The sequence below is a fragment of the Mastigoproctus giganteus genome, chromosome 7, assembly GCF_048544385.1.
Source record: "Mastigoproctus giganteus isolate SK-2022 chromosome 7, ASM4854438v1, whole genome shotgun sequence".
Classification (NCBI taxonomy): domain Eukaryota; kingdom Metazoa; phylum Arthropoda; class Arachnida; order Uropygi; family Thelyphonidae; genus Mastigoproctus; species Mastigoproctus giganteus.
The window spans coordinates 188,060,011-188,127,580 of record NC_143581.1 but is presented as its reverse complement, the minus strand read 5'-3'; the positions used below and the strand labels follow the sequence as shown (position 1 = coordinate 188,127,580).

General features: G+C 38.3%; 2 protein-coding genes and 1 long non-coding RNA gene across 3 annotated transcripts; all 3 read left to right on the top strand.

The window, feature by feature from the left end:
- Positions 1-22,390: 22,390 nt before the first annotated feature.
- LOC150083471 (uncharacterized) lies at positions 22,391-35,497 on the top strand. The gene is made up of 7 exons (XM_090378504.1): positions 22,391-22,453; positions 28,870-28,956; positions 30,576-30,680; positions 32,521-32,541; positions 32,647-32,670; positions 35,235-35,267; positions 35,423-35,497. Exons 1-7 carry the CDS (start codon positions 22,391-22,393, stop codon positions 35,495-35,497), a joined length of 408 nt encoding a protein of 135 aa, XP_090234630.1.
- Positions 35,498-43,161: 7,664 nt separating this feature from the next.
- LOC150083470 (uncharacterized) lies at positions 43,162-47,527 on the top strand. The gene is made up of 5 exons (XM_090378503.1): positions 43,162-43,528; positions 44,262-44,314; positions 45,008-45,094; positions 45,334-45,435; positions 47,480-47,527. The coding sequence occupies exons 1-5, from the start codon at positions 43,264-43,266 to the stop codon at positions 47,525-47,527; spliced, it is 555 nt and encodes a 184-aa protein (XP_090234629.1). The 5' UTR covers positions 43,162-43,263.
- A 92-nt stretch (positions 47,528-47,619) lies between these two features.
- Positions 47,620-59,369, top strand: LOC150083469 (uncharacterized). The gene is made up of 3 exons (XR_016547174.1): positions 47,620-47,645; positions 50,798-50,830; positions 59,232-59,369. It is a non-coding gene; the product is annotated as an uncharacterized LOC150083469 (long non-coding RNA).
- The last annotated feature ends 8,201 nt before the right edge of the window (positions 59,370-67,570 follow it).

Below are 67,570 nucleotides of genomic sequence, written 5' to 3'. Positions count from 1 at the left end.
GGTTCTGTGAGGTTGAAGTTGGACAGTAAAAGGATGTTCACTGGTTGCGGCACGTGTTTGGTTCTACTCCGACCATAGAGCATCTGCTCTGAGTTTCTGCATCCACATTTAAATACGGTAGAATGAGAAAGCATAAAAGTGCGACACAAAACAGGAGTAAGATCTGAAGAATAGGTTTAGAAAAATACCATCAGGACCTTTGCGCTGTTTTAGCATCAAACTTGTTCAAAATTCTTCTGACATCCTTTTGACGGAAGACCACAGGAGGAATTGAATGGAGTGTACTGGGAATGACAGATGATGGTTTACCAAGATCATTAATACACGAGTTACAAGGGAGGTATGATGCTATTAGGTCAGCTCTATCTTTAGCTGAGGTTGCAATAGAACCATTCAGTTTCGATAGAGGTGGCAGTAGAAATGGCCAAAATCTGTAACCAATTTGCAAGAGATCAGAGTGCTCGACTACCATTTGGACTAGAGGTAAGGTTTATGCTCTCAGCCTATTCAAAATCTAATGTGGACTGTCTACTATACAGAAGTTTTGTTAAAGAATGTTCTTAAATAAAAGTGTTAAATGAAATTTTCGCGTTTCTCTTACTTCAAAATACCTGCATGTTGTATAAACTAATGGCAGCCCTTTCAAGGAGAATGTGACAATGCTAAAGATGCTTTTGCTTCTTACATCGCGCATGCATATCATTTAAATAATCTTTCACACGACGAAAAGATAAATATGTTTCAGTTTAAAAAAGACAAACTCCTTTACAAAACTAAACCGTTATTGCGCGAATAAGTTACACGATATGAATCTTAACACACTTCCAGGTGATAGAGGGTATCATCAAGTTTATTCAGCAATCGGGAAATGTCCGCGGAGCACTAGATGTCAGTATAATCGCAAAATTGTAATTATTGGAATTTAACAGTCCCAAGGAGATAATTGCCTTTGCGCGGTGAGTTTTCGCTAAGTGTGCGTATCTTTCTGCTTTGGAGACTACCGTCACAGACATCATGTATCTTTTCTGGACATGATACTGAATTTCTTAATGTCCTAATTGCAGGGGAGTTGATGGCAACTTGATTTTCCAAAAACGACTGAGCTCCACCATCTTACTACAGCGAAAATCTTACTAGAAGAGGAGGACCAACTGTGCGGTCAACAGGACCCATCGATATGGCTCTTTTGGATTTTACTATCTGATGATTCGTGAAACTGGGACTTGTGAGGCTATTAGCCTCTTTGACAGGGATATGTTTTGCTGAATATGGGACGATTGGATTACAGGTGGGACACTTGCAGAGCAACTATATCCTCTATCACACGGATGTGGTTGCAAATTTGTATCGTGTGTCCCATTCGCAGAATAACGCTTTAGTTTTTGAAAGGAGAGACTGTACCAAATGGCGAAGAGATTACGTTTTAATATTAAAGTATTCTTATTAGTATGTTAGTAATAGTAATTATTAGCTAGTAACTAACAGAAACGAGGAATGTTTTGTCTAATGAAAAAAACAATTACCATCATTGAACTGCAGGTTTCAGCATGAAGATGAGTCAGATCAAATGTACGAATAATGAACTGGGCATCGCAACAGATTCACAATAAACGCAATAATGCTTAACTGTTGCAAACTTATTTCTGGTAACCTAATATTAAGAATTAAACAATTTGGATTGTTCAACTGCTATAATAAAGGCCTAACGAACTAAATAGTTTGTTCCAAATTGAAACTACTTGTTCCAGTTTGGAACCAGCTGTGGAGTATTCTAGCTCGAAGAAGCATTAGAATGGAAGAAAGCCTGGCTGAGGGGATGGTTGATCTGGAAAGAGGTAGTCGAGTTTCCTTTTTTTTTTTTTAACCAGAACTCAGCTGAATCGAAATCCTTTTCAATGGCCGAGTTTAGGAAACTTCACAGAAGTGGCCAACGACTGTTTGCAACTTCTTAAGTAGTCCGCAGCTGGAGGAGCATGGGGAAGAAGGCGGGCAAGGCTTATCGGTTAGGGATCTTTATAGAAGCAATTTGTTCTCCGAAGGGAACTGCTCCTAATTTTGAAGCAGTCCTCAGCTGGAGGGACATGTGGACAATAAGGTTAGGGAACTTGATAGCAGTAAACGGCCCCATGGTTAGGGAACTTGATAGAAGTAAACGGCTGTTCAAAGAAGATCGTTTCTAATTTTGAAGCGGTCTGCAGCTGGAGGAGTATGGGGAAGGTTGGAGGGGGAAGTCTTGAGTTAGGTTTTATGGCTGTTCTAAGAGGATTATCCGGAAGTTGGAAACTGTCAGCAGCTGGAGGAGCATGGGGAAGGTTGGAGAGAACGCTTATGGTTAGGTAATTTGATAGAATTACTGTTTTAAGAGGATTGCGTCTAATTTTATGGCTGGTAACCAAACCAGCTGAAATAATAACTACTGAAGTCTCAAGAAAAAGGAAACTTGTCAATGCGGATTATGATTTTGCCTGTAAAAAGGAACTGAGATGGAGAACGAAATTAATATTTAATTATTGGAATATCGGAGCAGGCCATCTTGTCTAAATCCTTGAAAGGATGGGGTCTAATTTTAAGTAAGAGATTGGAGGAGAACACATATGGTTATGGAGTTACTATGATGTTATTCCTAACCTCTTAGTTTTGCACAAACTCCTTATGATTGGGGATGTTTATGCTGATCAAATTTATATCGAATTGTCCTACAAATAATTGCTCGGATAGACCTTTAGATGGTGGAAGAACCATACGGACGAGGTTGCTTTCATCTCGAGCTTCTAAAACCTATTTCGAAAAGCAGAATACATGGATCAATAACTGACTCGAAATTGTTCACGGATTGAGTATTTTAAAATACTTTCTACATTTTTATCCAGCAAAGCAAACAAATCCACCATTCATTGAATCACTTAATTGAGAGACACAATACAGTGACGTCTCATAACCTTAGCTGTTCAAAGTATTTTTCACAATTTATTTTTCTTTATGATGAAAATAAAATATTTGTAAACTATGAAAAATGAATCGCTGATGAAATAAGATATGGCTCCGAAGAATTCTCTCTTTTACAAGTTGAAGACACCCTCTGTTAATTCTCTTAAGTAACTAACGTGCTTTCGTACATTAACTACGGACTCAACACCTCGTCTGTTGGGATTCCATCTATTTCTTGATGTTATCCAACTTAGACCTACTCATATTTCTTCTGGTCGTAAAAGCTCAGGGTTAATTCTCTACCTCCAAAATCCGATTACTCCGGAAAATCGAGTTATATAAAAATTGGAACGAGAATCATCATTTAGGAAATTGTAGTCTTCTATATAACTAAAGAAATCGAATTACATACGTTACCAATAAAGACCGAAGAAACTCTGGTTCACTTTGAATAACCCTCTTTCTGTATTTGAAAATCCCTAATGACGACTGAGACCCAAATGACTGAAGACTCTAAATTGCAATGGAATTCCAATGGCTTAATCAACTGCTCAGATGCAGCTACTGTTGTCTCTATTAATGTCTGGGATAAGAATCCTTGATAAGCATTTCATGTTTACTTGAGGTCCCCCGGAAGACAAAATCATCGTCAATAGATTCTGATTAAGAGATGGTTATTGAATCATAAGGAAGTCTAACTCAGTTTCAGGAAACTTTAAACCTCATGGAAGTTGCGACTGGCCATTGGCATTTCGCTAATTCCATCCATTGGCAAAATCAGCAAAAGAAGAATTCTCACCGAAGTTTTCATTGAAAGTTTGAGTCCACAATTCTTCCAAGAAAATTGGTAACTTAAGTTAACAAATATTCACCTGACAACACGCGATCTTCGAGCAGTTCTTGTACCACATGACCATGCTGAATCTCGTTAATTCAATAGGAAGAAGAAAATATTTCAATATCAGACTCATTTACACCATCTGAATTAAGTGGAAGATCGATGTCAGAGCTATCCCTCGGTCTCCTGGATCACTGGAAGGGGGGAAAACCTCTCAGTGAATGGGGCGCCCTACGAATCAGGGCACGGATTACCCAAGCCTACAATCCCCCAGTGCCGATCCCTCCTAGTTTACACAAGTTCGGTGTCGAGCGGTTCATTTTGATGAGTCGGTCAAAATAATCATCGTCCATCGAAGAAAGAAAAGAAACTTTTTCTTTCACTATTAGCAACATTCAGGAGCAGTGAGAACCTGCCTCTCGTCTAAATCCTCTTCCATAAATTAGGTCAGTCTCTGCCCCTCCCCTACCTTTCAACGTCCCAGCAGTACTTTGCGCCCCGTGCAAAGTTCGAATGTTTCGACACCTCTCATATCTAGTTGGAAGGGAGTAAACGAAATATTCTTGCCCTTTTCTCAGTTGTAACAGAGCGTCGGAACTGCGCACCATGCGGTTTAATCTACCCAACGTGTACGTCACCTTATGAAAATTAAAGATTAAATAGGGGAATTGTGCATCGAAATAAAAAGAGGGCAACCGAAAACGTCTCAAGAAAGCGTACTTCTTGCAAATCTTCCTCCAGATTTGGTAGGCCGCGTTCCACAACCTAAAAAGAAACAAAAATCGCATTAAGTTTTAAACACATTAAGTATTAAGTAGACCTTTTAAATGTGCACATCATCAAAGATACTTAATTACTTTTCCGGGACCAAACATAGATCTTGACGTAGGAAAATCCGTGATGATATCCAACTCCGCTACAATTAAAAATGCTTCGCACTGATCTCGCCTTCTGATATTTCTTCTTTGACAACTGTGTCAACTTGTCTTGGGTATGAATCCCTCTCTAGTGGTTATTTCTTGTTCGTGGTAATGATTGAATCCAGATGCCATTGAGTTGAGGTTCATTGAGCTATGCTGATCATTGCAATGTTTCGACATTTTCAGTTGCTTTTAACAGTTCTTTTGAGATGAGGCGTTGTCATTTACCGGAAGTTGCCATACAATTGTCACAATGGAGAGCGCACAGAATTGTCCACAACACGAATGCATTGCAACCAACGCACGTAGTCCACATCATTTGCAAACCACACAACCAATCGTCGTCCTAGGGCTCTTCATGCTGTTTAAATGTGACGTGCCCATTGATCGCGACATATTGCATTCACAATCATACTACTGTGTCCTCGAAGGCCTACGAGCATGTTTATTGTTGTTTGATACGGGATCCTTCGGTAGAAAGTGGCCAACTATCTTGTTCGGATATTAATGGTAAGGCAGCATTAAATGAAAGTCACAACTTTGTCGCAAGCTATACGATTGCCATACGAGAATGCGTGCGTGTGGACTAGTTATTTTTATATTGAAATGTTGAGTCGCTGATTACTATCATAACTGATGCGCGATGTCGGTCATTTTATCGAGTTTAAAGGAGGGCTTGTTTCAAAGAATTTACTTTTTTGAACCTCTTTAAGGAAACATCGTCCAATCAGTGCAAGCCAGTATGGGCGAGTGCAGTTTGATTTAAAATCATTTTTATATTTTAATTTATGTTATAATTTCATGAACAGATGTTCGGACGGGACCCAGAGGCTTTTTCACGCGAGTCAAGACTTATTTTGGAGTGACAAAAGTTCACTCGGATGTAAATGTTCAATCGAGAACAAATGTTCAGAAAAAATGAATGTCCCTCGAAAACTGATCAGAATCTTTTTTGTTATTTCGTATCAACTCGAAGAGTACATTAACCCAACAGCCGACTGTCCCTCACGAGTGTTGTAACTGGTTCGTTTGATTCCCGTACTTCTTTCCAGCACATTCAGGATTCTGGAAAGAAGTACATTAATAAGTCACTGCACATGTACGTTATGTAGGGAAGTCGTTCGTGTGGATGATGACGTCGTAGCTTTATTTATACGCCACTTTTACCTCTTCTGCATGCTGAAGCAGCTTTTAATGTAAAGATAAGTCAACATCTTTCACTTGAAGAGAACAACGATCACTTCTTACTTTTTAAGACAGAACACGAACTCTGAAGAAGATTTTAGTGCAATAAAGCTACAGGTTTTAGCTTCAATAACTAAAAAAAAAAGATAAATAAAATAAAATATAAATAAAAACAAAGAACTCCCTCTATGTTTAGTCTACTAATGTACGTAAGTGATCCATTAAATTTCCCCAACCCCAAGATGTCCATCCTCGACTGCCTGCGGAGGCAACATGATCCATAATCAACAACTAGCTGGCTAAAAGAAAACTTCCTACAATCTCATCTATACCAATCCTCAACCCCTGTAATTTTAATTTATGATCCCTAGTTCTGGAGATGTTTAGAACAGTGATAAATCCACCTTCATGTATTTTATTAATCCCTCTCAGAGCCTTATAAACCTCAATCAGGTCACCTCTCAGATGCATGGTTGCGAGGTTCTGTAGTCCACATAACCAGAGCCTTCTCTCATATGGTTGCCCATTTTCTGATCTCACTATGCGAGTTGCTCGTCTTTGGACTCTTTCAAGGAGTTGAACGCCTTTTTTCAGATGAGATATCCGTACTTTAACACAGTGTGGTCTTAGGATTATGACCTCCCTGCCTCTACAGGATAACGTTCGATAAATAATCGATAGGACAGCATGGACTTTCCTAGTCGCCTGTTTATACTGCTCAGAAAATTTCATATTTGCCCGTATTATAACTCTCAGATCCCTTTCTTCCTTCACTCTTTTCAATTCAACTTTACCAATTGCATAATTTATTTTTGGGTCGCTATTCACCAAGTATAAGCTTGCACATTTAGCAGCATTAAAACATGGCTGCCACTTCTCTAACATCTTTGGTCCTTGAGGTTGTCACCGACATTCTCTCAGATATGCCAGACGAGCTGTTCTTGCTACCTGGGAGTCTAAAACGCTGATGGAACTGATATTCGGGTGACACTTAAGTCAAGTGGACCCAATTTCGGCGAAGTCCGGACGGTCTATGACAGCCAAATCCTCTGCTTGCACCTTCACGATGGTGGGACTGTTAGTAATCCTGGGTATAACCTCCATGCACAAGTACATGGTGGGTGACCACCCAGGTGTGAACCACCGTAAGCAGGGGTCGAGGTGTGGCGCCCACACCACATGGAGGAACGCCGCCCCTCTATGTTACCAGGCAGTACTAGGTGGTAGATGACTCTCATCAACCGGTGAAATACCACCACTTTGCTTATTGGAGGCTTGAAGTGGTGGAACCCATGATTAGTCTCTAGAGCTAAGTTCCGGCCAACCCTTCCCTATCTCTTCTATCATGCAGTATGATTGATGACTTTTGAGGTTATGATGAACGTCGTGGCGAGATCCAATATTCCTTACATTTCGAGGGTACAGCTCTAAAACGGTTTTCGCAGGCCGGCCGCTAGTTAGTACACCGGACCGGACTATTGGTAACTCTCTAGGAGGCTTCCGGATCAGCTAGTGTATAATCTTGCTACCTCTACTCTGCCAGATAGTGACTGGAGGGAGTCCGAGTAGTGTGTATGCGGGGAGCATTGTCGAGGCCACGTTATGTCAAGGATCTGGGTATATTCTTACCACATGTATGCCATATCCAAAAATTTCATTACTTCATACAGCATGTCCCACCCACTTTTTCTTACTATTGAATACACCATGAATTGTCAACCTAATAGAGCAAGCTTATCTGCGAAAAGATCGAAACCTCCCAAAGACTTCCTAATTCATTTCACAAATATACGTGGTCTCAATTCTAATCTCAACGATGTCCAATCCCACTTGCAGTCTTCCAAACCCCATGTACTTTTTCTGACTGAATCTCAGTTATCAGTTGATTCAACTACTTCTCATCTCAGATGTCCAAATTATTTGCTGTATGATTCCTTTCGCCTCAAAGGTGGTACTTGTGCATATGTCCGCTCTGATATTCCCTGTCAGAGACTTGGCAATTTGGAATTTCCTCTCTTTGATCTTCTCTGGCTTAAAATCTCTCTACCTCATTGTGTCAAATTCATCTGTTGTCTCTACCGTTCTCCCAACTCCACTAATCACTTGGAGCTATTTGACTTCCTCTCTTTGCAACTTGACTTTCTCCAGTCTTACTTTCCTAACAGTGAGGTAATTTTCCTTGGTGATTTTAATGTTCACAACTCCAGCTGGCTTCCATTTTCTAGTCACACCGACCCAGCAGGTCGAGATGCTGAGGCTTTTGCAATTACTAATGACCTAGCACAGATTGTTCATTTACCTACAAGAATACCGGACAATCCTAATCATACAGCCAATACGCTTGATCTTTTTCTCACGAACAACCCTTCTAAGTACAAGGTCGAAGTGAGAGGTCCTTTAGGCACTTCAGATCACAACTTGGTGATTGTCTCTTCTCCAATGGAACCTTTATCTCATGGCTATTCCCAGCCTCGTATTGTTTGGCATTACAAGAATGCAAAATGGGATGACCTGCGAGACTTCTTTTCTTCTTTTCCTTGGTCTGATTACTGTTTCAAAACTTCTGATGTCAACGTTTGCTCAGATCGTGTCAGTGAAATTATTCTTGCAGGAATGGAATCCTTTATCCCACACTCCACTCTAAAATCTCGTCCTTTATCTAAACCTTGGTTTTCCAATAAATGTGCTAAGGCTGTCCAAGAGAAGAATGTTGCATATCGTAATTGGCTTGTTTCTAAATCTTCAGTTTCATTTTCTGCCTACACCAAAGCTCGCAACAATTGTAAAGCAGTTATTAATCCGTCCAAACTAGAGTTTGAACAGGCTAAGAGTAGAAAACTTGCTTCTTGCCCTAATGGTAGCCGAGCATTCTGGTCTCTTGCCAAAGCTATTGGCCGCAACTTTTGCCCATCTCTGCTCCCACCTCTGTCCAAACCAGATGGTTTTGTTGTCACTTCAGCCAAGGATAAAGCTGACCTGCTAGCATCCCATTTTTCTTCCAGCTCATGTATTAATGATCTTGGTAAAACACCTCCCACCATTCCTAACACGCTCCATTCAGTGCCTCCTGTGGTCTTCCGTCAAAAGGATATCAGAAGGATTTTGATGAATCTTGATGCTAAGAAAGCTCCAGGTCCTGATGGTATTTCTCCACTTGTTCTCAAAACTTGTGCTCCTGAACTTACTCCTATTCTTTGCCGCCTTTTTTCACTTTCTTATTCCAAAGGTGTTTTTCCTTCTGCTTGGAAATTTGCTCATATCCAGCCAGTTCCTAAAAAGGGTGACAAATCCCTCCCATCCAATTATCGCCCCATTGCAATTACTTCTACTCTTTCTAAAGTAATGGAGAAATCAATTAACCGCCAACTCTTAAACTACCTAGAAACCTTCCGTCTGATCAACGATCGCCAGTATGGATTCCGTCAGTGTCGATCCACTGGTGATATTCTGGCATATGTTACCCATTTATGGACTAAATCAATGGAAAGGTTCGGTGAAACACAAGTAGTTGCTCTTGACATCTCAAGGGCTTTTGATCGTGTTTGGCATAAAGGTCTTCTAATCAAGCTTTCATCTTATGGTTTGCCAACTGTTTTTAGTAATTGGTTATCCAGTTTTCTCTCTGATCGCTCACTGAGGGTGATGGTAGATGACTCTCTGTCTTCTAACTTCTCCACTAATGCCGGTGTCCCCCAAGGTTCAGTTCTTTCCCCCACTCTTTTCCTCTTGTATATCAATGACCTTCTTCCATTGACTGGAAATCCTATCCATAGTTTTTCTGATGATAGCACATTGCATTCAACTTTCCATTTTGAGAAACCTTGTCCTGCTCACTCAGCTTCAAGTTCTCGAAAATCTGCTACCAATTCCTTAAATGCCGATCTTCAGGTAATTCTCCAGTGGGGCAAAGACAACTTAGTTGATTTCAACCCTTCTAAAACTCAGTCTTGTCTTATATCTCGCAAAAAGGATTCTTCTGCTCCTATGCTTATCTTTAGTGACACTCCGATTTCTAGGCAAAATGATATATCTCTTTTGGGGATTACCCTGACTTCTAATCTCTCTTGGCACAAGCACATTACAAATATTGCTTCCTCTGCATCTAAAAAACTTGGTTTTCTCTTTCGCTCTCGGCGTTACTTTTCTTCCAAACAGCTGCTCACTCTGTATAAATCGCAAATCCGTCCTGCCATGGAATATTGTTCCCACATCTGGGGTGGTGCCCCTAAAACCTCTCTCAGGCTTCTTGATTCCATTCAGAAGAGGGCAGTTAGGCTAATTAATGATTTATCTCTAACAGAGTCTCTCCACTCGCTTTCACATAGACGTACTGTTTCTGCTGCATGCCTCTTCTACAGATACTTCCATGGGCACTGTTCTTCTGAATTGGCTTCTACAATTCCCGCTCTCTCTTTCAAAACAGTCCGAATACGTGCCGCCACCAGCCAACATCCATTTACTGTCCAACTTCAAACCCACAGAACCAACTTTTCATCTTCCTCATTTATTCATTCAACTGCCGTTTTCTGGAACAACCTTCCTTCGTACGTATTTCCTGAAAATTACAATCTACAGAAGTTCAAGTCCAATGTCAACAAATATCTTCTTTCATCTTCTCAACCTCCAACCCAAGCACGGTACTAAGTACTATAGGTTCTAATACCTCTCGTGTTTGGGGTTCACATAAAAAAAAAAAAAAAAAAAAAAAAAAAAATCATTTCGAGTCAACCGGAAGAAGCGCTGGTTGGCACTAATCTTTAACGACTCCGCCAACGCCTTGTCATCACCTGTGAATTTTAAAACCATGCCCTTCGATATAAGAAAGAAGCGAGGTGCTATTTCGACAAAGTTAGGTTATTGAAGATGTCATAAAATAATTCTTCTCTGCTTTAATGTTTTCGTCGACCGTCTGGGGACGCTGTTGTCCTTCCAGCGATGGTTGCAGCGCTTGGACTTAGGCTCTTTACAAATAACTACATTTATCCACGTAATGAACTTTAAGCAACTAAATTTTTAATCAGATAACAAGTACTTCTTTAAGTTTATAAAATTACAGAAACCAAATTTACGAGATACTTAAACAAATGAATAAAAAACAAACAAATATTCTCTACTAATCTCTAAATCCAACATTTCTTCAGTCGTCTCGAATATAGAACTAACTGCTCACTTCCGCTTTCTCTGTGACTGCCAGAATTTTCTTTACCAGCGTAGATATGAGAAGCTCACTTTATTTATAGAAAACAATACGAATTCGACATTAATCGACAAAAGCCCATTTGACTTACCTTGTGGGGGAGAGCGAACAGAGGCGGAAATATTCGCAAGTGCCGAAGCCACTACAAGCAGCAACGTGATCTTCATCTTGTTTGTTCTGGAAAGAAGCATTGGACGTAACTGAAATGCGAGTGCCTGTTAAGAAATTATTTTGTTTTCTTCCTCAAATTTGTCAAATCCTCTCAGTCAAGCATTCTCATTTTTTTCCTGGTTGATTAATCAGATTAAGACATACCATAAAGCAGGGGCCTCAAACTGGTGCCCGCGGGCCGCATCCAGCCTCCGAAGCAATTTTACACGGCCCGCGAATACATTTCAATTATGTATTTGTTGTAAATACGGTGCTTATATTCACTTTCATTTTGTTAAAAAAAAAATTCCGCCCCGTCAGCTGCTTTCAGATCGTGCATTCGGCCCGCATGCAATTTGAGTTTGAGACCACTGCCATAAAGGATGGACAATTGTAGCGTGCATTCAGATACGTTATTTCCTCTCAATCTTATAATTTACACAAAAATTTCATTTAATAGTTCATCTTTCGACAGAGGATGTCCTTAAATGATGAACACAGAACCATTTAAAGGAATTTATAGAGCTCACTATTCGCCACCATCTGTCTTTCAGTTTGCCTTCTGGCGTTCAATGAAGTCTTCACCACAATTCAATACTTTTCAGAAGGGAAGTGCCTTTTACCAGTACTGAAATACCAGAGAAATTCGTGACAATGATGGTACATAGAGATATTATTATCATTTTGGAAAGAAGTGTTTAGTCTTTTCTCGTGTATACCCTGACCAACGCTATTTCAGCCCAAAGCTTGGATATTTTGTCCTCGATATTCTCCCTTTCTTATGAGAGGGAGAATATCGAGGACAAAATATCCGAGCGTTGGGCTCAAATTTGTGAGGGTTAAAAGGCATTTCTCATCTGAGGATAGTACATTAAAACCCAAACAATGTGGACGACTACTGCTGAACTGAGTCCGAAATTCCACGGAAAGCCATTTTTAGATTTTTAGATTGGAGGAGTGAGGAATCGTATTTAGATGACAGAGTGTTTAAATGGAAATATTTTATAACACCTGTGGAAACTCCAGAACAAATTTTCAACTTGGATTTCTCAAAAGAAGATTCCGGTATAGAAAAACCTTGAAATTCACCGTTTAAAACACTCGGGTTCGAGTGATATCCTCTAACGAAAATTCATTATCCCAAGAGATGTCCCTGAGAGGAAATATTCACACCAACTACGTTCTTCAGCAATCCCATGTCAACCAAACTGTCTGTTTATAAATTGTTTTTTCTCTTTGAAGGAAGTTTCATCTGCTTTTTCAGTGTGTGCAATGGTAGAATTGGTTACAACATCGCGTGCCAACCACACGGGTGCATCCACAGTCTGCAGAAGTAGATGTCAGATCAACGCAAAATAATTTTCACGAAAGACCAGATGCTGAGAAAGTGAAATTTTTCTGCAATGTCCCCATCTCCGTCCTAGCACCCTGCTGATACTCCGGCTACAGGGCAGATCTATACATACCTAGGCTGAAATGCTTCGTAGAATTTCTCCACCCCCTTCCCCCGCGATAAGAAGCGATTTCCAAATTCTAATGGAACCACTCGTTAAAAACGATTTCATTCAGCAGCCGCCCTCAGATAAACCGTCACCCCCCTCCCACCCATCTCGCGTCTTCTTTTTCCGATACGTTCGATCAACGGACACTGGACAAAGGTCAAATGGGGTATTGAGTAATTTTCGGTTGTCATTCGAGTTATTGTGGAGACATAACTCGAAAAAGACTAAACAAGACAGAAAGATCACAGGGTTCTTATAAAAACATAATAATAATAAACCCAAACACGAGAAGTATTAGAACCCGTAGTACTCAGTACTGTGCGTAATTTTAAGGTTGAGAAGATGAGAGAAGATATTTGTTGATGTTAGACTTCAAATTCTGTAGATTTAAATTTTCAGGAAATACGTATGAAGTAGGTTTTTCCGGAAAACGGAAGTTGAATGAATAAATGAGGAAGATGAAAAGTTGGTTCTGAGAGGTTGAAGTTGGACAGTAAAAGGATGTTCACTGGTTGCGGCACGTGTTTGGTTCTACTCCGACCATAGAGCATCTGCTCCGAGTGCATTATGTGCCAGAATGAAGTTTGGAGAAGATTACGGTAGAATGAGAAAGCATAAAAATGCGACACAAAACAGGAGTAAGCTCTGAAGAATATGTTTAGAGAACAAGTGAAGAAATTCCATCAGGACCTTTGCGCTTTGTTAGCATCAAACTTGTTCAAAATTCTTCTGACATCCTTTTGACGGAAGACCACGGGAGGAATTGAATGGAGTGTACTGGGAATGATAGATGGTGGTTTACCAAGATCATTAATACACGAGTTACAAGAGAGGTATGATGCTATTAGGTCAACTCTATCTTTAGCTGAGGTTGCAATAGAACCATTCAGTTTCGATAGAGGTGACATGATGCTGAATATTTTAATGTCCTAATTGCAGGGGAGTTGATGGCAACTTGATTTTCCAAAAAAGACTGAGCTCCACCATGTTACTACAGCGAAGATCTTAATAGAAGAGGAGGACCAACTGTGCGGTCAACAGGACCCATCGATATGGCTCTTTTGGATTTTATTATCTGATGAATCGTGAAACTGGGATTTCTGAAGCTTTTAGCCTCTTTGACAGGGATATGTTTTACTGAATATGGGAGGATTGGATTACAGGTGGGACATTTGCAGAGCAATTATATCCTCTATCACACGGATGTGGTTGCAAATTTGTATCGTGTGGCATATTCGCAGAATAACGCTTTAGTTTTTGAAAGGAGGGACTGTACCAAATGGCGGAGAGATTACCTTTTAATATTAAAGTATTATTATTAATATGTTAGTAATAATAATTATTAGCTAGTAACTAACAGGAACGAGGATTGTTTTCTCTAATGAAAAAAACAATTACCTTCATTGAACTGTAGGTCTCAGCATGAAGAGGAGTCAGATCAAATGTATGAATAATGAACTGGGCATCGCAACAGATTCACAATAAACGCAATAATGCTTAACTGTTGCAAACTTATTTCTGGTAACCTAATATTAAGAATTAAACAATTTGGATTGTTGAACTGCTATATAAAGGCCTAACGAACTAAATAGCTTGTTCCAAATTGAAACGACATGTTCCAGTTTGGAACCAGCTGTGGAGTATTCTAGCTTGAAGGAGCATTCGAATGGAAGAAAGCCTGGCTGAGGGGATGGTTGATCTGGAAAGAGGTAGTCGAGTGTCCTTTTTTTTTTTTTTTAACCAGAACTCAGCTGAGTCGAAATCCTTTTCAATGGCCGAGTTTAGGAAACTTCACAGAAGTGGCCAACGACTGTTTGCAACTTCTTAAGTAGTCCGCAGCTGGAGGAGCATGGGGTAGGAGGCGGGCAAGACTTATCGGTTAGGGATCTTGATAGAAGCAATTAGTTCTCCGAAGGGGGCTGCTCCTAATTTTGAAGCAGTCCTCAGCTGGAGGGACATGGGGACAATAAGGGTAGGGAACTTAATAGTAGAAAACGGCCCCATGGTTAGGGAACTTGATAGAAGTAAACGGCTGTTCAAAGAAGGTCGTTTCTAATTTTGAAGCGGTCTGCAGCTGGAGGAGTATGGGGAAGGTTGGAGGGGGAAGTCTTGAGTTAGGTTTTATGGCTGTTCTAAGAGGATGATCCGGACGTTGGAAACTGTCAGCAGCTGGAGGAGCATGGGGAAGGTTGGAGGGAACGCTTATGGTTAGGTAATTTGATAGAATTACTGTTTTAAGAGGATTGCGTCTAATTTTATGGCTGGTAACCAAACCAGCTGAAATAATAACTACTGAAGTCTCAAGAAAAAGGAAACTTGTCAATGCGGATTATGATTTTGCCTGTAAAAAGGAACTGAGATGGAGAACGAAATTAATATTTAATTATTGGAATATCGGAGCAGGCCATCTTGTCTAAATCCTTGAAAGGATGGGGTCTAATTTTAAGTAAGAGATTGGAGGAGAACACATATGGTTATGGAGTTACTATGAAGTTATTCCTAACCTCTTAGTTTTGCACAAACTCCTTATGATTGGGGATGTTTATGCTGATCAAATTTATATCGAATTGTCCTACAAATAATTGCCCGGATAGATCTTTAGATGGTGGAAGAACCATACGGACGAGTGTGCTTTCATCTCGAGCTTCTAAAACCTATTTTGAAGAGCAGAATACATGGATTAATAACTGACTCGAAATTGACTGTTCACGGATGGAGTATTTTAAAATAATTTCTAGATTTTTATCCAGCAAAGCAGACAAATCCACCATTCATTGAATGGTGGATTTGAGAGGCACTTAATTGAGAGGCACAATACAGTGACGCCTCATTCATTACCTTAGCTGTTCAAAGAATTTTTCACAATTTATTTTTCGTTATGATGAAAATAAAATATTTGTAAACTATGAAAAATGAATCGCTGATGAAATAAGATGTGGCTCCGAAGAATTCTCTCTTTTACAAGTTTAAGACACCCCCTGTTAATTCTCTTAAGTAACTAACGTGCTTTCGTACATTAACTTCGGACTCAACACCTCGTCTGTTGGGATTCCATCTATTTCTTGATGTTATCCAACTTAGACTGTCTCAAATTTCATCTGATCATAAAAGCTCAGGGTTAATTCTCGACCCCCAAAATCCGATTACTCCGGAAAATCGGGTTATATAAAAATTGGAGCGAGAATCGTCATTTAGGAGATTGTAGTCTTCTATATAACTAAAGAAATCGAATTAAATACGTTACCAATAAAGACAGAAGAAACTCTGGTTCACTTTGAACAACCCTCTTTCTGTATTTGAAAATCCCTAAAGACGATTGAGACCCTAATGACTGATGATTCTAAATCACAATGGAATTCCAATGGCTTAATCAACTGCTCAGAAGCAGCTACTGTTGACTCTATTAATGTCTGGGAGAAGAATCCTTGATAAGCATTTCATGTTTACTTGAGGTCACCCGGAAGACAAAATCATCGTCAATAGATTCTGATTAAGAGATCGTTATTGAATCATAAGGAAGTCTAACTCTGTTTCAGGAACCTTTAAACTTCATGGAAGTTGCGACTCGCCATTGGCATTTCGCTAATTCCATCCATTGGCAAAATCAGTAAAAGAAGAATTATCACCGAAGTTTTCATTGAACGTTTGAGTCCACAGTTCTTCCAAGAAAATTGGTAACTTAAGTTAACAGATATTCACCTGACAACACGCGATCTTCGAGCAGTTCTTGTACCACATGACCGTGCTGAATCTCGTTAATTCAATAGGAAGAAGAAAATATTTCAATATCAGACTCATTTACACCATCTGAATTTAGTGGAAGATCGATGTCAGAGCTGTCCCTCGGTCTCCTGGATCACTGGAAGGGGGGAAACCCCTCAGTGAATGGGGCGCCCTACCAATCAGGGCGAGGATTACCCAATCCTCCAGTGCCGATCCCTCCTAGTTTACAGGTTTGGTGTCGTGCGGTTCATTTTGATGAGTCGGTCAAAATAATCATCGTCCATCGAAGAAAGAAAAGAAACTTTTTCTTTCACTATTAGCAACATTCAGGAGCAGTGAGAACCTGCCTCCCGTCTAAATCCTCTTCCATAAATTAGGTTAGTCTCTGCCCCTCCCCCTACCTTTCAATGTCCCAGCAGTATTTTGCGCCCCGTACAAAGTTCGAATATTTCGACACCTCTCACATCTAGTTGGAAGGGAGTAAACGAAATATTCTTGCCCTCTTCTCAGTTGTAACAGGGCGTCGGAACTGCGCACCATGCGGTTTAATATACCCAAAGTGTACGTCACCTTACCAAAATGAAAGATTAAATAGGGGAATTGTGCATCCAAATAAAAAGAGGGCAACGAAAAACGTCTCAAGAAAGCCTATCTCTTGCACATCTTCCCCCAGATTTGGTAGGCCGCGTTCCACAACCTAAAAAGAAAAAAAATCGCATTAAGTTTTAAACACATTAAGCATTAAGTAGACGTTTTAAATGTGCACATCATCAAAGATACTTAATTACTTTTCCGGGACCAAACATAGATCTTGACGTAGCAAAATCCGTGATGATATCCAACTCCCTGGCTACAATTAAAAATGCTTCGCACTGATCTAGCCTTCTGATATTTCTTCTTTGACAACTGTATCAGCTTGTCTTGGGCATAATTCCCTCTCTAGTGGTTATTTCTTGTTCGTGGTAATGATTGAATCCAGATGCAATTGAGCTGAGTTTCACTGAGCTATGCTGACCACTGCAATGTTTCGACATTTTCAGTTGCTTTTAACAGTCCTTTTGAGATGAGCCGTTGTCATTTACCGGAAGTTTCCATACAATTGTCACAATGGAGAGCGCACAGAATTGTCCACAACACGAATGCATTGCAACCAACGCACGTAGTCCACATCATTTGCAAACCACACAACCAATCGTCGTCCTAGGGCTCTTCATGCTGTTTAAATGTGACGTGGCCATTGATCGCGACATATTGCATTCACAATTATACTACTGTGTCCTCGAAGGCCTATGAGCATGTTTATTGTTGTTTGACACGGGATGCTTCGGTAGAAAGTGGCGAACTATCTTGTTCGGATATTAATGGTAAGGCAGCATTAAATGAAAGTCACAACTTTGTCGCAAGCTATACGATTGCCATACGAGAATGCGTGCGTGTGGACTAGTTATTTTTGTATTGAAATGTTGAGTCGCTGATTACTATCATAACTGATGCGCGATGTCTCTCATTTTATCGAGTTTAAAGGAGGGCTTCTTTCAAAGAATTTACTTTTTGAACCTCTTTAAGAAAACATCGTCCAATCAGTGCAAGCCAGTATGGGCGAGTGCAGTTTGATTAAAATTCATTTTTATATTTTAATTTGTTATAATTCCATGAACAGATGTTCGGATGGGACCCTGAGGCTTTTTCACGCGAGTCAAGACTTATTTTGGAGTGACAAAAGTTCACTCGGAAGTAAATGTTCAATCGAGAACAAATGTTCATCAAAAATGAATGTCCCTCGAAAACTGATCAGAACCTTTTTTTGTTATTTCGTATCAACTCGAAGAGTACATTAACCCAACAGCCGACTGTCCCTCACGAGTGTTGTAACTGGTTCGTTTGATTCCCGTACTTCTTTCCAGCACATTCAGGATTCTGGAAAGAAGTACATTAATAAGTCACTGCAGATGTATGTTATGTAGCGAAGTCGTTCGTGTGGACCATGACGTCGTAGCTTTATTTATACGCCACTTTTACCTCTTCTGCATGCTGACGCAACTTTTAATGCAAAGATAAGTCAACATCTTTCCCTTGAAGAGAACAACGAGCACTTCTTACTTTTTAAGACAGAACACGAACTCTGAAGAAGATTTTAGTGCAATAAAGCTACAGGTTTTAGCTTCAATAACTAAAAAAAAAGATAAATAAAATAAAATAAATAAAAACAAAAACTCCCTCTATGTTTAGTCTACTAATGTACGTAAGTGATCCTTTAAATTTCCCCAACCCCAAGATGTCCATCCTCGACTGCGTGCGGAGGCAACATGATCCATAATCAACAACTAGCTGGCTAAAAGAAAACTTCCTACAATCTCATCTATACCAATCCTCAACCCCTGTAATTTTAATTTATGATCCCTAGTTCTGGAGATGTTTAGAACAGTGATAAATCCACCTTCATTTATTTTATTAATCCCTCTCAGAGCCTTATAAACCTCAATCAGGTCACCTCTCACATGCATGGTTGCGAGGTTCTGTAGTCCACATAACCAGAGCCTTCTCTCATATGGTCGCCCATTTTCTGATCTCACTATGCGAGTTGCTCGTCTCTGGACTTTTTCAAGGAGTTGCACGTCTTTTTTCAGATGAGATATCCATACTTTAACACAGTGTGGTCTTAGGATTATGACCTCGCTTCCTCTACAGGATAACGTTCGATAAATAATCGATAGGACACCATGGACTTTCCTAGTCCCCTGTTTATACTGCTTAGAAAATTTCATATTTTCCCGTATTATAACTCTCAGATCCCTTTCTTCCTTCACACTTTTCAATTCAACTTTACCAATTGCATAATTTATTTTTGGGTCGCTATTCACCAAGTATAAGATCGTGCACATTTAGCAGCATTAAAACATGGCTGCCACTTCTCTAACATCTTTGAAATCATTTCGAGTCAACCGGAAGAAGCGCTGGTTGGCACTAATCTTTAACGACTCCGCGAACGCCTTGTCATCACCTGTGAATTTTAAAACCATGCCCTTCGATACAAGAAAGAAGCGAGGTGCTATTTCGACAAAGTTAGGTTATTGAAGATGTCATAAAATAATTCTTCTCTGCTTTCATTTTTTCGTCGACCGTCTGGGGACGCTGTTGTCCTTCCAGCGATGGTTGCAGCGCTCGGACTTAGGCTCTTTACAAATAACTACATTTATCCACGTAATGAACTTTAAGCAACTAAATTTTTAATCAGATAACAAGTACTTCTTTAAGTTTATAAAATTACAGAAACCAAATTTACGAGATACTTAAACAAATGAATAAAAAACAAACAAATATTCTCTACTAATCTCTAAATCCAACATTTCTTCAGTCGTCTCGCATATAGAACTAACTGCTCACTTCCGCTTTCTCTGTGACTGCCAGAATTTTCTTTACCAGCGTAGATATGAGAAGCTCACTTTATTTATAGAAAACAATACGAATTCGACATTAATCGACAAAAGCCCATTTGACTTACCTTGTGAGGGAGAGCGAACAGAGGCGCAAATATTCGCAAGTGCCGAAGCCACTACAAGCAGCAACGTGATCTTCATCTTGTTTGTTCTGGAAAGAAACATTGGACGTAACTGAAATGCGAGTGCCTGTTAAGAAATTATTTTGTTTTCTTCCTCAAATTTGTCAAATCCTCTCAGTCAAGCATTCTCATTTTTTTCCTGGTTGATTAATCAGATTAAGACATACCATAAAGCAGTGGCCTCAAACTGGTGCCCGCGGGCCGCATCCAGCCTCCGAAGCAATTTTACACGGCCCGCGAATACATTTCAATTATGTATTTGTTGTAAATACGGTGCTTATATTCACTTTCATTTTGTTAAAAAAAAAATTCCGCCCCGTCAGCTGCTTTCAGATCGTGCATTCGGCCCGCATGCAATTTGAGTTTGAGACCACTGCCATAAAGGATGGACAATTGTAGCGTGCATTCAGATACGTTATTTCCTCTCAATCTTATAATTTACACAAAAATTTCATTTAATAGTTCATCTTTCGACAGAGGATGTCCTTAAATGATGAACACAGAACCATTTAAAGGAATTTATAGAGCTCACTATTCGCCACCATCTGTCTTTCAGTTTGCCTTCTGGCGTTCAATGAAGTCTTCACCACAATTCAATACTTTTCAGAAGGGAAGTGCCTTTTACCAGTACTGAAATACCAGAGAAATTCGTGACAATGATGGTACATAGAGATATTATTATCATTTTGGAAAGAAGTGTTTAGTCTTTTCTCGTGTATACCCTGACCAACGCTATTTCAGCCCAAAGCTTGGATATTTTGTCCTCGATATTCACCCTTCCTTATGAGAGTGAGAATATCGAGGACAAAATATCCGAGCGTTGGGCTCAAATTTGTGAGGGTTAAAAGGCATTTCTCATCTGAGGATAGTACATTAAAACCCAAACAATGTGGACGACTACTGCTGAACTGAGTCCGAAATTCCACGGAAAGCCATTTTTAGATTTTTAGATTGGAGGAGTGAGGAATCGTATTTAGATGACAGAGTGTTTAAATGGAAATATTTTATAACACCTGTGGAAACTCCAGAACAAATTTTCAACTTGGATTTCTCAAAAGAAGATTCCGGTATAGAAAAACCTTGAAATTCACCGTTTAAAACACTCGGGTTCGAGTGATATCCTCTAACGAAAATTCATTATCCCAAGAGATGTCCCTGAGAGGAAATATTCACACCAACTGCTTTCTTCAGCAATCACATGTCAACCAAACTGTCTGTTTATAAATTGTTTTTTCAGTGTGTGCAATGGTAGAATTGGTTAAAACATCGCGTGCCAACCACACGGGTGCATTCACAGTCTGCAGAAGTAGATGTCAGATCAACGCAAAATAATTTTCACGAAAGACCAGATGCTGAGAAAGTGAAAGTTTTCTGCAATGTCCCCATCTCCGGCCTAGCACCCTGCTGATACTCCGGCTACAGGGCAGATCTATACATACCTAGGCTGAAATGCTCCGTAGAATTTCTCCACCCCCTTCCCCCGCGATAAGCAGCGATTTCCAAATTCTAATGGAACCACTCGTTAAAAACGATTTCATTCAGCAGCCGCCCTCAGATAAACTGTCACCCTCCTCCCACCCTTCTCGCGTCTTCTTTTCCCGATACGTTCGATCAACGGACACTGGACAAAGGTCAAATGGGGTATTGAGTAATTTTCGGTTGTCATTCGAGTTATTGTGGAGACATAACTCGAAAAAGACGAAACAAGACAGAAAGATCACAGGGTTCTTATAAAAACATAATAATAATTAACCGAAACACGAGAAGTATTAGAACCCGTAGTACTCAGTACTGTGCGTAATTTTAAAGTTGAGAAGATGAGAGAAGATATTTGTTGATGTTAGACTTCAAATTCTGTAGATTTAAATTTTCAGGAAATACGTATGAAGCAGGTTTTTCCGGAAAACGGAAGTTGAATGAATAAATGAGGAAGATGAAAAGTTGGTTCTGAGAGGTTGAAGTTGGACAGTAAAAGGATGTTCACTGGTTGCGGCACGTGTTTGGTTCTACTCCGACCATAGAGCATCTGCTCCGAGTGCATTATGTGCCAGAATGAAGTTTGGAGAAGATTACGGTAGAATGAGAAAGCATAAAAATGCGACACAAAACAGGAGTAAGATCTGAAGAATAGGTTTAGAGAACAAGTGAAGAAATACCATCAGGACCTTTGCGCTTTTTTAGCATCAAACTTGTTCAAAATTCTTCCGACATCCTTTTGACGGAAGACCACAGGAGGAATTGAATGGAGTGTACTGGGAATGACAGATGATGGTTTACCAAGATCATTAATACACGAGTTACAAGAGAGGTATGATGCTATTAGGTCAGCTCTATCTTTAGCTGAGGTTGCAATAGAACCATTCAGTTTCTATAGAGGTGGCAGTAGAAATGGCCAAAATCTGTAACCAATTTGCAAGAGATCAGAATGCTCGACTACCATTTGGATTAGAGGTAAGGTTTATGCTCTCAGCCTATTCAAAATCTAATGTGGACTGTCTACTATACAGAAGTTTTGTTAAAGAATGTTCTTAAATAAAAGTGTTAAATGAAATTTTCGCGTTTCTCTTACTTCAAAATACCTGAATGTTGTATAAACTAATGACAGCCCTTTCATGGAGCATGTGACAATGCTACAGATGCTTTTGCTTCTTACTTCGCGCATGCATATCATTTAAATAATCTTTCACACGACGAAAAGATAAATATGTTTCAGTTTAAAAAAGACAAACTCCTTTACAAAACTAAACCGTTATTGCGCGAATAAGATACACGATATGAATCTTAACACACTTCCAGGTGATAGAGGGTATTATCAAGTTTATTCAGCAATCGGGAAATGTCCGCGGTGCACTAGATGGCAGTATAATCGCAAAATTGTAATTATTGGAATTTAACAGTCCCAAGGAGATAATTGCCCTTGCGCGGTGATTTTTCTCTAAGTGTGCGTCTCTTTCTGCTTTGGAGACTACCGTCACAGACATCGTGTATCTTTTCTGGACATGATACTGAATTTCTTAATGTCCTAATTGCAGGGGAGTTGATGGCAACTTGATGTTCCAAAAAGACTGAGCTCCACCATCTTACTACAGCGAAGATCTTACTAGAAGAGGAGGACCAACTGTGCGGTCAACAGGACCCATCGATATGGCTCTTTTGGATTTTACTATCTGATGATTCGTGAAACTGGGATTTCTTAGGCATTTAGCCTCTTTGACAGGGATATGTTTTACTGAATATGGGAGGATTGGATTACAGGTGGGACATTTGCAGAGCAATTATATCCTCTATCACACGGATGTGGTTGCAAATTTGTATCGTGTGTCCCATTCGCAGAATAACGCTTTAGTTTTTGAAAGGAGGGACTGTACCAAATGGCGAAGAGATTACCTTTTAATATTAAAGTATTATTATTAGTATTATTATTAGTATGTAATAATAATTATTAGCTAGTAACTAACAGGAACGAGGATTGTTTTCTCTAATGAAAAAAACAATTACCTTCATTGTGCAGGTCTCAGCATGAAGAGGAGTCAGATCAAATGTATGAATAATGAACTGGGCATCGCAACAGATTCACAATAAACGCAATAATGCTTAACTGTTGCAAACTTATTTCCTGTAACCTAATATTAAGAATTAAACAATTTGGATTGTTGAACTGCTATATAAAGGCCTAACGAACTAAATAGCTTGTTCCAAATTGAAACGACATGTTCCAGTTTGGAACCAGCTGTGGAGTATTCTAGCTTGAAGGAGCATTCGAATGGAAGAAAGCCTGGCTGAGGGGATGGTTGATCTGGAAAGAGGTAGTCGAGTGTCCTTTTTTTTTTTTTAACCAAAACTCAGCTGAGTCGAAATCCTTTTCAATGGCCGAGTTTAGGAAACTTCACAGAAGTGGCCAACGACTGTTTGCAACTTCTTAAGTAGTCCGCAGCTGGAGGAGCATGGGGTAGGAGGCGGGCAAGACTTATCGGTTAGGGATCTTGATAGAAGCAATTAGTTCTCCGAAGGGAACTGCTCATACTTTTGAAGCAGTCCTCAGCTGGAGGGACATGGGGACAATAAGGTTAGGGAACTTGATAGTAGAAAACGGCCCCATGGTTAGGGAACTTGATAGAAGTAAACGGCTGTTCAAAGAAGATCGTTTCTAATTTTGAAGCGGTCTGCAGCTGGAGGAGTATGGGGAAGGTTGGAGGGGGAAGTCTTGAGTTAGGTTTTATGGCTGTTCTAAGAGGATTATCCGGAAGTTGGAAACTGTCAGCAGCTGGAGGAGCATGGGGAAGGTTGGAGGGAACGCTTATGGTTAGGTAATTTGATAGAATTACTGTTTTAAGAGGATTGCGTCTAATTTTATGGCTGGTAACCAAACCAGCTGAAATAATAACTACTGAAGTCTCAGGAAAAAGGAAACTTGTCAACGCGGATTATGATTTTGCCTGTAAAAAGGAACTGAGATGGAGAACGAAATTAAAATTTAATTATTGGAATATCGGAGCAGGCCATCTGTCTAAATCCTTGAAAGGATGGTGTCTAATTTTAAGTAAGAGATTGGAGGAGAACACATATGGTTATGGAGTTACTATGAAGTTATTCCTAACCTCTTAGTTTTGCACAAACTCCTTATGATTGGGGGTGTTTATGCTGATCAAATTTATATCGAATTGTCCTACAAATAATTGCTCGGATAGACCTTTAGATGAATTCTCACCTAAAGTTTTCATTGAAAACTTAGGTGAGGATTCTTAGGTGAGAAAACTTAGGTGAAGAAGAATTCTCACCTAAGTTTTCATTGAAAGTTTGAGTCCACAATTCTTCCAAGAAATACATTTTTAAATAATTTCTAGATTTCTATCCAGCAAAGCAGAGAAATCCACCATTCATTGAATCTCTTAATTGAGAAGCACAATACAGTGACGCCTCATAACCTTAGCTGTTCAAAAATATTTTTCACAATTTATTTTCCTTTATGATGAAAATAAAATGTTTGTAAAACGTATCACATCGAAAAATGAATCGCTGATGAAATAAGATGTGACTCTAAAGAATTCTCTCTTTTACAAGTTGAAGACACCCCCTGTTAATTCTCTTAACTAACTAACGTGCTTTCGTACATTAATTTCGGACTCAACACCTCGTCTGTTGGGATTCCATCTATTTCTTGATGTTATCCAACTTAGACTGACTCAAATTTCATCTGATCGTAAAAGCTCAGGGTTAATTCTCGACCCCCAAAATCCGATTACTCAGGAAAATCGGGTTATATAAAAATTGGAGCGAGAATCATCATTTAGGAAATTGTAATCTTCTATATAATTAAAGAAATCGAATTAAATACGTTACCAATAAAGACAGAAGAAACTCTGGTTCACTTTGAACAACGCTCTTTCTGTATTTGAAAATCCCTAAAGACGACTGAGGCCCTAATGACTGATGATTCTAAATCACAATGGAATTCCAATGGCTCTATTAATGTCTGGGATAAGAATCCTTGATAAGCATTTCATGTTTACTTGAGGTCCTTGAAAGTTTGAGTCCCCAATTCTTCCAAGAAAATTGGTAACTTAAGTTGACAAATATTCACCTGCCAACACGCGATCTTCGAGCAGTTCTTGTACCACATGACCGTGCTGAATCTCGTTAATTCAATAGGAAGAAGAAAATATTTCAATATCCGACTCATTCACACCACCTGAATTAAGTAGAAGATCGATGTCAGAGCTATCTCTCGGTCTCCTGGATCACTGGAAGGTGGGGGGAACCTCTCAGTGAATGGGGCGCCCTACGAATCAGGGCGGGGATTACTCAAGCCTACAATCCTCCAGTGCCGATCCCTTCTAGTTTACACAAGTTTGGTGTCGTGCGGTTCATTTTGATGACTTGGTCAAAATAATCATCGACCATCGAAGAAAGAAAAGAAACTTTTTCTTTCACTATTAGCAACATTCAGGAGCAGTGAGAACCTGCCTCCCGTCTAAATCCTCTTTCTATAAATTAGGTCAGTCTCTGCCCCTCCCCTAACTTTCAACGCCCCAGCAGTATTTTGCGCCCCGTGCAAAGTTCGAATATTTCGACACCTCTCACATCTAGTTGGAAGGGAGTAAACGAAATATTTTTGCCCTCTTCTTAGTTGTAACAGAGCGTCGGAACTGCGCACCATGCGGTTTAATCTACCCAAAGTGTACGTCACCTTATGAAAATGAAAGATTAAATAGGGGAATTGTGCATCCAAATAAAAATAGGGCAACCAAAAATGTCTCAAGAAAGCCTACCTCTTCCAAATCTTCCCCCAGATTTGGTAGGCCGCATTCCACAACCTAAAAGAAACAAAAATCGCATTAAGCTTTAAGCATATTAAGCATTAAGTAGACCTTCTAAATGTGCACATCATCAAAGATACTTAATTACTTTTCCGAGACCAAACATGGATCTTGATGCAGGAAAATCCGTGATGATATCCAACTCCCTGGCTACAATTACAAATGCCGCGCACTGATCTAGCCTTCTGATGTTTCTTCTTTGACAACTGTGTCAGCTTGTCTTGGGCATGAATCCCTCTCTAGTGGTTATTTCATCTTCGTGGTAATGATTTTTCTAATCGTTCGCTGACACAGGAGTGAGATCAAGCTAGCATCTGTTATTGTAGATAACGGCAGTCTTGGCCTTGTTTCCTTTCTGCCTTCAAATTGAATCCAGATGTAATTGAGTTGGGATTCATTGAGCTATGCTGACCACTGCAATGTTTCGACATTTTCAGTTGCTTTTAACAGTCCTTTTGAGATGAGGCGTTGTCATTACCGGAAGTTTCCATACAATTGTCACAATGGAGAGCGCACAGAGTTGTCCACTACATGAATGCATTGCAACCAACGCACGTAGTCCACGTCATTTGCAAACCACACAACTAATCGTCGTCCTAGGGATCTTCATGCTGATTAAATGTGACATGCCCATTGATCGCGACATATTGCATTCACAATCATACTACTGTGTCCTCGAAGGCCTACGAGCATGTTTATTGTTGTTTGACACTGGATGCTTCGGTAGAAAGTGGCCAACTATCTTGTTCGGATATTAACGGTTAAGGCAGCGTTAAATGAAAGTCACAACGGCAAGCTATACGATTGCCATAAGAGCATGCCTGCGTGTGGACTAGTTATTTTTATATTGAAATGTTGAGTCACTGATTACTATCATAACTGATGCGCGATGTCTCTCATTTTATCGAGTTTAAAGGAGGGCTTCTTTCAGAGAATTTACTTTTTGAACCTCTTTAAGAAAACATCGTCCAATCAGTGCAAGCCAGTATGGGCGAGTGCAGTTTGATTAAAAATCATTTTTATATTTTAATTTATGTTATAATTTCATGAACAGATGTTCGGACGGGACCCTGAGGCTTTTTCACGCGAGTCAAGACTTATTTTGGAGTGACAAAAGGTCACTCGGAAGCAAATGTTCAATCGAGAACAAAGAAATGTTCAGAAAAAATGAATGTCCCTCGAAAACTGATCAGAATCTTTTTTTGTTATTTCGTATCAACTTGAAGAGTACATTAACCCAACAGCCGACTGTCCCTCACGAGTGTTGTAACTGGTTCGTTTGATTCCCGTACTTCTTTCCAGCACATTCAGGATTCTGGAAAGAAGTACATTAATAAGTCACTGCACATGTACGTTATGTAGCGAAGTCGTTCGTGTGGACGATGACGTCGTAGCTTTATTTATACGCAATGACTCATCTGCATATGATGAGTCATTGCATATGATGAGAAATCAGTGTACCTTGCGAGGAAAGGTTCAAGGGCCGCGGGGAACCATAAACCGGACAGGACATCTCTCTGCGGTACTCCCTGCGTTATGGCTGATGATGAGTTGTCTTGGCGTAATTGTTGATGGCTTTTAACAGGCTTCCTGCAATGCCAAAGTACTTTTCCAGAATGCAGATGAGAGCGAGAATTGAGAGCTTATCATAAGCAGACGAAATATCAAGGAAGATGACGTCCAGCTGAGATTTACTGTTGAGAGCAGTTTGAATTTTAAATAGTAAGTTTGTATATGCAGATCTTTTGGGGATCACAGTATGCAGATGTTTGGGTCTATGAGAGAAGCATTGGTCGATCAGTGCCGATAAGATAGTTTTCTCAAACACTTTTAATAGAGAGCAGCCCACTGAGATCAGTCTGAAGTCCTTAGGCTCCAGGTAGGTTAATAATATCGTGATATTATTCGTGTGTATAATATGAGTTAACCATTGGCGTTACTTTTTTTTTTACTACTAACCATAGTAATCATTATAGTGCAAGGAATCTTTCAATTTTCACTTAGTACCTTAGAGAAGTTAGAGGAATCAAGTTGCGGTAACTCGAGTGTATTAAACTGTAAATTACTTCAAATTTGGCATGGCTCAAAAAAGAAGCAATATTGTAAATGTGATAAATGTTCCATCGCTGTGCCAAATGCTTCGCCCAGGTGTTATAATGTTCTTTAAATATTACTTAGAATTGGGATTGATATTCTTATAAAATATTTAGTTGTTTAAATAACTCAGTTGTGATCATAAACTACTTAACAGGCGAATGTGTATTCTTTTGTTCTTTGGACTTTTCAGAATTCTCAGATTTTCTGATTACTAGTCTAGTACTTATATTGGTGAAAGCCCATGAAAGATCCGAAAGAAAGAATCTCAGAGAAGAAGGAAGCTAAATTTGTAACTAGGCAATGTTACTTGGAGATTCTGCCATCTACTATTATGATTTATAGGCGCGAATAGGTTTACTAATATTCAGAATAATAATCTGAGATTTACCATGATATATTGGTTTTCAGTTCGTTTCACTAAAGCATTTTAGTTTTCTCTCGTTATTAATGTAGCTACTTTGGGCAATGGATCAGTGTTTTCGAAAGGAAGAGGAATTAAAGAAAATGATACCCGAACTGATTTCCACTGCAAAAAAATGCGTAAGTTTTTAAACTTTTATTAATATATCTATTTTCGATACAACTGTTATAAAACCTTGTCTGGCGATGTGGGGCAGTGGTAATGATCATTAATGTAAATTTTTTTGTACTTTTCATTGCTTCAAGAGTTCGGGATGGGGATGGCCATAAGGATCTGAAAGACGGAGAGCTGTGGAATACCAGAAACCATCCAAAAAATACGCCCATTTATTGTGACTGGCTGTGCAAAGATTCTTCAAATGATGGAAGGACAATTTCACATTAACGGAGAAACATTTCGTGATTTCATAGAAAAGAGCCAACAAATATTAAAATAAAACTTGTGGTTCTGATTTTCATAAGGCTTGATGAATGACGAAGACGTTGAAGCTTGTAATGAAAAACGGCGGTATGTGAAGATGGACAATGGCAATCTTAACATTATGGAAACTAATTATATATCTTTTTCAGAAAAATGAAGACGCGTGGTGTGATCATCTAAATATTATCGGTTGAAACTAACCCTTTCTACCAAGTGGGAATTTTGCTGAAAACAGCGACAAGATCATTCTTGAGAAGCGCTGTTGCTATCTGCAGTCCTGTTCTAATTAAACAGCCTGAATAAACAATAAACAATAAAGCAAGTGGTGGGCCAACGAAATATTGTATACTCCAACTTAGGCAGTGTTCGTTGAAGGAGAAATTAACAGCAAAAATCTCAGTGTATAACTTTGACACCAGATGGCAGTACATGATAGCTGCATTGTCCATGGTTCCTCAGTGTTCATAGATATCTGTACACTGTGCTTCTTTCGTTTGCAATTGTGCTCGTGTAAAAAATGGATCCCTTAACTGAGGATCTGCAATTATGGGTTAAACACTCGCGATTAACAATAAGGATGGCATCTGCGATTGAAAAATTACCATCGTATATAGGTTACACTTATCACATTTTACTAAAAAAGAAAATTACTTGTACCATCAAGAATTATAGATTGCAATTCTTTCTCAACAACTGTTTATGGTGACAATAAGCACGAAAGGCATTGGAACTTATTTAACTCGGTTATTGTGTTATTTAAGTTGGAGTTGAAGTTCGGGAAGACAAGAATACTTCTCTGATTTGAATGTCTCTGATGGATAAAGAAATGCTCTTGAAGAAAGTTTTTAAGAAGGACAAAGGCAGTTTTTATAAGCAGAATCACATTACTTTCTTCTCCTCTGATCACAACGAGTTTCGCTCATGGAGTGTCTTGCTTACTCTTGTGCGTCACCTAAATCCGAGATTCTTTGAGACTAATTATTAAAATCTGCTTGTTTTTTTTTTTCTTTAAGGAAAAATTACAATTAATCTCTAAGGATGTCTCTTTTGGGCGCGACAGTTTTAATGCAATATTTCCTTCTTTTGACACTTGAAAGTTCTCTCCTAAATTCAGCGTGATTTCCTTTCTCGTTATTTATTAATTATTTCTGATAAAAGTGTTAACACTACTGTAAAAATATATGAATATTTCTGCTATTTAATTAAGCAGAAAATTGTTAAATAAATAAGAACTTCTTTGGTTTCTAATATTATATTTCTCACAGAAAAAAAATATTTTTACTTTTTAATGCTTATTAGATCTATTTAAATTTTACAGTTACCAGCAAAGACGGTTAACTCTGAAGAAGACTGCAAAACAGTTGCTGAAAAATACCACGAAATGGGTCCAAAGCTTGAAACAGTAAGGAAATATCAAGAACAGGTAACTTTCATACCCGTATGGGTTACCTGACAATTTCTGCTAGGAAAGATATTGAAGAGTTGCTTCTTTCTTCAAGAAAGAAAGAACTCTTCACTTCTTGTATAATCTGATTGAAATTTGATCCACCACTGGACAGCTATGTGCCAGGAGGGTGGCGCAGAAAATTATCCTGTGGCTTCTGAAGTATCAATGAGTCGGAGTATCTCAAGGTTCCATAACATGCATGAAAAGTTGTGTATTTTATACTTCTGTTTTTCCTTTAAAACTATCTTTAGCTCTTTCATACTTTTATGTCTTTAATAAATAAATAAATACGGAAATAAAATTTAGTGACAAAATAATTTTGTTTCTTCCTGTAATTCAGTTTAAAGCATCCAAAATCAAGTCCAGTGAACAGAGAAACAGTGGGTGGCGCTGTTACCTTTCAGAGATTGGTGTGGCTTGCTAGTGGGACTTCAATTTTGGTTTAACGCACAATCAGGGTGTCCTTATAGTTACACTCGGAGATCAACTATTTCTGGGGATTCTTCTGTCTGATAGCTCTCTATTCTACCCTGGTTTCCTGATTCTCGATCCTTCATTTCATTAACGTTGTTAAGTGCACTTCTGAGAATACACAACTGTACAAAAAGTATCGAAACCCGTCGGTTTCACATTAACATCAGTGTGACTCCTTCAATATTTTGGCCCTATGGCACACTCCTCCTCCCTGGTTATGCTTTCCATCATCCAGTGGTAGATTTCAGAGATTATAGTACGCCACTCCTCCAAAAGAACAGTGTTACCATTTCAGTTAACCATGTGTGAAGCGTTGGTTTGATCCTCAGCCGACGTTACAGTTCATAGGAGTTCCATAGGGAACTCTGCACATGCAGTTCCAACTTTTTTATCTTCATGCCCATAACAGCACTGATGGTAAGACACGGAGCATTATTCTGCTGAAAAAAAACATGTGTTCTGAGTATTTCAACAGAATGCAATTATCCGAAATGTCTGGCATCAGTGTTCATGGTTTTCAACACAGCCACCGACGGTTCTCAGGTATACCATGAGAAACAGCTCCACATCATAACCCCATCTCTTCCGCACTTCATTGTTTCCAGAATGCATGCAGATGTTTTCCAGAAATTCCTGGCATCTGCACCAACCCATCTGCTCTGAACAGGTGTTGTAAGATTCGTCACTCCATAGGACTGTTTTTTGTTGTTTCAAGGACTAATTAAAGCGTTCATTGTACCAGGCATAGCTAGACCGTTGATTGTGGTTGGGGAAGTTTGGCTTACACTCCACCGCTCCTCCACGAAACCGAGGCTGTAATGCTCCCAATCTAGTGTGTTTCTAAAGATTTCATTCCTGTTGACGCCTTAAACTGCTGTTTGATATTTCGTTTAGAGCAGGGTTTCTTAACCAGGGGTCCACGGACCCAATTTCAAATATTATCAAAAGATCACACATTGTTTTAGGTGTGACCCCAAAAGGAAGCTTCAAAGGGAAGATTTTGCCTACTAAAATCTCCCTTTATGACCGCTGAGGAACTCAAAAATAGTTCACTCTTCCACCATAATGGATCTCCTGATGCTCCGGTCCTTTCTTGTACGGTAATGATTATTAAATGCCTTTATCTGATAGTAGGATGCAGTGTTCACTAAGACAAACGGGTATTAAGGAACTGCGGATTTAAAAAATTGCAAACTCCTGATTTATGCTAGCATTACTTAACTAGAAAGAAGCTACCATCTTTCGAGTTCAGTAATGTCTTCAGTAGCTTGAATGTAGTTTTATAATTTCAAAATATAATAATACAGTACAAATTTGACCATTTTTTCCCTGTTTATTTCAGTGCAGGACCTATAATGCAAAGGTAAGGAAATCTTAACAAAATCTTTGAACATTCAAGTTAAGCACATTCCAAATTAAGGAAATTTTAGAAAAAGCTATATTTTCTCCTTATTTCTTTCTCGTTTAGATGAAAAGGTGCCTGAAAAATAATGTAAGTATAATCCAAGATGTATATTGGTAACTCTTTCAGTCGTTCTGTTCTTAATTTCAACTTTAATAATGGCGTCTGTTGGGCAGGTGGCAGCTTGCGCCATTCGCCTTTTCTTTTTGTAATCGAATGAGGTTTGTATATAATTAAAATTTGTTTTAAAGCATTAGATTTAGAACGTGAACGGATGACATGAAATTAATTCATACTTCAGTGATAAAGCTAATAAATTAATATAATCTACATAGTTCCAGTTATAATTGGTGGCTATTTCATATTAACTATTGTAATACATCATGACCGTTCCACTATTTTTCTCTTAAAACATATAGTTTCTAGTAAAATATCTTTTCTTCTCTATTATAGCTAGAATAAAGTATCAATGTTTGTTTAATCATAATAATATCTGCTTAATTCATAAAATTCGGAATGGTTCAATCCATCTGTGAAAAGAGATTTTCTCAATATACAAAAGCAATAGCGGAAAAAGGGGGCTCTTCGACTAAACGATCATTGTACAAGGAATAGCCAACTTCCTAAGGCGTAAAAGGAGAGCAACAAAACACATGCTTTTCAACAAACTATGGCTTTCGAAGATAATTTTACAAAAAAGCTGAATGAATGAAAAAAACGTTCCATAAATGGGCCCAGGTGACATTTGATCAGCGCAGTCATTATACTGTCAATTTTTTATCTCCTGAACTTAGACGAGTCGAGAAGATCCTCTTTACGAACAGTTAGGATTGCACGTGAGACCGTGAAGGAAAGTATCAATGCCGTACCAAATAAGGACATGGTGGAACCAGACGATTTTCTGCAATTTTTGGTAAAATATGCAGCACTTTCATCCTTGGTAACCCTATTTGACTCTCTCTTGCATCACTTTAATCAGGTCTTGGATGAGGCACAGCCAACGTTCCCTCTAATTTTTTTTACAGCTGCGCCGACCTGCTACTACTCTGAGCAGAAAATGTTTAAACGACTTAACGTCTGCGAAGCACTTTAAAATTTTTCTGTAATTGAAAAAAAAACATATTTTGTATTTTATTTATTAATTTAATGGTACAATTAAAATTAGTACAACGAAGAAAATTATTTCACGTTTCGAGAACTTTTTCTCTTCTGTCTTAATTAGAAATCCATTGACTACAAACGCTATCTAGATTAATTTCGCACCTAGATGAAAGGTAAGTCTTAATCATCATCATCCAAATGTTCATCTTCCAGTCTGTTTATAGATGTACATTTGATGGATTCATGACACTAAATCCACGTTCGCATTCAGCACTAGAAGCTTGAAATGTTCCATGGATATCAACAAGAATTGACAGTTCTTCAAACTCTTCGTTTCTGAGCATGTAATTGAACATCTCAATGAACGACTTAATTGCACCACTCTTAATCTTCTCAGAAACGACGAATTTGAAATGGTAGCTGAGTATTATTTTTTATTAGCTATTTAATATTGTCTTCTCCACATTTAAAATTGGTTGCGTTTGCCACAGCAATTGGATCAAAAGCTTGTCATTCTCTTAATTCATCATCCAGAAATCTATTGTCCAAATGATTACCCAAATGATTTAATGAATAGAATAATATGTGTAGTTTCGACGTCAGAACTTATAGATGAAAGCAAATCGTTTTACTTTGTCACTCCAATAAAGAGTATGGCCAAGATACTGTGACCTTATCTTGTTAATTTTTGTTTTTGTATACTGCAGTGCTTCAATTGTATTCAAACGTCTTACTGAAGGAATTTACAGAGAGATGCCAGATATTCACAAACATTGTTAACGCTACTCGATATTGTGGATTGGTCAAAATCTTCAGGCTGCAGTTAATGGCTGGAACCTTACATTCATTGACTTGCTCTTTGCAATACTGAATTAAAACTTCGTAATTTCTCATTAAAGCTCTTACCACAAAATGTCTTGACAGCCATCTCACTTCGTTTCTTGCTGCGCCAACTCTGATATACGAGAATTTACATATTTGAACACATGTGCATGAATTTCGTGCACGAAATGCATTAAAGCATTAATTTTAATTGCTAAGATAATGTTATCAATCAGCACCTTGACCATATTAGAGTCAGACTTCTTTCGCGCATCTTGTTCCACTCTTGCTGGAGTTTCAGTTAACATTCGCGAAATTCGACCTTTCTTCTGGTTGCGTAATTTGAGAATTCACCAAAGAATTCATGTACTACTGCGTGTACATGAATTCTTTGGTTTAGATGCCATTTTAAGTAATCTAACTTCCATTCTTCCATGCTAAATCAAAATTCCTTTGTTAATCCATTTGTAGAATTCATACGTCAATCTCATTGAGATGAATGCATTTTAATTCGTGTCATGTCGTCCATGCCTTCAGGCTGTGTATGAGCTAAATTCCTTTAAATAAACAGATAATAATAATAATATCAGAAACACATAGATCTCTTTCTCCTTTTCTATCTTTCTGTTTTATTTTCTCTATTTTTCTTTCTATTTCTCCCTTTCATTTTCCATCTTTTTCTCTCATTGTACGTGTACGTGTTTACCAATGCAGTATTCTATTAATTTCAGGAAAGGCTACTTAAACTTCATGGCGAAGCTCAGGTAAGAACCTTCCTTCACTTGCATCCTGTTTTTTTGTTTTTAATTATACTAATAATGCGCTAATGAAGCCACGAAATACAGTTTGCGAATGACAAACAGCAAATATTCTTCAATATACCAGAGCTGAAACTCTAATGTTTCTACTTTGTTAATAGGAATGCTTCGAGAAGTATTTCAACGAAATTGAAGAAGCTCTGTTAAAGAAGATAGAAGAATGGGAGAAGCAATAAAGACGAATTATGATGAAATAGAATAATGATTAATTGAGTATTCCTGATTAAATATGCATGAAAAGTTTCATGAATTATTTATTTATATTCAGCACTGTCCGTAACATAAGGAACATAAAGTAGTAATAATTTATTTAAACCGCAAAACTAATGCAGACAAATAAATCTATTTCAGATTAAATAATAATAATCATATGAAGATTCAACGAACCAATGACACTAGCTAATGATATTTACCATGCCTTAAAAGCTGTTGAATGAATTTTATTACAGTAAATCGCCATATTAAATCCATCCTTCTCAAGTAAGGTTATCAATATTTGATTAAGATATATCCTGGATGAGTACAACTCACTTTCGAAACACTGAAATTTGTCAAAAGGTTGTAACCACTTCTCTAAATAACTACCATTCAATCTAACCTTATACGAGCTCAGTATGTTCTTAACACAACAATCTACAGGGGGTGGACAAAATAATGAAAACACCTGATATGAAAGTAGCATTTTCTGTAATGGTTTGATGGCGTATTTACGATGCTTTTTTTGTTCCAAAGAGGTCAAATTGTTGGTGGTTTAGCAGGAGCGTTGGTGACTAAAACTGCTGATTTTTAATATATCCAGAGAAATTGTATCAAAAGTCTTATCTGCATTTGCCAAATATGGAAAAACAAAATCTGATAGGCGGAACTGTGGCAGAAAATTGAAGCTGACTGAAAGAGATCAATGGAAATTGAAAAGGCTTGTAGCCTGAAAAAAATAAAACTACCGCCTCAAAAAAATTAAGTGTAGAACTTATTGTCAGCCTCAGTAATCCAGCTTCTAGCAGTACTGTTCTGCAAGGACTTCATAAAGCTGAAATTTATGGCCGAACCGCTATTTCCAAGCTACTCCTTACTGATGGCAATCTAGAAAGAGGATGCAATGATGTAGAGTACAAAAACTGGGCACATTATGATTGGAAACGACATGTTTTCAGACGAATCATCATTCACACGTTTTACAACATCAGGGAGAGTTTACTTCGGTGAATACCAACGGAAACACTTCATTTTGACTGTCTTGTGCGAACCGGCAACGAGGAGGAGGATCAACAGTGGTTTCGACAGCAATACCTTAGTATTATATAGGTTCTATCATCACCCTGAACGGCGAATTGTTGCCACCGATTACTTTGATATTCTAAATGACTAGATTCATCCCATGGTGCAAATATTGCTTCTCACAAAAGATGCCTTGTTTCAATATGATAATTCTTCGATATACACACAGTCAAATGTTTGGTTTGAGGAGCATGAATCATACAATATTTGCACCATGGGATGAACCTAGTCACTTAAAATATCAAAGTAATCAGTAGCAGCAATTCACCCGTCCAGGGTGATGATAGAACCTATATAATACTAAGGTATTGATGTCGAAACCACTGTTGAGGCTGAGCATCTCCTTCGTCCTGCACAATTACTAGACTTCAACGTTATTGAGTCACTGAGGGCATATTTGGAGAGGAGTGAGTAAGATGTAAATGCCCTTGTTTTTTATCATTCCAAGGAGCTTGAACCGTTCCTCCATTAAGAATGGTCCAATATTCTTCTCAAATCAGTTGAAGATTTATTTGAATCTATTCCACATAGAATACAAGCTGCTTTAAAAGAAAGGGGTTGCCTAACACCATATTAATGCATACCTGTAATTCTAATCACAGGTATTTCAATTATTTTGCCCACCTCTTGTAGTACGGTATATTCGTAGCACTACAAACTAGTACAGGAGGTGGGCAAAGACAAGTAACAACACTGCCATTTAGCAAGGTTGAAAATACTTAACGGTCTCTTCAACTGAGGCTGCAGTTAGTCGATTTCATGACGGAAGGGACGTTCAGGACGGAAGACCGATGTCTTCCGTCCTGAACTTTGTTCCTGGTATTTCAGAATGCACACCGTGAAAACAGTCTTAGTATTAATATTAGTAATGGCAAGTGATGCAAGTAAGCAAGCTTATAAAGCATCGTCCAAAAAAAAAACCTTTCTACATCATCTCCAGTAAATTGTCTCGTTCTTCCTCAACCATATTGTGAAACAGACCCATAAATATTCCTCACGTCATTACGCTATTCGAACTCAGTTCTTTTTAGCCGGTGTCGGGAGGATAGAGAGTATATAAACTGTGCTATCTACGAGGGCATCTCTTCTCTTGTCAAGACTCCAGGGTACATACGGTTGCTTCTCGGTCCACCAGCGGATGACCTCGGTCAGAATATCTGTCACACATCATTAGTTACCTCACATTGTACAGTTTCCAGATCCTAATCTGGGAATAAATAAATAAAAATAACAATAAAGTATTCGCCTCAGTTCTGGTAGGAAAGTTAATAATTTGGAGCAAATTAAGGACACATTGAAATGTTGAAGAAACTAACATTTCAATGAATAATAAGAATAAAGTCCCAGAAAATAATGGTGTTAATTTTTCAGCATTCAATTAGAAAGATGGCTTAAAAATTTAGTAAACAGGCACTTCGACAATAGCAATGCACGTTTATTAAATTACCATCCCTCCTCCATTCTTTGGTTGTTCTATTCACATGAAACTGATATCGAGCATTGCTAAGAAGAATATCTTAGGAATCCTCTTGACCCAGGTTTCAGAGGAAATTTAAGAAGTGATAATTTGTTTTTCAGTCGCTGTATTCTGTAGTATTCTGACCGAATACTACAGATCAATGAAATTGCACCACCCAATCTTTGTTGGACACTTCTACTGGTCTATTTGATCGTGGGCGTCTGAAACAGCGACTTTTCGCCTTACATCACCAGATGCAAAAATTGTGAACAGTGGCGAGTAGTGGCAAAAGCTTTGTAAGTTTTACAAGCCAGTAAGAATTACCTTGTAAAGACAATATTAAGATTTTAAGTTAGAAGCACAAATAAATAGCTCCATCTGTGAGTTGGTAAGTTGGCGCAGTCTTAACCGCTTAATAAAAATGCTTGTTTAATCTCGTTTCTTAATTTCTATATACTGTATAGTTTCTTTATAAAAGCTAGTTCTATTTATTAAATCGCACGACGTTTGTGTGATAACCCATTAAAATTACATACGTTGCATTGACCTATATCGTGTTAGTTCTGCCAATTACCCATCCGTACTCGGCAGCCATTGCCCACGTGCTTTGGTTGTTAATTATTTAATTTTCCTTATTCTCATAGTTTTCCTTTATACATACGTATGTTTATTTATATACGAAAGAAAACTGGATTTTTTTTTGTTGTCTTTAGACTTGTGCTAGAGATGGAGCCTTGCTGCTCCCTGGGTGGTAAGAATTCTCAAGCAGTATAACAATACTTGTACTAGAGGCAAGGCGATGCTGGATCTCATTTTTGCATCCAAGCAGATCCTTATTTTAGAAGCAGTTTCATTTCTGCTGTCTGATCACAAGGCTTTAAGCTGTCAAATAAACATGTCACAGAAGAGTAGAAGCACTACTCCTGTCCCAGCCAAGCTGAACTTTAAGAGAGCAGACTGGCAACTATTAGGGCGTGAGCTCGATTGCATTGATTGGTTCTCCTTCCCACGGATTAACGATCTTGACGCAGTCACCGATCATCTTATTAGTACAATCTCCTCTATCATTCAAGATTTCGTACCTCTTAGTAAAAATTACAGGAATAGATTCCCTCATTGGATCACGACAGACATAATTGCGATTATACGAGCCAAAGAACAGTGCAGAAAATACTTTAGGACGTCACATGATGAAGCATATATGGTACTGTTCAAGGAACACGGAAGTAACGTTAAAAGGATGATCAGAAATCAGTACGCTCGTTATATTAAATCAATTCAACACAGTTTCACAGTAAATGGAGACCTGAGGCCATTCTACAACATGCTAAAGAATTCTAATAACTGCTCAACAGGAACCAGGATCATTGATTCCGATGGCAAGCCTATAACCTGTGACAAAACTAAAGCAGATCTTTTTGCGACCTTTTTCTCCTCCTTTTCAGAGAAAACAGCAGCTACTGCTGCTTCAGCTTATCAATTTCATGTCATTAAGGATGATACACTGAATAATCTCTCGGTGGATACATCAAGCGCTTCGGAAACTAACAAAAGATTTTTCTGCAGGCCCAGATAAGATTCCACTTATCTTGTGGAAGAAATGCTTTCCACAACTTAAATATATAATATTGCATATATTCAATATTTCCGTTAAGTCTGGTATCTATCCCACTCACTTCAAAACTGTTAATGTTATTCCTATCCCAAAGAGGAGTGCTTTGTTTGTTTTTTTGTTTTAGAGTTTTATGGCGCATTAGCATATAAGGCTATAATGCGCCAAAAGAGAAGTGCAAACCACTTACTAGTGAATTACCGTCCCATCTGCCTTATGAACTCGCTGGCAAAAATTCTGGACACTTATTCACCACCGATTAATGAAATATTTTCATCACTTTATCTGCGACTGCCAACATGACTTCACCAGGGGCCGATCAACTACCAATAATCTTCTCACTATCTGGCAACAGGTTCTAGACACCGTCGATCGCGGGGGACAGGTTGATGTGATCTACACAGACCTTACTAAGGCTTTCGACAGTGTCCCGCATAATCAACTTGCTCAAAAACTAATCCACTATGGAATACTTGACCCTTTATTATCCTGGTTGATGAGCTATATTTCATATCGAAAACATAGGGTGATCATCGGACAGGAAGTCTCAAGGGAATTTTTTCCATCGAGAGGAGTACCACAGGGATCATCTCTTGGGCCTCTTTTATTCACCAACTTTATCAACGATCTACCGAAATTTGTTGAGAGAGGTGGTATCAAGACACTAATGTTTGCCGATGATGTGAAACTATATTCACGTATCAGCAGTCAAGATGATGCAGTTAACCTTCAGGCTGCTCTCAACTCTTTTTCTGATTGGGTTGCTTTGAATGGTTTGGAGGTTAATACTAGGAAATGCAGCTCTATTTCCTTTTCAGCTACGAGGAAAACTAAGACTTTAGTTAATGAATATTACATCAAGGAGATGCTGATTTCCAGAGTTGACGAAGCTAAAGATCTGGGAGTTACTTTTACCGCTACATGTGGGTTTGATAAACATGTTAGGAATATATTAAACGAAGCAAAAAACAAATTGGTTTCATTAAACGAAAGACGTACACATTTCAAGATCCGCAGTTCTCTGTGCTCCTATTTAAGACAACTACACTCCCTATAGTGGAGTTTGCTTCTCCTATATGGAACCCACACTATGCATACTTGATACAGCAAATAGAATCGCTCCAGATGAAATTTATCCACTATCTTTCCAGACATAACCCTATGTTTTACCACAGAATCTTCTACCGGAATCTCTGTTCCTACTTCAAGCTTCAATCGCTGGAAACTCGGCGAACTGTTCTTGATTTAAAACTGTTGTACCACATTTTCTCTGGTTCAACCTACCTGCCGGATCTTCTGTGCCATATTGACCTTCACTCTCAAGTGGTGGCTACTAGACAGAAGACTACATTCAACATCGGTAACTCCAGATTAGAGATATCCAGGAACTCCTTCTTCAAAAGAACATTGGCACTCATGAACAAGTTTGACTTGGATATGGCTGTGAACAAGAAACAATTTCACAGAACTATTTGGAGTAGGTTGACTGATTGACGGATGAGTTCTGGGCTAAAGATGTGTTTATCATTCGTGTGTGTGTGTGTGATGATGTCTCCTGCAGCAAACTGCTTTCTGCGAGTTTACATAGCGCTGGACTTGACGTCATGAATATCTTTTTTATTTTTGAATTGTACTTTTCCCGTTTGAATTAACTTTAATTGTACAAAGCATATTAGTCTACCATTTATTTTTATGTTTTGTAGAACCTTTGCTCTGTTATACACTTTAACTGGGCGAATGCCTGTTGTGTATATTATATGTTAAAAATAAATAAATCGTTGGAATCCACTGGTCTTGCACTCCACCAGGGAACAGGGTTTTTTTTAATTTAATTTAAATTAATCTATTGTTATTTTATTTATTTCTTTGAATGAGCCCAAGTCTCTTAGGGCATTCAGTATGGGACAGTTGAATCTACAATGATTCACGCTTAGTTGTGGCCCATCTCCTCGTGGTGCAGACTGGCAAGCTTTCCAGGTGGAAAAGTGGCCAGAAACAACTAAAAAACACACCAAAAACAACAGCACACACACACACACACACACACACACACACACACACACACACACACACACACACACACACACACACACACACACACACACACACACTGCACAATCACAACATCATACATATTTCTGGGCGTTTTGCAGAGTTCTTATCATCACGGTGTACCAGAGCGGAACTGAACTAAGGTTCCGGAGCCGCCCTACCTAAGATAATATACGTTTACGAAGGAGATTGTATGGAATTGTTGGCTTCCAGTGCTCCCATTATGCAATGAAATATATCGCCACTATTTTCTTACATCATTGTGTCGGTCGAAGTTTAAACAGCGACTAATTTCATCGCGTGCTGCATATAGGAATAGAATTCTGGACAGTCGACTGATTTACCACAAGGCTTCAATAACAAAATTCCCTTCAACGATTCACATAAGACATCCTTTCCTTTGTACAGCACGCGATATTACGTAAAAAGACTTTGTGTTCCTGTGGACAGGTGCAAGGGACAGTTCTTCCTGATGAAGATCTGAAAAGGTTTCTTCCAAACTGGATCATTTAAAAATGAAAATTTTATAATTCGTGCATATCATGCAGTATTGATAAAATACTGTCTTTCCTTAAGAAGCACAAAATCTGTAAAAAGAACTCCTTTGAATAAAGAGCTCGATATTGGGACTTCGGGAAGAACTGAAAGGCCCGCGTTGGCAACGGAATTCAATCATGCACGATAACATCCAAATGAGGCCATTTCAATTAGCCAATAAAAATAGAGGAAGTGACAACAGAATGAGCCAGTTCTGCATATTTACATGTCCACCTGTAAAACCTGTCTAATGCTCGTCCATGCCACGAGGAGGCAGGCCACAGCTATGACCGTACCGTCCACGGTGACGCAGTTCGAATTTACACGTACTGACTCCCCATGAGCCTCGAGGCGAATATAGGGAATCAAGAAAACCCCCTGAACATTAAGAACATGGAGAAGAATGGAAAAAGAAGATACAGCGCTCATCTCAATGTAGCCAACATAATCTCGCTAGCTACAGTGAGAATAAAATGGGGACAGCGAAAAAAAAAAACTTTATCTCATGTGCTGTCCTTGTAGGTTGCTTGTGTTTCCTTGGCACATCAATTACGTTGGTTGTAGTGCTACGGTTCATACGACTTGTGAGCTCCATAAATTGTTTAACGTACTAACTCTTAGCGTTTCAAGCGATGATGATCTTTAGGGATTTTTTCATAGCATTTCCTGTACATCCTTTGCATTTACTGCCAGTGGAGCGAATTAAACTTGTCACGTGTAACCTCCGACGTTACAAAACCAATTTCTTGGAAAAAGGATGCAAGTTAGTTCGTTGAAAATGTAGACAGGATATGTGTATTCCTTTCGAAAACATTGGGATTTCCTCTTTCCCGTTTCCTTTTTTTTTATAGACTCTTTGGCCGCACGCCATCCAAGGTTTTCGAGTTGTCCTGGTTTTCTACAGATTATTAAATTTAATGTCAAATAAGTGTGCTTTGTACAATTATATTATCTGATACACGGAATAAAAGATCCAAGAAATTCCTCCTTCTGTCCTTGAACTTATGGTGACCTCCTGCTTCATCGCTGAGAGACACGCATTGACGATTCCGCTTAACGACTCATTTTCCTGTTTAACGATTCATTTTCCTGCTTCACGATTCATTTTAAGCTTCCATGCAATAGAGAGAGAGATACACAACTTCAATATGAAAATACTAACTTCAATCTTGATCGTGTTAGTTTCTGCAACTTGTAATGGCATGCCACTTGTTGAAGGTGATAATGAACTGCGTGAGAGAGTTTTGCACTTCGTGAAGGTATGCATTGGTGAGTTCAGTTTATTATTTGCTAACTTTTATACGTAATTTAATTAGGACTTTTTGTTAAAATCTCTTTCAGTACTGCTTTTCCTCAGTGCTCTTTCATTTTTGCTACATCTCGGAAACGCTCGATTTACAAATACGATACTATTTAGTATTCCTTAAACAGAAGTAATCCTTCCGGTGCTAGCCATTTTTAAACATTAATAAAGTAATTCTGTTAAATTTCGTCATTTAAAAATACACAAAGAAGCCAATACGAGTCCCAATCAGAAACATCGGATATCCCCATACTTTCTTTGTTTATTTAGTATAAATGAGAGTACCATGTCTATCTCTTTTTAGGTAATATTCATTTAAATATCATCTTATAATATAACATGTAGCATGATTTATCATCGAGCCCAAAAAGATTATAATTATTGTACTACTTGTACTATACTCTATGTCTGGACTGACGATCTTCCTATTTCAACGTTTCATTGTTTTATTAATGAATGAATTTATCGATGAATGATTGTTTTATTAATGAATACCTTCCTATTTAATAAAATCTATGATATCTGAGTTTCTATTAGATTATGTTTTAAGTGAAGCATCGATAATTAATGCTGTTTAAAATAACCATGAAATTAGAAACATATGGTTTCATGTTTGATCAATTGCGCATGTAGAACCATTTAAGAGGATTCTTTCAAGTTCAGTATTTTTAATAATTTCTATATTATCTACACTCGTAGGTAATGAACAATTTCAACGGTTGAAGGAGTGCTATAACTCAAGAGATCCCAAAGTAAGCATTATTATTAGTTTTTGTTATTAGTTAATTGTTAATTAAACATCTTTTTGAAGTTGAGTTAAACTGAAATATATAGAATCTGCTGCACTTAGACTCGTTCATTAAGAGTTCAAGTGTTTTCTCTCTTCCAGGCTCATAAAAATTCCTCACATCATAGACATGACTCGAACTCAGGTCTTTTCCACTTCGTGTGGGAGGGGGACAATTCTGACAACTGTGCTACCCATGAGGGCCATCGGGATTATGGTTACAAATTTTGTGGGTTCTATGATAAACACCTTCTTTGCTGGACGAAGAACACTAGTTTCTTGGGGAGAACCTTGCTATCTTCGCATGAGGCCGACTAACTCAACCCCAGAGTGGAAAATCCACTACTTTCCACGATCCATTGAAGGGATTTGAACTGGGCCTTTTTCTGTTTAATTTGTTTTAGTTTTTTTTCTCTTGTACGTATTGGTAAATCATCTAAGTATTCTATTTTAATTTTAATAATGTGACTAAATTCCTTGTTATTCTCAGTTCTATCTTTTTGTAAAAATCACTGATGATATCCGGTTAACCAACTAACGGTTTATAATCTTAGACTGAACATACGACTGTATACAATTGTGAAGAATAAGAATATTGTACTAATTTCATAGAATTATTCTCCAAAAGTGTAATTCTTTTATTTTTGTATTATGTTAGATGCTTGAGGCTATTGAAAATTGTATAGAGACGGATGAGGAGATTAAAAAATCTTCAGAAGAACTTACTGAGGATGTGAAAGATTTCGTAAGTTCATGACTTCATTTCATTTAGAATATGGTACAATAATTTAGCTCTGTCTCTACAAATTTCTTTAAAAGATTTTTAAAAGTGGTTTTCTTCATTGGTGTTGAAAACTAAAAGTAATTTTGTAAAGGAACTTTACTCATTGTAATAGTGATATAAGATTTTTCGTTTTATGATTTAGTTTATCTTTCAAATACGATGACCTTGGATTATATTTAAAATGTTTTGTTTTGCAAAAGATACCATCGAAAGAGAAAATAAAAGTTAAATCAGACTGCCATCAATATGTTGTGGAAATGGCGAAAGATTCCAACAACTTAAAAGCCAAGATCCTCGATGAGGTAATTTCTTTTGAAAACTATAAACATCAAAACATTGAATGATTCTTCATAGTTATGTTTCAAATTATGAAACTGATGTTCAAATATCATATAAATGCAACTCTTTATCTCTAACTAAATCATAATAGAGAAACAAAATGTTCCGGTATTTATTAAAAATGTATTAAAAGTTTGTTACCCTTTGAGTCCTTATTGGGGTATTTTAACTTAGAGCTAAAACTGATATTTTTATCATACAAAGCGTTTTGCTATTCTGAATACATCCGAAAAAAGAATGTACAAATCAATCCGAAATACTTTATTAATTTTTAATGTCAACTAGCAGAGTTGGAAAATTAAATTGCAACTATGCATAAAGGGAATAAAGAGAATAGCTAATCCTCATGGATTAACGATTTTATTATTCCTTCTTCGTCTCCTTCTTCAAGAGAATTGTTTCCATTTACAAAGGGTTTCCTTCATCCTACAAGTTATTATTTGGTAGGATTTTTTTCCGGCCATAAAGTGCGGTTCAAGGTGTCTCGGTCAGTTACACCTCGGGCTATCATGCACTCCCGTACTCCACCCATCCATGTTTTCCTCTCCTCCTTCCCGGAGAGATCCATCCCAGGATAGCCTTTGGATATCTGGTTTCGTGCATCCGTTTTACATGTCCATACCATGTTAAACGCATTTCTTTGATAATATCAGTAATATGCTTTTCCACATCCATTTTCTCTCTTATGTCTTCATCCCGTTTCTTATGTCTTCATTGATTTTCTGTCTCTTCTAGAAGTTCTTGCTGACCGTCTTCAAAAATCCATTTCTGTGGAGAGCAATTTTGTTTTACCCTCGCCTCAACGTCCAGGTTTCCGCTCCATACAATAAAATTCATTATTCCTAATAACAAAATTAGAATGAACAAGCTCAATGATCCTTGCAAGCTCACAAACAATACTCATTTCAGAATAAGTCAATCAAAGTTATACAAGTAGAAACTCTGCACGAGTAACTGTTGTATTTTTCATCCACTGTTGCACAAGAAATCTAAATTAATAATCCTCCCACAACATTAATTTGTAAAAATTCTCATTTGGCATGAACAAATGTTGATCTGCAGACACCAAAGTCAGGCGTACGAAGAGTCCTTTACACAATCTGAGGACAAAAGTGGCAAATTCGATAGCGTTACTTCCCTTTCAAAGAATAGAGAAAAAAAAGAGTCATATTAGGGTCATCCGAAAATTATCTCAAGTAGCTGTTGTAGTAGGTTTTTAGGAGCATCAACTAAGGCCACATTTCTCGGTGTATATTCTTTGAAATTTTTCCAGGCGGTATGGGAATGACGGCGGTCTTACCAACGGTGTTATCCACGAGGGCCATTGAGCCGCCATTATGGTTGTAAATTGTGCGTGTCCTATAATAAGTACCTTCTTTGCTGGAGGAAAATCACTTTCAGAGGGAGGGGAAAGAACCCTGCTATCTTCACACGAGGCCCACTAACTCAGCCTCAGAGTGTACAAAGCCCAAAAAATTTCACGCCCCATTGACAGGATTTGAACTGGGCCTTTTCCAACCAGTGCTGGAAGGATGGTGATTATAAACACGCTGCTACTTGCGAAGACTCAAGCAAAGTCTGTTTTCTCATGAAGCATTCCCACCAAGATTCCACTAAGCCCATACCAGCAGACCATAACCCCATTCAATGATACCACCTACAGACATTTATTATAATAACCAAATGATTATTATTGTATATTAAAATATCAAACTGTTTTATCTCTTTACTATAAAATAATCGTCCAAATTTCAGCAACATGTATTAATTTAAATGGATTTGTGCATCATTTAGGCTTCTCCAATCGTTGTTTCTACAATTTCTTTTTAAATTCTATTTATATTCTTCGAAGAATGCAGATATCAAATTTAAAGAAGGCGAAATTCAAATTTCAGAAGCATCCACAGTAGATAGGGACACTTGATTAAGAGTTTATATAATTATTGCTTTTATGTTAACTGGTGAGTTAATTTATTTTTTAATTTTCCTTTATTCTCTCTTTTACAGGGAAAAATCTATACCCAAAAGGCAAGTATTTCCTTTGAAGTAAAGTAACATAATGCAACATTTTTCTAAATTACAAATAAAATTTTCATAATATCGACTCAAAAATCAATACGTTTCCTATTTCTTTCCGTTTTAGATCAAAGATTGCATGAGGGCAACGGGCAATGTAAGTGTTCATTAGATGTGTCTAATTAATTAATTGTCTTTTAATTAAGATCGATTATTTTATATTACATTTTGCTTTTCTTGAATTAAAATTTTCAAAACAAAAGAATATTACGACGAACATTATCTCGTTTAATAAATCTGAAAAGACCCCACACATTGGTCAAATAATTATAAATTTAATTCAATGCAGCATTTTAAATTATAAATAAAATTTTCATAATATCGACTCATTCACCTTTTGCCGAATTACAACCATTAAACGTCATGATATGAATTCCAGTACGTATCTAAGGGAGTACAGCTCCAGATTTAACCATTCTTCCATCACGATATTTGTCAGCTGCTGTATTGTAGTCGGTAGAGAACAGCGAACCAAAGTACTTCTCCAAAATATCGGAGATATTCTGAATTGGATGCAAATCTTGAGAATTAAGCAGCCATGGTAGATATCAGAATATTGGGTATGTTCCTCGCACTATTAAGGTAAAATTTTTGCACGGTGGACAGTAGCGTTTTCTTCTGGAAAAACTCCATCTCAATCCGGATAGAAATGAAACATTGCGGGGGGTGAAGTTGCTCTGCACATCAAAAAAATATTCATTGGAGACAACACGATTTTCTTTCTATATGAGCGGACCAAGGCCATACCAAGGAGTAGTTGTTGCTGTAGTAGGGTTTTCAGGAACATCAGCGATTGAGACCATATTGTGTCTGTCTCTATGTATATTGCGCGTATTCTGAGGTCGATTTTCTGTTTGCTGGACGAAAAACCAGAGTTTCCGCAATAAAAACCACATTACTCTCTTGCCTGAGATCTACTAACTCAACCAATCACTGCACTACCGCGAAGTTCTGTGGGTATTAGTAAAATGAATATGTGGGGAATATTTTCAGTGGGAGTGAGACAAGGTACATGTTAGAAATGCGTTTTAAGCAAAAGAACAACTAAGGCTGTGAGGCATTGGTGTATTTTTTTATATAATTTCGTTTTATGCTGTTTGCCGAATGAAAATCCGGGAGATCTTGAGCAAGCTCAAGGCAGCCCGTTTCGTTTCTGGAGCTGAAGAATGATTTTATGGAGGGCGGAATACAATGCACTGCTCGAAACAGTTAACAGAGAAAAAGGTTTTTCATGAATATTTAATTGTTAATAATGTGGCCAAAGCCAAATATTTGATATAAGAGGCATCACGGCATGCAAATTCCGAGTAACCAATAGAAGTCGATCTAACACGTTAGAGAGCCGCACGTTATTATGCAAATTATTCATGCCTATAAAATCACGAGCTGCGATCACATCACTTCATTTATGTTTTTGGCTTGCTCGGTGGGACAGCCATGTCTCCAGTACTCAGGATGGCAAGTGATTGTCGTTTAGATGATTCTTTGAGATGGCAGGCCGTTGGACGACTCGAGCTTGACAGTCGCAGGCAGAGGTGGCACGTTGACTTAATGTGTTACGTAGTGTAGTCTCGGCACTATGGAAGCAGTTTCCGGAGACAGGAACTATTACAAGAAGAGCTGGCCAAGGTCCTCAGAGCGCTACATCAACCAGAACAGATCGCTATTTGGCTCTAGCAGCAAGACGGAATCCTGATGTTCTGTCATCAATTCCCTCTTGAGGTTGCTGCGGTCACAAGTGAAAACATTTCCAACCGGACGGCGTTAAGAAGGCTCAGTTCAAGTGGACTCTACGCAAAGAGACAGTGGTTTGTATCCCATTAACGCTAAACCGCCGGAGGGCTCTTCGAAACTGGTGGTATGAACCATTGACTTGAAGCCTAGATAAATGGGCTACAGTTCTGTTCTCTGATGAGTCCCATTTTAGCCTACAAAAACGGATTCTAGACGTTATTTAATCTGGAGACAAGAAGGAATGCGGTACCATCCCTTTAACATCAGAGAACGGGACACTTAGTTGGAGGCGGTGTTCTCGTGTTGGACGAAATAATGATCGTCGGTCGCACTCCTCTTGATGTTTTTGACAGTGGGGTCTGTAACTGTGCAGCGGTACCTAGAACAGATCCTCGAACCCGATGTACGACATTTTAGAGGTGCGGTTGACCCAGATTTTCTTTTCATGCACAATAACGCCACCCGCTGCACATAGATTTCAAGTGATGGAAGAATATCTTGAAACTGAAGATATCCAATGGCTGCTGTGGCCAGCTCGATCAGTAGACTTAAATCCTATCGAACATGTGTTACGCCATTGGGGATGGCATTGCAAGCTGACAGTCAACAACTCCGTCGCTTGCTGAGCTGAGGTCTGCGCTGGTGGAAGAATGGGATTTGTTGCCTCGGAATCTTGCGGATACCCTTATATCGAACATGGATCACCTCTGTCAGGCCTGTTTATCCGTTGGAGGGGATCGTACGGCGTACTGATACCATGTATCCCTCTTCATCGAAAGCTGCATGATTTATACCAAGTATTCTACATCTACCTGTTCTGTTCATTTTGCCGATAAGTGTAACTCTGACATTCTACCAGACATTATAAAAAAATCTTCCCCCACTCGTGGATACACTTATGACAGCCAAAGTTTGGGACAACAAGCGCGCGCCCAATTTCTTTGAGCAATTACATGTTTATTTATAACTACAAAATGTCCAACGAATTTTTGTAGTTTCTTGAAAGGGTCCAAAGACGGGAAACTGGTATGGTGAGATCAGCAAAAAGGGCGACGGTAACGAGGAAAGACTCCGTTATGTGGGCTACAGAGCTTGGCAACCAGAGACTTCAGAGTAGACTGATTGAAGTTTATAAGGCTCTGAGCGGGATTAGTAAAATGGAATTTCTAAATAATTCCAGAAATAGGAGCCGTAAATTCAAATTGCATTGGTGGAGATTTAGATTATATCGTAGAATTTCTTTCGCCCTCTTAGGAAATTTTACAAATGATCTCCTGGAAGTGTCTTAAGTTGCATATTTCTGTAGTGTTTAGTTTTCTTTTCTTTCCAAAAAACACAGGATTCTGTAAACTTTACTGTTCTGTCCCCTATCCTTCCTTTATTTTGACAACACCCTTTGAAGAAAAACTTTGTAATAGCGAAGACGCAAAAAATATAAATTATATAATTTTTATCTGCTTTAAATTGTTAGATTTTAAGGTAATGCAAAATGATAGATATTTTTCTTACTTGCAGGAAGAATTTGTGAAAAGTATTGATACGGCTCGGGTAAGAAAATTTTTCTGTTATCTTATAGTATGAATTTTGTATTAATTAACCCTAAAATGGTTTTTCAAGTAAGACGTTCAAGATATTGAAATGAAAGTGGAGTGAGAAAATCTCGATACGAGCATATTCTGTTCTCTACTTTACATTGATTTGGAAATATCCATGGTCGCATTCCTTCTATGACTGCTGCAAGTTATGGGACCTAGTAAAGATATCACGGAGTTTCAAAACGGCGTGATTTTAGGAGGATGGTCCATATCGGAAACGGTGCGTGGATGGTCCATATCGGAAACGGCACGTTTGTCAGTTGCTTGCGGCCCTCTGTGGTTAAGATGTACGAAGAATGATGTCCAACGAGCCAAACCAGCACCCGCCAACAGAACTGTAAACGATTACGCAAGATAGATGTTCGTAGTGAGCGAAGGGTGCAACGTTGTACGGTCTCAACGGCAGGTCACTGTGCGACAGCTGACATCGCAATACAATATGGTGAATGCAAGAACAATATCTCAAATGACGATGCGTCGCACACTCAGAGGTACGGGGTTCCGCGGCAGACAACTCAAGAGACACCCTCTCCGCACCGCTGATCGTTGTCGACGGTGAATGCTGTGGTATCAACAACATGTTGGTTGCACACTAGACTGGAAATGGTCGCGCTGGTCAAATGAGTACAAATACTTGGTGCAACACACTGACGGACTTCTTACACCAACACGTGCTTGGACATGTTAGTACAACACGTCCGTCAACGTCGGACCCATCATGATTGATGCCCACTGTCTAGGCAGGTGGCGGTGGTTGGTTAATGTGGGACATGTTTTTCTGGCAAGAACTAGGGCCCCTGGCGCGTATAGACCAATTTCACTGATGGGGTCTAGCGGCAGCTCTTATGCACCCTGCCACGTTAGATATTTTTCCTGACAGAAGCGAGATCTTCCAAGACGATAATGCCCCTTATCATCGGAACCGTACTGTGCGCGAGTGGTTCGAGGAATACCTTATCATCTTGATTGGTCTCCAAATTTTCCTGACCTCAATCCAACTGAACAACAGTGGGATGTTTTTGAACGGGAAGTGAAGCGTATGGATACGCAACGGTCATGTCTTTCGATACTGGAACGTCTTGCAGGCAGCATGGCTGCAGATCTCTATGGACGTCTTCAGACCTCTACAGGAGTCAATGTCTAGACGAATAGTAGCTGTTATCCGTACAAACGGTTGGCCTAAAACGGTATTAGGTAGGTGGTCATAATTCATTGATCACTGAGTGTAAAATAAGAATATAAACCGACTAACTTGGAAGGGTGTGAATAAAATTTCTTCTATCTGGATGGAATTCCGATCCGAACCTTCACAACACATTATAGTGCGATGATTGTAACTGCTATACCAGCCACGAAGGTTTCATTTGAAGCTATGAAACTAAATGAATTAACGTGAAGAAACCAGCTGTAAAAGTAGCCAATAGTCACAGCAAGTGAAGACTTCATTATCTTTTCACATACAATGATATACCGTTAATATCCGGACATCCCTCAGTTGATAATTAGCCAAGCTCTACTCAAGCACCACGTGTCACACACAACTATAAATGTGTTTATAGGCCTTTAAGGTCACAGTAGTGCGATCGTGAATGCAAAGAACCGCGACTGATGGAGTTAACAGACTTCCAGTATGGAATCATAATCGGTCGACACTTAAGCAGTCTGTCTGAACGTGATATTTCTGTCATGTTCAGATCGATGAAGCGCTGAAGAAGAGCTATAGATCGACGATTGGTGTTGTAATCTGCGAATGGAAGCGGACTGGGTTGAAACCGCCAGGAAACCACTTGATGAATGTGGGTCATCAGGTGAGGGACTGCTCACCTGATGACCTGCTCGCCTTAATAGCAAATACTCGATCGCAACTTCTATTCTGTTTCTGAAAGGGAAGGAGAGTTTTGAACCTGTAGTATTTTGCTAATGCTTTCGGGTAGTCTTATGAAACACTTTCAGTTGTTCCCACGTATAAACCAGCCTTTCAGTTGCTAAAATCCCGAATAGAAAAGTGCAAACTGAATTTCAATACCGTTCCCAAATATTCATGCAGTCTACCACTGACCATGACTGAATGGCACAATGCGCTTTGACGAGTGAAGAACTGTGCTCCAGGTCCTGATGGAATTTATCACACAATTATTTACCATTTAAAGTGAAGGATCGTTAACTGCTCTCTTACAAGTCCATAACAGAATTTTCTTAGAGGAATATTATGTGCTTAAGCACGTAATGTAATGCTTAAGCAAATATTTAGAACCCTTTTCTAAGAAATGAGCACTTTGTCATGATATGCGTTGAAATTGAAAGAGCCTTTGATACAACTTGGCTATAAGCAGAAATATTACTAATCATGCCACCCACATTTTTATTTTTTCCTTGTAATTCAGATCACTTAATTTACTGGTAAAATCTGCCAAAAAGCCAGAACACACAATCAGTCTGTATCTTTTAGCAGCTGATAATCATCTCCCCTTTGATCAACATTTTTTTTTAAATTTCATTCAGCAAATTTCAAGTTTCGTAGGTGGCTGAGTCGGAGTAAGTTTCTCTGTAGAAACTTACTCCGACTCAGCCACCTCACATCTGTGTGTAATATCAGATCTGGTTCATTTTCATCGAATTTCATTTTGAAAAGTCTCCGTTGAAGAGATTGTCCTCTAATGGAATTCACGATTTTGAAAGCTGTGTCCATAACACTTTTAGTATTTAATCTTTTGTTGGCTAACACTTGCTGGTGGATGATACAGTGGTAACTCAAAAAATCTGGGAATTCACATCCTTTTAGCACAATGCGATTTAAGATACCCTGTAATTGCTTTAGTTCCATCTGTTGTTATTGATACGAGCTTAAATAGTGATAATTTAATTTTTTCAATAAAATGTTTGAATGCGTTAAATATATCAACACCTCCAGTTCTTTCTTTTAACGAAACCGCACCCAGCAGTTCTTCTCTAGTGGCAGAATCATCGAAAACCATACGAAGAAAAACGAGCAACTGAGCTGTATCACTGACGTCTGTAGATTCATCCAGTTGTAAAGAAAAGGACACACAATTAGCAATATCAGCACTCAATTGTTCGCTCACACTTTTACTCATTTTTTCGATGAGTTGCATCACAGTATTTCGAGATAATTGCAGATCTTGAAGAGCACTTTTAATTTCATTTTTGTTCTTAAAATTTTCAAAAAGATAATCTGTTATTTCTAAAAATGCGTCTTTGATGAATTGACCATCAGAAAATGGTCTGTATTTTTTGCAAGATGACTCACTTTAAATGATGCTGCAGTTACTGCTTTAGATTGTAAATTAGGTGTCACGAAGAAATTTCGTTGCGCGAATAATCTGGATTTAAGTTCTAATTTGTTTTTTCTAAGGCGGAAAATCCGATTGGTATTTACCATAAAGATATTAATAAATATTGAAAGCGGTAAGGGGGCCTAACATAACTCCATATGGTGTTATGGAGTTATGTGGAAGGCTCCTCACACCAAAATGGGAAACCTCTATCAAACTAAACCACGTTTCAACAAACCATCATTACGCTACAAGCTCTAAACACCGGCTTGGGAATAAACTATTGAAGGATACTAGCAGGGAAATTCAGCCATGGCAAATACTCATGATATATTGATAAATATTTTCAGCGATGCGGAAAGAATAACCTTGCAAATATTACCATTAGGCAATTACTTCTGGCCCACTCCACTCAGTTTAGGAATTACGTTGAACTATATACAGATGGATCCAAGATTGGTAGTAAAGTTGATATAGTTGTAGCCAGATGCTATCATCACCAATCAGCTCCCCTCAGAATGTAGTCCTTATACCGCAGCGTTATATGGTGTCTTACTAGCCCTAGAAAATGTAAAATAAGCCTCGTATACTTAATCCATCATATATATCGACCGTTAAGTTCTGTGAATTCTATACAATGTAAACACGCCAGCAACCATCCTCTGCTACAAAAAAAACTGGGCTCTGTTAATATAAATTTGTAAACGTAGCCAGCTCAATTTTTTGTTGGAATCAAGGACACGCTGGAATCCCAGGAAATGAACAGGCAGATTTAGCTACTAAAAGTGCTTCTAATCGGACCTTAATTAATTTCAGGACACCTTATGTTGAATGCAAATCCTTTATACAACGGATCTATAAAGAACAGTGGAAACGTTAAGTGAGAAAAACAAACAAATAATAAACTTTTTGAAATAGAGAATCCAAACAGTGGCAGTCCAACCTGAGAGGAAATAGAAAAGACGAAACTATACTAGCGAGACTGCGCATTGGTTCCACTTACGTTACTCACAAACAAAGACTCCCCACAATGCAATAACTGGTCGTGCCCACTCACAGAAAACAAATCGTCATAGAGTGCCCACTATATTAGCATTAGCATTAGTAGAGGCATATGATGCAAGAAAGCAACCTTATGCAGCATCAGCTAAAAGAAAAAAAAAACACTTCCATTTCACACCTCCGTTCGTTCGAAATACCTGTCCAGCTGAGCCTTAAATTTATTTAAGCTATGAACTTCCACAACAAGGGATAGAAGTCTGTTCCACCGACCAACTACCAGCTGGCTAAAGGCAAATTTCCGCACATCTATCCTACATCTGTCTTTCTTCAATTTGAATTTATGCCCTCTCAAATGATTATTCTGAGCAAGAGGAAGAATTCCATCAGCATTGAGCATGCTCAAACCATTCAAGGCTTTATACACCTCAATCAGATCACCTCGCCGGTGCCTAGTCGCCAGACACTGTAATTTGAAAAATTTAAGCCTTTCTTCGTAAGAACAACCCTTTGTTCCATTCACTAATCTTGTTGCCCTTCTCTGTACTCGTTTCAGCAGCTCTACATCCTTCTTGAAATGAGGCCTCAAGACCTGTATACAGTACTCTAGGTGTGGCCTGACTATTGCCTTATACAAGGGAATAATCACCTCCTTATCCCTGCTAGAAAAATTCGTGTATATCATTGACAATACACCATGAGCTACTCTTGCAGCCCGTCTGCACTGCTCAGAGAACTTCACATCTGCCTGCACAATTACCCCCAGGTCCTTTTCATTCTCTACCACTGTCAGCGTAGTACCACAGAGTTGATACGTTGCTCTGGGGTTGCTGTTTCCCATGTGGAGTATTTTACATTTGTTAATGTTAAACTTCATTTGCCACCTCTCAGCCCATCTGCTCAACCTTTCCAGATCCTGTTGCAGCAGCATAGCGTCAGAAGTGTCCTTAACAACCCTGCCAACCTTTGTATCGTCTGCAAACTTGGACATTGAGCTTGATATACCATCATCAGTATCATTTATAAATACAGAAAACAATAATGGACCCAACACTGAACCCTGAAGGACTCCACTTATAACATTAGTCCTCGATGAGCAGTGTACATTGATTACCACTCTCTGTCTTCTCCCCCTCAGCCATTCCTTTATTCATAGCAGCAATTTGCCTCCAATGCCACACTGCTCCAATTTGTGCAGCAGTCTTCCATGTGCAACAGTATCAAAAGTCTTTCTAAGATCCAAATATATAATATTAAAGTTATTCCCTGCATCCAGTTCTTTTGTGACTACATCATAGTATCCAATCAAATTTGTCAGGCAAGGCTTTCCCTTAACAAAACCATGCTGTGTCCGAGCTATAACTGAAGTCTTGTCTAGATGATCCTGCAGTGCTTCTTTAACCAGTGGATCCATTAATTTCCCTGGAACAGAAGTTAAACTAACAGGTCTATAATTACTTGTGTCAGCCTTTGATCCTCCTTTGTGAATTGGGGTCACATTTGCACATTTCCAGTCTATGGGTACCTCCCCTGAGTCCAAGGAAGCTCTCATAATTATGGCTAAGGGTTTGCTTACTTCCTTTACTACCTCCTGTAATATAACTGGATAGATCCCATCCACCCCGTGTTCCTTTTTTTTATGTTTATCCTCAACAATTTCTCCTCCACTTTCCTCTCAGTTATAAAATTATCTAGCTCACTGCCAGAGTTTACTTCACCTCTGCCTTTCCCCTTCCTGAATAACTCCTCATGTGTGAATGTAGATGCAAAATACTCGTTTAGTTTGTTAGCCACCTGAGGAGGATTCTCAACTGTTGAACCATCAATATCCAGTGGACCAATCTGATTCATTCCGTTCCTTCTAGAGTTTACATAGGTAAAGAACTCTTTTCTGTTTTTCTTTGCATTCTTTGCCAAGGATTTCTCCTTAATCTGCCTAACCTCCTTTGTGACTTGGTTACAGTCCAGCTTATATCTATCTGTAGGCTTCCATGTCACCCATTAATTTATATGTATCCCATGCATTTTTTGTTCTCTGCCATATGTCTGATTAGTTCATCTGACATCCATTTAGGCCAAAACCTTGAGCAATATTTCTTAGTTGGTGTGTAAAGCCTAGTAGCTTCCAAGATAAGCTCTTTGAATGCTTCCCCTTTTGAATTTGCTGTTAGTAACATCATCAGTTTGTCCCACAGTATAGAATTTAAATACTGTCTCAGACCATCGTAGTCGCCTTTACGAAAGCAAAAACTCTCCCCTTTGCCCCTGATGGTAGTTACCTCTTTGAGTAAATCCCACTTCAGCACACTGTGTTCTAGTGGTTCCTTTATCTGCAGATTCTTAATGCATGAAGAATCACTAGTGATAATTAGATCAAGAGTATTACTCTCTCTAGTTGTCTCCCTAACATGCTGATGTAGAAAGCAATCATCCAATAAATCCCCAAAAGCCTTGCTAGTGTGTGAGTGACCAATCCACAAATTCCAGTCAATATCTGGGAAATTAAAATCCCCCATTATAAGACTCTCTGATTTACTGGCCCGCTCTATTTCCCTGTACAGTTTCTTATTATACTCATCAGAGTCATTAGGCCTATAGCACTCTCCTACTCTCAATTTTGATCTCCCAATGTTTATGTCACACCAAACCGACTGAACACTGCACTATCCGGCGGTGTCGACTGGCTTCACTTCCTTGGATTTTATGTATTTCTTAACTAATAGCATAACCCCTCCTCCCTTCCTATCCAGTCTATCCTTTCTGTAGACGTTGTACTCCCCAAATTCCAGTTCTGCATTCCTTATATCTGTGTGACACCACGTCTCTGATATCCCAACAATATCTGCCTATGATGTTTTGAGCAATACCTCAAATTCATCAAATATATTTACCAAACTCCTAGCATTGGTGTTCACGCAAGTATACATGCACCTGTTCCTATTCTTAGCTACCCTAACACAACCCATGTGTTTACTTGTACCGCAATGGCTCCCAGCTGTCTCTGAAATATCCTGCATCTTGTTTTTCAGGCTTCTGCTCATTCCAATAGAAGCAGTGCAAGAATCTCTTTCACCTCTGCCGGTGGCTACTGTTAATCTATTCGTCTTTGTCTCCCCCCAAGCTAGCAGTTTTCCGACCCACCTAACACTGCCTCGATAGCATCAGCAAATATTCTTGCACCCTTTCTATTTAAGTGTATCCCATTCCTGTAGAAGCAGTCTCTCCTGTTAACAAGTACAGAACAAGTGTCTAAGAGAACGAAAACTGCTTTCTCCTCACATTTCAATAATTGCTATCAATTAACACTACAGAATGTTCTTGGAAATCGTTTGGATATGCGTAACGTTCCCCCTTCCCCTAAAATCGATTAATAAATATACCTTTGTCTGAAGTTTGTTTTCTATCAGTAGAAAAACAAACAAGAAAGATGTAAATCAGAAATCAGTGCATTACAACATCAGTTGCTGATGCACCAACAAATTCAAAAATAACCAATACTTCATTATTATCAGACAATGTTTAACGTTTCCTCTAGAACCACAAGAAATTCAGGAATGTTTAAAATAACATACAGAACAGATTTCAAAAAATAACATTCTTGATTGTTTATTAAATTTAAAAGACCAATATCAACTTGATCCATTTTTAACTTTCTCAGGTTATTTATTAGAATTGAAGAAAATCTATTAAGCTGTAGTGGATATTGCTTTTCATCATTTCAATTTATATTTTGCATTTTTGTTGAAGCGATATTTTAATTATAAAATGCAATTCTTAGGAAATTTATGTTATAGATCTGTTAATCAGGTTAGTACTCATTTTTGAATCAATAGCGGTGATTTTAAATGTTTAAATATTGCAAATAATTTATTTATTTTATTCTTATTTATCGAGTGACAACGAGAAAATTGGTCGTATAAAAATCATAATAATAAAATATAAATTAGCAAATTATGAATAAGATGTAAAATGTATTACTCATTGAAATAACTTTAAAATCAATTAGTATGATTTATCGAATTTGAATGAATGTATGTTAACACATTTTATTATTTTGTGTAGGAATGCTCCAAAAATTCCCTTTCGAAAAGATCGAAAAGTAAAAGTGAATCGAAAAATATGAATGAAGAGAAGCGGTCTAAATTCTCAGTTCATTTTTCACAGACAGTGGAGTAGTTTATTGTCCTCCTATTAACAGACATACCGTACAAAATATGAAGAATAAACAATAATAAAACTATATTTTTTTCCAATAAAGTGTTTGCTTAATTTGAATACACGATAGACATTCCAAATACATGGTTTGACAGTTAAGATCGAAGTCTAAATCCATTGCATGCAGGACCATGACGCAGCGTGTCATGGTGCTGTGTTTGACTCAGGGAATGCTTCTCTCTGCTTGCGTACCATCCGTTCTCATTAATTATATGAGAGGTAGGTTGTTCTTGACGGTATCCTTATATTGAGTGATGGAACAAAGATGGAACATTACATTTTTAATTTTTTTTTTAATTTTGAGAAAAAGTGAAATTGAAACATACCTCGTTAAAGAAGTGTTTGACAGCGACATTACATGTGGTTTGTGTAGTTTTCTCTATTTTGTAAAAATTCAGGATGGAAGTAAGGATTACGAAGTCGATGATTGTAGTGGAAGTCAAAAGATTTCTTCAAACTTCACAAACTGCAGAAAAATATCGCACGTTCATTGCGTCTGATCGTTGAATGATGGCAAACAACTTCCCATTAACACAGAACCAATCAGTGCAATTCTCATAAAACAGTTGGGTGAACGGAAGGTCTTCTCTGAGTTCATTACGCAGAGTTTGACTAATGAACAAAAACTGCTTAGAGTCGACGCATGAGAAGAGCTCATTTACGCTGTTGATGACATTCTTTCCATCCCTCCAGCCATTCTAATAGTTGAATGGCAGCATTGCGAATAGAATCATCCACAAAGACACAAAGCATGGAACGGAGATTAACATAATTTCGAAGACAAAATAATTAGTATTCAAAATTTAAAAACTGAAGTGATGTTGATCATTGCGAATATTTGCTGATGGTCCATTAAAAGTTAATGTTATACTTGTAACATACGGATGAAAACCACATTCTTTCGTGCGTAGCTTGAGGATTTCTTCATACTGTTAGGCCAAATGGAAATTTCCAAACAACTGTTTACAAGCCCTAAGGATACTTGTAGGGTAGATCTATACTTGGACGGAGTAGGAATTTGAATTGGGGAAAAATTCCTAAGGGAATTGATTAGATTATCCCGACAGTTGGGTCGATACTAGCACTTTTGACCTCGGAATCCTAGGATTGAGGTTCAGCTTAAATTTCCTGGATTCAGTAGATGTCAAATATGGATCAGTCTGGTGAAGCTAATACAAGAACATAGTAACTAAACTGGGAGCACAGAAGCATGCGACCTTACCCTTCGCCTAGTTGGCTCGACTAAAAAATATCTATAAAGGCCAGCGGAAAGAATACGTAAATACAATTGCAAAACAAAAACCTGCCTCCTGGCAATACTTAGTTCACTCCACAGGATATTCTGATCCCTGGAGTCTATTATATAAAATTAGCGAAAACAATTTCACTCTCATGAAGTGTACAACACTGTAGTGAACAATGATACAGAAACCATTAACTGGAATGACTCAATTAACGCCATCCTGGATCGCTTGCTTTCCCTAGACCAGTGCTTCTCAAACTTTTTTGGATCACCGCCCCCCCTAAAAAAAGCCCTTGCCAGGGCTTTTTTTTTAGCCCACCAATATAAAGTGAAGCTAAATAACTGAAATGAATATTTGTCTGTTTGCCTCCAAAAACCTAAATGCAGCCCTGCATGTATGTGTGTGAATTATAAAGAAAACTATTCACTGCACTTTATTCCTTCTTCGTAAAATAAATCTGCAAGATAAGCAATATCAGTTTTCATTTTCTTGAGGTCATTACTAAGTCGTTGTTCCTATCTTCAAAAAACTCGACAACAGTATCAAAGAGTTCATAAAATCTGTTGAGACAGTTGTCTTTTGACAGCCACCGAACCTCGGAGTGAAGTAGCAATCGTTCAAAATCTTCACTGTTTTGATCACAACGCTTTCGAAATATACGATCATTCAAAGAATGTGCTTTAATTTTGTTCATAGCAGTAATAACAGTTTGTAGAGAATTGGGCAGTTGATCACCAAGTTTTTTCGCAACTAAGTTCTGACGGTGAATGACACAGTGAACAGTAATAATATTTGGCGCAGCAATTTTTAAATAAGCCATAAAATCCTAGTAACGGCCAATCATTAATGGTGCTCCATCCGTTGCACAAGCAAGTACATTTGTAAATGGAAATTCCCTGTCTTTAAAAATCGCCCCCTTGTCGCCCCCCTTACATGCCTAACACCCCCATGGATAATTCAAACTCCCCCCAGGGGACGATATCGCCCACTTTGAGAAGCACTGCTCTAGACGATCTCACCACAGAAACTTCAGAACAAATATCTATTAGGAATAGCAACTCAATCTACGACTCCTCTTATGAAACGGATCTCTTCACTCTTCCCGAGCTAAAGCAGGCCCTAAGCAAAATAAATATCCATAAATGTCTAGGTTTAGATATTGTGAAAAATGCTGTAATTATCAAATTTGTCGAAATCTTTCCAGAAATACTTCTAACTATGTACAACAAATGTCTTACTGAGGGGGATATTTCCTAATCTCAGGAAGGTAGCTTTGACCAAAATTATTCACAAGCCTGACAAAAATAAATCTGATCCCAAAGCATACAGAACCATCTCTCTTTTGGCAAACCTTGGTAAACTATTTGAAAGATTGTTAGCACCCAGAGCAGCAGATTTAATTGAAGGTCAAAACTTAATGTCTCCATCCCAATTTGGCTTCAAGAAGGAAAAATACTGTGAAGACGGATTGAATCAAAGAGACGCCTTGGTCTCTTTGATTAACCATATATCAGCTTCGAGGCCTAAATATGAATTGGCCATATTCGTTGACTTCGAGGGATCTTTCGATTCCCTCTGGTGAGAGAACTCTCTCAATTGTCTTACTAAAGCCAAGTGCTCTCAGCAACTATTCCAAGTTATTAGAAGGTACTTCCAAAATGGACTCATCCAAGTAATCTCGAAAAAGCAATCTCTCTCAAGGACCATCTCAAGTGGATGCCTCCAGGGATCAGTTCTGGTACCCTTCTTCTGGAACATAGTTTTGAACAGCTGGCTCATGCAAAAACCTGAAAATATCTCTGCATTCGCCTACGCCGATGATTTGGTTTTTCTAATTCCAGGTCGATCGCGTCTTCAACTAGAAGAATCAGCCATAACTCCTTCTGAGCTAATGAAGTGGTAAAGTATAAATAAACTGCGAATATCTGCCACTAAAACAAAACAAAACTGATGGTTTTTAAGGGCATGTTAGATTACAGAAGACGTCCTAATATAAAGAGAGATGGTAAGCAAATTGCTTTTGTACCTGGATTAAAACATCTTGGGGTAATTTTAGATCACAGGTTAACCTTCTCCTCTCATATTAATCACCTCGCCTTGTAGATTAAGAAGTTCACTGCAGCAATTATCCGCATTTCCAAATCGGACTGGGGACTAAATAAGAAGACTCTCTTACTATATTATACAGCAGTATTCGTACCAATAACAACATATGCTTCGGGACATGTTAAACTCCGTTCCAAGCTCATCTCCATTCAACGGATTATGCTGCTTGCCATGCTCCTGGCCTGCAAGACAATGTCCTCTGCTGCTCTGCAAGTCCTTGCTGGAGTCTTACCACTAGACCTGCATGCCATCTTCAAAGGACTATGCTATCCTCTAAAGCACGGAGTTCCCGGCGAGATTCTCGGCATCTCATGCAACTTAACTGCTAACATCAAAGACGAGAAACGGAGAATCTGGAATGAACTTATCAGTGTGTGGCAATCACGATGGGATTCCAGTACTACTGGTCAAGTCACCCGCTCTTTTGTTTCTGCAGTTACCTTCCCTCTCAAAACGAACATCCGCCAATGGTTTTCTCCCAGCTTAATAACATCGTATATACTTACTGGGCACGGCTCCATCAACTCCAAACTATTTCAATTTGGCTTGTCTGACACCAATCTCTGCTTGCGTAGTGCTGAGGAAACCTGGACGCACATTCTGTATCGCTGCAGCCTGTACCACGACGACAGTTCTACACTACAAGCTGCTGTCAGAAACTTCTCTGAAGGAAATGAAGTGGCACTGACTGAAAATTCTCAATCGTTCTCAAGAATTGTGCATTGCTGTTTTCACCAAAAGAAAGCAACTCTTCTCAAGTATATAAACATATCAACAACAAGGAACCAACCCAACGCCTGCAATGTCTACCGATATCTCTTAAAACTGATATCGTCTTCCATCTACTTTTTTTTTTAGCTAGTACTCCAGTTTGGGCAGCTGTGGATACAGGATTAGCTAGCACCCACTGGTGTGGGTGCTAGCTAATCCTGTATCTTGTAAGCACTACCTGTAATCTGTAATCCTGTAAGCACTACCTAAAGTGGGTGCGATTTTCGTTCTTCCTAAGACAGAAAAAGAATGCTGTCTTGTGGTTCCTGTGTCACAATTTATACTTCTCATTAGTTGCGTGATGTGATTTGCTGAATTACATGGAGTTACATGTTCATTTCAGTTATGATATTGTAATTAACACGATTCTATGTATATCATTGTATATAATACAATATGCAAGTAAGTATATAGTGCATTTGCCAGTTTCTGGCTAGGTGCCGCTTGTTGTTTTTGTTAATAAAGAAGAAGTCTATTACCGTCCGTAATATTACTGTCGATCCAACTGCTGACACAAAGAAAGAAAAAGAGACAGCTGGACTCTCCTAACTGTCAGCAATCCATGTGGTCCTTGTTTATAAAGGTATTGTAACCAAGTCGTTTATACCTCACATCTCATTTACCTCTCCAACGGTGTACAAAAATGGTTCTTCCCCAGTCTCTGCACATCATTCTAATAACAGGTCATGGATCATTGAATGCGCAGCTCTTACAATTTAATGTGACCACTACAGATTCTTGCTTATGCAGTGACAATGAGGACTGGCAACACGTAATTTACTCTTGCCCAATTTACCTAGAACTTCGGCAACAGATCTCAACTACATCTCATCACTTTGCTCCTGGAAATGAACACGATTTAACTGCAAATAAGGAAACTCTTGAAATCTTCCAAGAATTCGCAAAAGAAATTTTTAACATACGGCGCGAGCTAACCGGTTTTCCTACTATCAGGATATCTGCCTTATAACTGAATTGTGATTTCACCTACCATCACTGAGTGTATATGTCTTTCCTCTCTTCATACGATTCTCGCATGAATTCCACTGAGACTTCTGTTCTGCCATGTGTCGCCCTGGCCAAGTCTACCTGAAATTTTATTATGAAACAAGGGACTTTACCTACTGGTTTCTCTAACGACTCGACTACTGCTGATTGCCACCCCCATCACTAAGCTACATGACCACTGCTCAATTCATTATTCTTGGCGTTTTTTTATTTGCTTAATTTCATTGTATTTTTTTAGAATTTTTATTTTTGTTTTATTATTATTTTTTTAATATTTTTTTAATTTTTTCAATTTAGTTATTTTTTTATCATTTTTATTTTTTTTCATTTTATTTTATTTATTATTTTTTAAAATTTTATTACTACTATTTTTATTATTTATTTATTTTATTTATTTATTATTATTTATTTATTTATTATTATTATTTTTAAATTTATATATTTTTTTCTCATTTTATTTTATTCATTTTATTAATATTATTATTTTATTTATCTGCTGGTTTGGACTCCCATTGGTACGGGATTTGCTGGAATCCACTGGAATTGATTTTTCCTCCAGTGGATGCAAATTCTTACCTTGTCACTTTCGTTCGGGAGTACGTGTATTGTTGTGGCCCGCTTCCTCGTGACGTGGACGGGTACTAGGGAACAGCCATTCTGGTGATTGCTGTTCCCTAGTAGCTAAGTGGCCAGATACAACAAAGCAACAGAACAAGACACACACTTCGCAGACATAACATCATACTTGTATCTAGCCATTTCACAGAGCTCTGTACTCATCACAGTGTACCATGGCGGAGTTAAATTAACGTTTAGGTGCCGCCATACATAGACACAACACAAAAAAAAGAAGAAAAGTTGGGTATGCGGGATGGAGGATACCGCTCCAAGAAGATGCTGTTTTTCATGTTATAGCCTAGGAGCTTTGATGGTTGCGCGGAAACTGTGAGCTCCAATGCTCTCTTAACATATTGGATAATTCCCTGCTTACTACGATATGGATGTTCTTTGGTACAGATCCATATTTGTATTAACATGATAAAGCCCCGTGTAATACTGCCAGTTCTCCTTAGAGAATGGCTCATGGACATGAACGTGCTAAAGTTCGAATGGCTGGTGCAGTCTCAATTTGAACCATATTGAACACCTATGATATGAACTGGCGTATTGGGTCATGGGCAGACTAACAAATCCAACATTGGTAGGTCAAATGGAAGCAGCCCTGCAGAGGAATGGAAGACTATATACCTGCTGCCATCTATCATTAATTGGTGGAAAGTGTACTAAGGACCCAAGAGTAGTAAGATACAGAGTGGGCACTCTCATAGGCAATAATGTTAATTCCTTTTACACACGTTAAAGCGCATAGAAAGCGGGGCCATCGGTTTTGGACACGAGAAAGAGTACGTGGAGAATTTTCTACAGTTTCGTAATTGGAATGGACAATATACCGAATCGCCAATTATTAGTATCAAATATTCATAATTAATCATTGTTTTAATACAAAAAAAAAAAAAAAAAAACACACCAAAAAGACGGAAGAATAACGAAATATAAACATAAGTAAAAATATCGGCAAGCTTAACTTAATGATTATGAGAGTCGTTTTTTTCCTTCCTCAGTTCAAATCCTACCTTTTTCTCCCGTCTTATACTTTAAATTAATATCTTAAGTGTACATATTGTAATTTACTTATGTTTTCTCATATTAATTTTAATTTAATTATTTTCTTTTATTTATTTATTATTTGTGGCATGGCATCCTACGAAATGAATTAAATATGGAACACAGTCTTTAACACAATCCTAGATTTCATAAACTGTAAAGATGCTATGACATGCTGTTACTGACGGATAAGCTATGCTTCCTTTGCAATTTAATGACTAAATGCACAAGGCTTCCTTTGCACATATCAGTATCTTTCTTACAACACCAGCATCAAAATTCAGATAATTTTGATACTGGAGTTGTAAGAAGGATAGTGATACAGATAAAAACTCTGAAACATGCTTAAAGCTTTCTTATGGGCAGTTCACTAGACTAAAACAAGTGGGAGCTGTCATCTTCAAGAAATATCAAAACCTTTTTATTTAAACCACGATGCCAATTCTGGACCTCTTTTTTATTAAAAAAAAGAAACAGGTATTTTTAATTCATATTTGCAATAATGTAAAGAATGTTTCTGGCTTTCAGAGACATTCTGAAGGTCACTTCGGAATGTCTCTGAAGGCTAGAAGAAGACACTTTGAATTCAACAGGGTACAATTTGAACATAAATAGAACACAGAGAAAGAATGTGAAGCAGTTTAAATATCTAGGAGCTATTATGCAAATGGACGGCTCATTTGAAGATGAGACTGCAAGAAGAATTAATGAGGGAAGAAAGGTCTTGGGAATGTTGAGTCCAGTATTATGGAGCAATAATATTCTTCCATAAACCAAGCGATTGATATATAACGCAATTTTCCAGAGTGTTCTGCTATATGGATCTGAGGTTTGGACTATAAAGGAAAGGCAAAAAAAGACATTACTAGCGGTCGAGATGAATTTTTGGAGAAGATCAGCCCGAAGATATAAATTGGAAAGAGTCAAGAACGAAGATATAAGAAAAGCAATGGACATTAAAAAAAAACACACACACATCATAGACAGAATAGAAAAGTTTAGAATGGTATGGACATGTTATGAGAATGGGGGAAGAGAGGCTACCTAAAAAAGCAATGGAATGGATATCCCCCCTAGAAGCACATGCATGGAGGGAGTGAGGGCGGATATTGGAAAGAGGAAATAGTAGAATGGGAATAGGAGGACAGAAAAGAGTGGAAGAACAAAATTAATCTATAAAAAAAAGTTAGGTCGAGGATAATCATTGATACAACAGAGAAATCCAAGAACAAGATGAAAAATTGGAATGTTAAAATTAATCATATTCATATTATTTTGAAAGGAAATATTTTTAAAATTAATTATAATTATCATATCCTTATATTCCATCGTATAAATCGACCTATGAAGGAGAAAAAAAACCCTGTCTGAAAAGGTCGAGTTATGTATAAG

What these genes read in the sequence shown, in the direction of transcription:
- LOC150083470 (XM_090378503.1), top strand. Translation starts at nt 43,264, where the DNA reads ATGGTGACCTCCTGCTTCATCGCTGAGAGACACGCATTGACGATTCCG. An exon ending in CTTCGTGAAGGTATGCATTG is followed by an intron (nt 43,529 to 44,261) that starts GTGAGTTCAGTT and finishes CTACACTCGTAG; the next exon opens with GTAATGAACAATTTCAACGG. An exon ending in AAGCCAAGATCCTCGATGAG is followed by an intron (nt 45,436 to 47,479) that starts GTAATTTCTTTT and finishes TCTCTTTTACAG; the next exon opens with GGAAAAATCTATACCCAAAA.
- LOC150083471 (XM_090378504.1), top strand. Translation starts at nt 22,391, where the DNA reads ATGGCCAAAATCTGTAACCAATTTGCAAGAGATCAGAATGCTCGACTA. An exon ending in TTTCCACTGCAAAAAAATGC is followed by an intron (nt 28,957 to 30,575) that starts GTAAGTTTTTAA and finishes TAAATTTTACAG; the next exon opens with TTACCAGCAAAGACGGTTAA. An exon ending in GCAGGACCTATAATGCAAAG is followed by an intron (nt 32,542 to 32,646) that starts GTAAGGAAATCT and finishes TTTCTCGTTTAG; the next exon opens with ATGAAAAGGTGCCTGAAAAA.